The sequence below is a fragment of the Azolla caroliniana genome, unplaced genomic scaffold, assembly GCF_043228905.1.
Source record: "Azolla caroliniana isolate FFs.n. ecotype wild unplaced genomic scaffold, voAzoCaro1.0.p SCAF_10, whole genome shotgun sequence".
Classification (NCBI taxonomy): domain Eukaryota; kingdom Viridiplantae; phylum Streptophyta; class Polypodiopsida; order Salviniales; family Salviniaceae; genus Azolla; species Azolla caroliniana.
The window spans coordinates 8,934,735-9,006,823 of NW_028230445.1; the positions used below are offsets into that span (position 1 = coordinate 8,934,735).

General features: G+C 44.7%; 2 protein-coding genes across 2 annotated transcripts in view; one reads left to right on the forward strand and one right to left on the reverse strand.

The window, feature by feature from the left end:
- Positions 1 to 23,933: 23,933 nt before the first annotated feature.
- Positions 23,934 to 35,877, reverse strand: LOC147858985 (uncharacterized). Its single transcript, XM_087325453.1, has 5 exons — positions 35,594 to 35,877; positions 34,436 to 35,366; positions 24,853 to 24,948; positions 24,573 to 24,709; positions 23,934 to 24,477 (listed from the first exon to the last, which is right to left on the reverse strand). Exons 1-5 carry the CDS (start codon positions 35,866 to 35,868, stop codon positions 24,309 to 24,311), a joined length of 1,608 nt encoding a protein of 535 aa, XP_087181579.1. The 5' UTR covers positions 35,869 to 35,877; the 3' UTR covers positions 23,934 to 24,308.
- A 35,547-nt stretch (positions 35,878 to 71,424) lies between these two features.
- Positions 71,425 to 72,089, forward strand: part of LOC147858986 (Ribophorin I) — a 5,468-nt gene continuing 4,803 nt past the window's right edge. Inside the window, exon 1 of the mRNA XM_087325636.1 lies at positions 71,425 to 71,590. Within this exon, the coding sequence (XP_087181762.1) occupies positions 71,474 to 71,590 (117 nt within the window). The 5' untranslated portion in view covers positions 71,425 to 71,473. The remainder of the gene's footprint in view (positions 71,591 to 72,089) is intronic.

Sequence of the window (72,089 nt, forward strand, 5' to 3'; positions counted from 1 at the left end):
TCCAGCGTAGGCCTCCACGAACTCGTCTATGGTCGGTCCGATTCCTGCATTACGGATGGTCACGTTGTTGACCGGTTGCAGGTCCTGAATGAAGTGTAGCGTGTCGTTCTTCTTCGGCACCGTAAACCACCAATTCAAATATGGGGCACTCGATGGTTTGAGGATGCCCATCTCCACCTTTTGCTTCAGAAGCTCCATCAACTTCGGGATGTGAGCTCTCAGCACCGGAATCGGTTTGAGATTCCACGGTACATGTGGTACTGTCAAGATCACCATCGGTTCAACGATCGTCGGGTCCACGCACCCGATCTCCTCTGGCGAGAACGCGAAGGCTTTCCTGTGCCTTCCGAGCATTCTCTGAAACCAGTCCTCCTCCGCCGGCAGTACAAAGCCACCCCACCGACCTTGAGCTCCCGTAGAGTTATGTCGGTGAACCGGTGCCCTATGCCAGCCGGATTCCGTAAACTTGGGTCCGACGCAACCCCTTTTATCTGCTCCTCACTGCCCTTCGGCAAGGGTGCCGCGACTGGCCTCACCTTCCGGTCCACAGTCTTGTACTTTGTATCCACGCGGGCCGTCCGATCGGACCCGATCCTTTCCCGAAGTCCGCGATGACTTCGTACATTCCCATCGAACCAACTGGAACGGTCTGGTCTTCTCTAAGGTCTTCACCGATCACCTTTCGCAACTCGCCCAAGGTGTCGTCAAAAGAGACCACCTCCACGGCGCTGCTGATTTCTTCATCAGAACCTCGTAGTTCTGGCAAGCGGCTTCTACGAAGCCCGTTTTCTCTTCGACCGGATCGTCCCATCCGGTGACCTCCTGGACCCGTTGTTCCGCGTGGTCCGCCTCTTCCTTCTTCAACCGAACTCCGGAGAGGCCTTCTAGCACTAGCGGCTAGAATCCGGAGTCCTTCGCCTTCCGGGCCTCATCACCCCCGACCCGAATTGCCGTCGACGCTGAGTAGTTAACGGCTTCTACATGCTGTGCCGCAGCCTCTTCCATCAATCTCTTCATTCCGCCGCGCCCCGTATTCAATTCTAGGGCTCTCTGGGTCTCGCTCGCGTGCACCCGCCCGTTCCAGAGGTACACCACGTTGGTCCTCAGTGCGTCGGCAAAATCCGTGCAATCCTTCTGAATGTGACTGATCGCGTCACACCACATGCACCGCTGCCCAGCCGACAGCCTCCGGTCGAGAGGCTGTTCGCCGCTGTCTCTCCGGGCTTGTGCGATCTTCAGGTCGCGCACCATCTGTGTCAGCTCTTCCAGAGCCGCTCCTCCGGATGGGCCTTTGACCACGTCGTTCGATGCCGACCCAACTCCAGCCAAATTTGGGTCTCTTCCTTCCTACCAGCTGGCATCGATACCGGCTCCTCGAGCCTGCTCCCCGGGACTGGTCCTGACACTGACGAGCTTTCGTCGCTCCACTCGCGCCGTTTGTCGAAACAGCTGCATACCCGTTTTACCACGGCCTAGTCTGCCGTGAGCCCTTCGTCCGTCTCCAATAGGGGTCCCACCTTTTCCCTATTGAGCGTGTCCACCGACTTGACAAACAGTAGTACTCGACTCGTTTCGAGCACGGTCCGGTCCAGCGTCGATAGCCATGCGAATCATTTTTCGAACTCCTGGAGGAGCGCCGACGTGTTCCTCCCTTTTCCGGGGCTTTCCACCCACGCCATGAAGTCCCGCCTCGACACCCGAAGCGAGTCATCAAACCCATACTTCTCGAGGAGCTGCAGCTCGAACTCCTCCCAAGTCTGGCATCCGACCACCACCTCGAGCACCTCCGCGTGGATGCTCGGCGTCACCACCCGAGGGAATCCGGATAACCGCCTGTCCACCGGGATATCCCTCATGATCATTTCGGCCCAGTAAGCCTCCAAATAACTCGTGGGATTCTTCCCACCGAATCGGCCTATGATGCCGACGATCGATTCAATGCCTCTATCGAGGGTACCCGTCCCCTCGCGAGCGCTCACCAGCCAGTGGACGGCTACCGCCATTGCCTCTGCTAGCTCCAATCCCCTCATCTTCCGACTCCTTTGCCGCCTGTTCACGTCAGGTTCACCAATTATGTCGCGAAGTTTCGCGTTCACGTGTAAGAAGAGGCGGGACCACGGGGGTCTTGGACCAAGGAGAGAGTGAGACAGAGAGAGAGAGAGATGCAGATACACAGAAAGAAAATAAGAGCAAGAAACATGAATTTGATTACTATAATCCGTAGCTTACAACTCGAACAGTTACAACCGGCAACCCGGTGATGGACCTGATATAGGGTCCTACTCACGCACACAGACGACAGTCACTCGACTCGAAGAAACAAAAAGAGGGGAGGGGGGGGGGAGAGAGAGAGAGAGAGAGAGACTCTGCTGGAAGCACACGGGCTATCCACGAAGCAGAGGCAGCGAACTCCAGACACCCACAGAGAACGACGATGGGAGGAGAGAGAGCTCGGCCCTCGGTTCTGCAACAGCACTTCGTCCTCGCCAACGCGCGATCCCTTTTCTTCCTTCTCTCCCTCTTTAAATAGTTCGCTGTTAACTCTTCGGGCCGGACAATGGCCTAACACAGGGTGTCTACGTGAGACACTTCACCAAAGGGTGTTACGGCAACCGGATTAGACTTCAACGCTTAATCCGACTTAGTTAAGTTACTTATTAGGATCGTCTTCATAACACGCGTAAGATATATCAATTAAGACAAAACAGCAATTGACACAGAGATATAACAACGCTTAAGCTTTCATTAATTAACCGCTAACTATTACATTGTATCCGGGCCTTTAAATAGGTTTCCAGTCTGTATTACAAAACGGTGCCATCCGCACCTGTTCGGGATCGGTCCGGATCCGGAACGGCATACCGATTCCGGTCCGTCCGTCCACACTCATAGCTTAATTACAACCACATTCCTACTACTTAATTAGCTCTCCGTTTCCCACTCTGGACTCCTTTGCCGGCCGGTAACACATGGCACGCCCGTGGGACAATACCTTGTACGTCGAATCCACAACCGACCCTTGCTATTCTTCATCCAAAATGTCCAAAATGCTCTGTTCGAGAGGCTCCAATGGTTCATCTGGAAGTGGTTGTTGTGGTTGTTGCTATTGCTGCTCTGTTGCTGTCTGCTGCGGCGGGTCCGTTGGTGGTTGCTGCGGCTGCTCCTCCGTTTGTGGCTCTGACACCGGCGTCTCCGTCGTTGCTCCTTGCATCGTGGTGGTCTCCAGTTGACAGGTTCCCGGCTGGCCCTCAGCCGACGACGGTTCCTCATCACTAAGGTTAACCGTTGTCGCTTCCTGTGCTTTTTCTTCCCGTACCCGGGACCGCTCGTAGCTTTCAAACTGGATTTGAGCGTCCAGCCTATCGTCGTCCAACTGAGCTACGAGCTGCCTGACCTGCGCCAGCTGTTCATCTGCCAGGACTTGGAAGTCGTCGGCCAGCTCGTCCCGTATGGTGGTGAAGTCCTCGGAAGTCAGCGTATAATAGTCATCTCCTTCCTTCCGCCGGTTTGCCACATCCGCCCGTAGCAACTAGAGTTCCGCCGCGTTTTGTGCCCACTTTGTCCACCATTTTACGGAGCTTTCATCAATCAAGTGCTTCGTCTGATTCAGCCATGCCCGGAGGATGGACTGAATCCGGCTCGTTCCCAATTGCGATTTGGTTTCCGCCACTTGCCATTCCTCCTTCAGTTGTTTGATGATTTTTACGTTGTCCTCCGCCTGCGCCTTGTAATGCGTCAGTTGCCTTTGGTATGTACTTTGTAATTTTTGCAATACTGTAGACGCTCTCTCTTTGTCTTCCTGCTGCTGCTTCTGGAGCTCCATCCGGACCTTCTCCGCCTCTTCCAAGCATCTTGTATTTTCCGCCCGTTCGTCGGCGATCGCCGTTGCGGCCCGATCAACTGCCTGCTGGAGCTCGACCATCCGTTCTTTATGCTCTATTTCCAGCCGTTTGTAGTCCCGGTGCAGGTGCTCAAAATCATCCGTCTTTTGCTTGAGCCGTGTGTTGATCTGACGACGGGCCCAGTCCTCGCGGTCCTTCTGCTGGCGGAGCTCTTCCTTTAGCCGTTCTATCTCTGTTTCCGCAGTTTTCCGCAGCTTGTCCTTTTCCTGCAGCACTTTGTCTTTCTCCTCCTTTAGCCGGTCGTACGCTTGATGGCCTTTCCGGAGGCTCTCCTCTGCCCGGCGGAGGTTCTCAGCAGTCTTCTTTAATTCGGCTTCGGCCGCCGTCTTCAATTCTCATTCAAGGCTCCTTAGCGCTTCTTGTGCAGCAAGTTCCTCCTTCAATTCTGCAAGCTCCCGAGCTTGCGCCGCCTCTCTCGCCGGAACGGTTTCCGTTGCCAGGGTCTTATTCCTATGTACAGGTCGTTCCGTTTCATTATTCTGTACACTTACCGGAGTCACCGGTGATTAGATCCGTATTTTAGCCATCTCTGTCGTGACCTGATCCAAATCTTTTTCAAGACTCCGGATTCTGGACTGGGTCGTCTCTAGTTGTTCGGTTGTGACGAGCAACCATTCGCTTTGCGCTCTTTCTTCCGCCTCTATATACCCCACTGCTCCGGCTATCTGTTCGCCTATCCACCGGAGCCACAAGCTACCGGTGCCTTGTTGTGCTTGCACGGAGGTTTGATAGATGGGCTCACTTGTAGAGGGGTGGTCCCGCCTGGTTGCGCCGAGTTGCAGTTCCGTTTCTGCCCGTGGACCATCCTGCTGTCCTTGGTCCCCTTGCGCTTCTTCTTGGCTGACCGAGGGAGGCTGCAGGGACCTTTTCGGCTCTGGCGGAATGGGACTTGCCGGTGTTGCCGGTGGCGCCGGGGCTTTTGTTTCCGGTTCCTTCTGCACCAGTTCCGGTTCCTTCCTTGGCGTAGGAGTCTCAGTATGGGGAGCCGGTGTTCCCTCCGTCTGAGGGTCCGAACGTTTTCCGGCTGTCTCAATGGTCCTTGCCGACGACCGTCGCTGGAGGTGCTCCGTAGGCTCCTCCTCTATTTCCTCCTCCTGAGCTCCGGCATTGAGTTTTGCTGCCAAGGGGTCCACTTCTCGATTCATCGGTCGGCGGAGTGTGACCTTTACGGGCCGTGCCGGTGGTTCCTCCTGCGCCTCCGTTGGGCGCTTCCGGCTGCCACTTCCTGCTGCCGCCTGGTCTGCATCCGCCGGCTTTCCCTTACTGGCCTTAGAGGCCAACAGCTGTTGCCGTTTGGAAGCCGTCCTTGGGGTGCCGTCCGGCACTCTTCCTCGCTTCTTGGGCTGGACGGTCTGAACGGGTGGCACCAGCAAGGTGAGCCACTACGTTACGGCATGCCATATTCTTCGTCCGTCTCGGCCTTCTTTACCGTCTTTGCCTCTGACGATCTCGATCGCCGCACACAACCCGTCTGCGATCAATACCAGCCAATCCACCTTGATCCCTTCATAGGTGGCGATGATCATCCCTGCCCGGTTCTGCGGCATGACAGGGGGTCTAGGGTATACGTGGCCGTATTCATGGAGCACACGAGCAATTTCGCAGAACAACATATCTCTGCCGCCCTGTGTCCGGTAGCCCTTGCTGGCTAGAGAGTACTCACCAAAATACCTTATGAGTTGCTCCGGGGTTGGATTGTCGATCGTGAGTATGCCTCCCTCCGGAAGGCCTGTTAACGCTCGAATCGCCTCTGCCGTTATGACCTCTGTATCGATTTCCTTGATCACTTTGTCGGCTTCTTTGTGTGGCGGTACTTCCATCATCATCAGGAAGCCCTCGAGCCCATATTGCTTCAGCCATGTCTTGGCGGCTTCCAACAGCGTTTGCGGGTCCATTTCTGTGTCGGGGTCGGACTGCGGTGGCGAGGATGGATGGTGATGAGAGCGGGGTTGAGAAAGAGAGAGTTCAGGAGGCGGGGGTTCTCTGTGCGCAGGTTCTCTTCTGATAATCTTGCAGCGTTTTCGGTGCTTCTGTGCTCCTGGGTTCGCGAAAATAGAGGGTCTCTACGCGCAATGGTTTTTGTCTGTGCATTCTGGCGCCTTTTTCGAGTTTGTGCATGTCGCGTACTTAAAATAGCATTATGTCTTGTGGTGGCGCTTTAAATGCCCACTACGCACCTTTTCGCTCCACGCTCTTTCATCCATGCATTCCTCGCTTTTGCATGATTGTTTTTTTTTTTTTTCTGTTATTATTATTATTACTGTGACGTCACATGTTCGTTGGTCCTCCCAGACCCTTACCGGCCACATTCTCTCCGGTTACCGGCTTGCCGTCCCTGCCGTCTTCGTGGTTGCCGTCGGTCCTTTGCTCAAACGGGTTCTTAGGCATCGGTCCTCTATATGCCTTTAACCGGAATCCATTCACCCATTTGCCCAGCACTTCGCCGGCAAGTGTCCCCAACTGGTAGGACCCATTATACTCCCGTGTTAGCCAATATGGTCTGGTCCATCTAAACCTTAGTTTACCCGGCATCTTGCCCATCCGGGTTTGGAATACTAGCACTGGTTTGCCAATTGCGAACATTTTTTCGTCACCTTTCCTGTGCCGGTCGACGAATGCTTTCCGTCGCCGTTGCTCTAATTCTAAATGTAGGATGCTGGCCAACCGTTGTTCCTCCAGCTCACACAGCGTTGTCAACCTTATTGTCTCCAACTCCTTCTCGTTCAGCCGTTCTCGTAGCTGAATCCATAAGCTAGGTACTTGAAATTCTATCGGCATGACCGCCTCGAGTCCGAACGCCAACCGGAACGGTGTTGTTCGGATGCTCGTTTTGTATGCCGTCTGGTATGCCCAAAGCGCGCTATGTAGCTTTGTGTCCCAATCCGTCCGGTTCTCGTTGACGATCTTCCGAAGGATGTTCTGGAGCGTCTTGTTTGTTGATTCCGCTAATCCGTTCGCCTGTGGATAGTAAGGTGTGCTTCGTTTGTGGACCACGGCATAGAAGGTCGTTAGGCTTTCCACCATTTGTCCGAGAAAGTGCCCCCCTTGGTCACTTATCAATTCAATGGGGCATCCGTAACGGCACCAGATGTACTCATATAGAAACTTTGTCGTTGACGCAGCGGTGTTATCCCGTAAAGCTTTGGCCTCCACCCATTTCGTGCAGTAATCCGTAGCAACGATAACGTACCGATTACCCGTTCTCATTGCCGGTGGCTTGAACGGTCCTACAAAGTCCAACCCCCACTTTTGGAATGGCTCGAGTGGTAGTACCGGCTGGTGTGGCATATGAGCCTACTCCGTTGGCTGGCCCATTCTCTGGCATAGGTCACATTCTTTTGCGTACCGTACCGCATCTCTTAATGTCGTTGGCCACCATAGGCCACTTTGCCATATTTTTCTGGCTGTTGCATCTCCGGCATAGTGACCTCCGGCAACTCCGCAGTGGGCTTCCCTCAGTATCAGTTCCTTTTCATCGCTGCGCACCGCCCGTCTCCATATGCCGTCAGCTCCCTTGTGGTACAGTGTGTCTTGCAGTAAGCAGAAATGTCGGCTTTGTACCGCCAGGCGTTTCCGTTCGTCCCGGTTCAGCTCTTCCGGAGGCAGTTCGATGCTCAGAAACTGGTGCATATTTGTGAGCCACTTGTCTTCCTGGGCCACTGTCTCATCTGCTGCCGTCTCCGTAGTGACTCGAAATAGCTCCGCATCCGGAAACTCATCCGGTACTCCGTCACCCGTCTCTCCGGACTCCAATCGGCTTAAGTAATCCGCTACGGCATGCTGTATACCGGGTCGGTGGAATATTTCAAACTCGAACTCCTGTAACAGTAAGGTCCACCGGGCCAATTTGCCGGTGAGTGACGCCTTGGACACCAGGTAAAGGAGTGCTGAATGATCTACATGGAAGGAAAACTTCCTTCCCAATAAATAGTGCCGAAACTTTGTCACACTGTAGATCATTCCTAGAGCTTCCCGTTCCGTAGTAGAATAGTTCCGTTCTGTTTGGGATAGCTTCCGGCTGGCATAGTACACTGGCCGGTACCACTTTGGTTCCGTAAGCTGCATCAGTACACTTCCGATTGCAATGTCGGAGGCGTCCACGAACACGTGAAATTCTTTACTCCAATCCGGAGGCTGTACTACCGGTGCCTGCGACAATAGTACCTTGAGGGCCTTATACGCCCTATCCTCAGTATCGGTCCACTGGAATGGTGTCCGATGTATGGCGGCATGTAACGGTGTAGCCAGGTCGGCCAAGTATCGGAGCATCCGGCTGTGCCACCGGATTTGGCCTAAGAACCGGCTCAATGCCTTTGCCGTTGCCGGCTCCGGTGCTTCTAATATGGCTTTCACTTTGTCCGGGTCGACTGCTATACCTTCCTGGTTTACGATATGTCCTAATAAAGTTCCACTGGACACGCCAAATACACACTTTGCCGGATTCAAGCTTAGCCGGTACGCTCTACACTTTTCTAGACAAAGACGGATGTGCTGAAAATGGTCCTCCTCCCGACTATAGACGGCGAAATCGTCAAGGAAAACCTGCATAAAAGCCGGTATATATTCACCAAAGATTTCCATGATGATTCTTTGAAACGTTGCTGGTGCTGTTTTGAGTCTGAACATCATCACTACGGCCACAAATACCCCCCATTCGGTGACGAATGTCGTTTTCTCTTGGTCGTCAGGGTGCATCCGGATCTGATTATATCCGTTGAATCCGTCTAGGAAGCTATAGACCTCATGGCCGGCGACGGCATCCAACACTCCATCTGTGAACGGAAGTGGAAATGCATCTGTTACCGTACCCGCATTGAGTTTCCGGTAGTCCACGCAAACTCGAATTTTTCCGTTCTTCTTCGGTACGACTACGATCGGGCTCAGCCATGTCGCTTTCTTTACTGGACGGATAAAGCCAACTCTTAGCAGTTTGTCGATTTCTTCCTTGACCTTGGCAACATAATTGGGATTCATTCGGTACCGTCTTTGTGCCACTGGTTTTGCGTCCTTGCTCAAGTGCACTTGATGCTGGTATAACTGAGGGTCGAGTCCTCGCATGTCTTCGTATGACCAGGCGAATACGTCGCGAAATTCCGTGAGGAGTGTTATCATCGCCGTTTTGTCTCCGGACTTCATCTCCTTGGCGATGTGCACCGGTTTTGCTTCGTCCGTGGTGCCTAAATTCACCTCTTCCAATTGCGATGCTTTTACGCGCTGTGAAACGGCCATTTCCCGTTCCAACGCTTCCTGCGCTTGCCGTAACTCCCGGATTGCGTCTTTATCCGGTTCTGCTTCCGCCTCTTCCGGTTGCGGTAAGTACGGTGCTACGGCTTCGGCAATGTCAATTTCGAAGAGGGGTATGATCTTCGGGTTTTCCTGCAGGTATTGAGCTTCTTCTTCGTCCGCTAACCCTTCGAGCATGTTGACGCATTCCGCATACAACGGTGTACATTCCCTGCCAGTACTCGTCCTTGGCTGTGTTGGTACCCGTACCTTGGCTTTTCCTCGCCGGAAGGTAATTATATTTTTTCGCCAATTTTGTTTGATATGTGCCGTTTTCAACCATGGCCGCCCCAGCAATAGTGGGTATGCGCCTTGTGCCTGTAATTGTAGCACTACGGCCGAGATGTGAAATGTATGCCCGCCGACGGTGACTTCTAATTTCCGTATTAATCCTGTCGGCCGCACTGAGCTTGTATCGGCCATCCGCAACAAGAACGAACACGGCTCCCACTCGTGGATTCCTAGGTCCTCACACGTCCGGAGGCTTATTACATTTACCTCAGAGCCTCTGTCTATAACTGTGCCGGGGAGTTCTTTCCCTTTTACAATGGCAGTGATTACCGGACTGCTGGTGTCTACCACTGTTGGTCCCTCCTCCGGATTCGAGAAGAGTACCGGTGCCGGTGATGGTTCTCCTGCCGTCATGGCCATCTTCAGTCCTTCCGTGAATCTAGGCACGAGTTGTAGGAGTCTTCCTAGTGGTAACGTAATCTGGCATTCTTGCAACGCCTGCCATGTCTCGTTCTCGGAGTGACTACCGCCGGCAAGCCCTGCGGTGTTCTCCTTTTGTTGTTGTAAGTCTGTGACATTCTGCTCGTTCGCTTTCTTTACCCATTCCGTTGCTTGTTTGCGGATGGTCTCCTGTGTCTCCCATTCTTTGGCCATGCCCTTCGATCTTGTGGTCACCTGCTGCAGGTCTGCCACCTCAGGGACTACCATATTTACCGCCGGTCGTTTTTCATAGCTCTTCACCGGGCATTGGTTACTATAATGGCCTTCTTGTCTGCAGTAGTAGCAGTAGGCTTTCTGGGCATTGCTAGATTCGGCATTATCTGTTGTACCCGGGGCAGGTCCTACGGTACGCGCGGGGTTTTGTATCGGTTGGCTACTTGGAGCGCCTTGTTCCGGATCCCGGGGGTAGCCGCCTTTTTTAAAATGCCGTTTTTTGTTAAAGCTCTTCTTATTACGGTACTCTTGACAGGGTTGCCCGTTATATCGGCCGTATTCCTCCCGTTGCTGACGATACCCGGGGGAGTGCTCCCGGTCGTACTGTTCGTATCGTCTATTGTAATCCTGGTGCCGATCATGCCGGTCATAGTTATCTCACCGATCACCGTACCGGACATCATTTTCCCGTCGCTCGCCGTACCGGACATTATTTTCCCGTCGCTCGCCATACCGGACATCATTTTCCCGTCGCTCGCCATACCGGACATCCTGTGCCGGTCGGTCACGGTCCATTCGCCGCCAGCGTTCGTCTTCTTCATCCCGGCTGCTGCGTGGCTCAATTTGTCGGACGGGCGGTGCTTGCCGAGTCAACAGGTTATACTCGCACCTATCCGTCGTATGGCTCTTGGACTGACAGATTACACATTGCGTCCTCATAGTGCATTCTAGAGCCGAGTGTCCGGAATTCAAGCAGGTTGTGCACTGTATTGCTTGCCGAAACCGGAGGTCTTCATCGGACGGTAACGCCTGGTTAAGTGCGCCCAGTGTGAGCCAGGAGCTTGTCTTTTCCATCTCTTTCACCCGGTCAATGACCTGGTCGATGGTACTTGTACGGAAATCGATTACCGTGCAAACCGTGCGTAGGGGTTCCCGGAGCGCGTTTAGGAATATCGTCCGTAATTCCTCCTCCGGGGGTGCACGGGTAAGCTGACTATGCATCCGTTGAAACCGAATGACAAATTGGGGAATGCTCTCCCCTGCCTCTTGCCGGATAGTATAAAATAAGCCTACCATTACGGTCTGGTCCACCTCCTTTTGAAAAAAATGCATGAATTTAGCTTTTAAATCTGCAAAGGTGTTGATGGTAGACGGGTCCTGCGTCTGACGCCATTTGCTGCCGGTCCCTCCAATGTGACGCCAAACTCTGCTATCTTAGAGCGTTCTTCTTCCTCCGGTGTCAGTCGCTGAGACACATGGTTGGCTTCCCATGTCTGTTCAAATGCGTGCACATGAGCTTCCGCGTCCGGATCATCTCTATACTTACAGTACTGGAACGGCATGTCGTCGTCCAATATCGGTGCGCGGGCTGGTAGTGTTGGTGCTCGTTCCGGAATTTTCTCCGGTGTCGGTGGTCTTTCCCGATTTGATTCCGGTGTCGGTTGTTTCTCTTCCGCTGGTGACGGAGGCCTCTCCTCCTCGACTTCTGGTGTCGGAGGTCGTTCTTCTTCTGCTGGTTCCGGGGGTTCCAGCGTTAGCACTTCCGGTTCCGGTTCCGGTGTCGGTAAGGTATCCGATCCTTCGTCCTCCGGTCCGCCCGGGGTTTCGTTGTTGCTACGGTAGTTCGTGTGCACGCTGTATTCCCCTTCCGAGTCCGATTCATATGCTGCAAAGGCCTCTGCTTCGCCTTCTCCATTTGCCAACGCGTGGAGAAGGGATTCGGTTTCTCGGAGGCTGCTTAGGCTGCTGCCGTCGTCCGGGTGCGATGTTTGCTGTAACCAGTGGGAGTCCTCCGCTACTCTCCGGATTACGTTGGAAAACGAGCGATCCGCTCTAATTTCCTGCGCCGCTTGCTGGAAAGCCTCACATCTCCTTTGCCTTTCGGCAAGGCGTCGTGTTCGATCTGTAACCAGGTCGTGTGTTGATCTAGACATCCATCCGTGCCGTCATTCGCTACAAAAACAGGAATCGTGGTCGCCAAAAACTGTGTTAACTCTTCGGGCCGGACAATGGCCTAATACAGGGTGTCTACGTGAGACACTTCACCAAAGGGTGTTACGGCAACCGGATTAGACTTCAACGCTTAATCCGACTTAGTTAAGTTACTTATTAGGATTGTCTTCATAACACGCGTAAGATATAACAATTAAGACAGAATGGCAATTGACACAGAGATATAACAACGCTTAAGCTTTCATTAATTAACCGCTAACTATTACATTGTATCCGGGCCTTTAAATAGGTTTCCGGTCTGTATTACAAAACGGTGCCATCCGCACCTGTTCGGGATCGGTCCGGATCCGGAATGGCATACCGATTCCGGTCCGTCCGTCCACACTCATAGCTTAATTACAACCACATTCCTACTACTTAATTAGCTCTCCGTTTCCCACTCTGGACTCCTTTGCCGGCCGGTAACATTCGCCAAGGGGGGACCCTTCTTCCCTAGTCAAATCGCTTTGTTCCTTGTCCCTTCCGACAGAGATACGCACAAATCCCCTAATAAATGTGTACTACCTAGTATTTACATCAGCCGACCTAATTATGAATTATGTACAAAATATCAATTCTCGCGTCCACCCATGTAAGAGCCGGTTCATGCCCCTTTTTCGCCAATTCCGCCTACGGCTGGTTTTCTTCACGACAACATGCCCTCAAGCTCAATTGTGAGGCATCCGACATCTGGTTCTACTTTCGGCGTTGCCCGGCTTCGTGTGCTTCCGTCCTGCCTTCAGCTTTCTTCGCCGTGGCAATCTTGGTTCCTCCCCCTGAAGCCGATGATGAAGGCTTGTAGTGTGTGGGCGAAGGTCGACTACTTCCACCCATCGTGGGTTACGAGCCACTTCTGTAGGGCTCTCGGGATCTTGTTCGGCCGCCATCTTCATCATGAAGGCATATAATGATGGGTGATGTACTTGTTTTAGCCGAGCCGAGTGACGGGGTTCTTCTCTTTAGAAGAGCGTCGAAGTTTTTCACTCGTCGATGTGAGCGCCTTCTTTACTCCAGGTGTCTGCATGATGGGTACACCAAACTCACTGTCTAGTGAGGGAGCCGACACATCCGAATCACTGTCGTCGGAGTGGGCTACTTCGTATTCGGGCATCTTTCCTTTGCCTTTGTCCAAGGTCGTACTTGGTCGCGACATGTTTGGGTCGCGTGGGGGCTCTTGTAGCCCAGTAAGCCTTGTTGTAATTGGACTTTCTTCAAACATGTGTTCGAAGCGATCTCCATCTTCTACCTCTAGTTTGGCGGATTCCGGGTCGAGCGGAATCGGAGTCGAAGTTGTCTCTGGTGTGTACCAGGATGCGGACTCGTCAAAGACTACGTCTCGACTTACCCGAACCGCTCAGGTAGAAGGGTTGTAGCACTTGTATGCCTTCTTCTCGCACGAGTATCCTATGAGGATACATTCCTTCGACTTCGCGTCAAGCTTCTGTCGTTGTTTGTTCGGGATGCGTACATTTGCAATGCTTACGAACACCTTGAGGTGAGACAAGATCGGCTTCCTTCCGACGAGGAGCTCGTATGGAGTTAGCTCATGCACTCCATTAGTGGTGCATCGATTCATGAAATAGACAGACGTGGATGCCGCTTCGGCCCAATAGAAGTTCGACATGTGCTTCTCATGCATCATGGCTCGTGCTACCTCGAGTATTTGCTGATTCTTCCTATCGGCGACTCCATTTTGTTGGGGTGTGTGTCGACACGATAATTCTCTACGAATTCCTTCACTTTAGAGGTTTCTTTTTCGACTTGGCCCTTGAGCTTTTGGAGGTGGGAGAACACTTCGCTCTTCTTCTTCATCGGGAAGATCCACGCGAAGCGCGAGTAGTCGTCAATGAAGGTGATGTAGAATCGGCATCCGCCAATCGTCGGCGTTTGAGCCGGTCCCCATACATCCGAGTGTATGATGTTGAGGAGGCCTTTGCTTGCGGAGCTCTCCTTCGTAAATGAGAGTTGATGTTGTTTGCCGAGTTGACACGCTTCGCATACTCGGTCGACTCGTTTCGACTCGAAGGTCGGAAGTTCGATGACGACTCCCTTTGTTTGCATAGCTCAGAGCCGTTGGAGGTTTATGTGGCTGATTCTCTTGTGCCACAACTCGATTTCTCGATTTTGAGACCTTTGACATACATGGCCAATTTCACCTCGTTCGAATCGAGGATGAACATGCGACCGTCTCTCCATCCCTTGGCTATGAGTCGGCCATCTCTCTAGATGAAACAACCTTCGTTGTTGAAGTGGACTTGCATGCCTTGCTCCACGATTTGGCCGACCGAGACCAAATTCTTCGTTATTGTGGGCACGTGCAAGACATTCTTGATGCAAATTTGTTCGCCTTCTTTCCCAAATGGGACATTGCCGATGGCTGAATGGGATGTGTGGTGTCATCTCCCGTCTCTATGAAGCTGGGTCGGTCCGGCGTTCGTAAGTCACGAAACCACTTTTGGTGTGACGTCATATGATGTGAGGCTCCGGAATCGACGAACCACACATCTTCTGAATTTGAGGTGCTTGCGGAGTCAGAGGCCGACATAGAGTTCGCTCTATGCCTCATTACGAATAGTCCACCGTTGTTGTCGTATTTGGAGTTGGCGGCGTAATTCATGAGTTGTCGACTTGTCGAAGCCGACTCCCTCTTCTTTTTCCGCATTCCTCCTCATGGTGGCCGATTTTTCCGCAATAGTTGCAAATTGCAGGCCTCATTTGCCAACCTTGTTTGGCATGGAAGCTCCCCCTTCTTCCGAAGGTTCGTTGATGGCTTCCGTGAAGGTTTGAGTTCCCTTTGTGTGATGGGCCGAATTGGTCGCTTCTACCGCTATGACCTCGTCCTCGCCCACCGTCCGAACTTGAGAAGAACATTTTGTCCTTCCGACGTATTCGTTTTGGTTGGGACGTGGTTCTCTTCGACCAATAACATTGATTTGAGGTCGAAGAATGAAGGGGGGTTTTCTCTCGCCAAGAATGTTGTCCGTAATGGATCGAATCATTGTATGAGGCCACCCAAGCATACTTGAACCATCTCATCTTCATCGACATTTATGTTGATGGAACGAAGCGAGTCGCAAATGCTCCTAATTTTGGCGGTGTAGTCCGACACATACATATCTTTTTGCCGAATGTTGTTCAACTCTTGTTGGAGTTGACACTTTCAGGCGATTGTGTTGGCAGCGAACATTTTCTTTAAGTTCTCCCACGCCTCTTTGGGCGTCTTGGCATCTCCTTAGGCAAGGCGATCTAAAACCACTAAACCGTTTTGGCATATTAGTTTAGCCTTGAGCCAAGCCATTGTTGATTCTTAGTTCGTGGATATATTCATTGAGAATTTGGCGAGTAGATTTTTTTTTCAAAATGAAGCTACTTTCCCATTAGTTAGGAAGGATTATTACATAGAGAGTCTACAAGGAGACTTATACACACATCGGGGGGAGTCTTCCTCCGATCAAGTAAAAGAAAATGAGCCTACTTACAATGTCTTGCGGCCTAACTTAATCTAAGAAGCTACCTATATCCAAGGCGATGCCCTTCAATGTTGCCTAGTACAAGTCGGCTCTTGGGGTCTACAACGAAGAGAGGGTGGCAGGTGAGTAGGAAACAACCAACGTGGGGGTTGGTAGTTCCACCTCGGGCCACTCCTGCCTTGCATCACCATAGGTGTGTTCCGCCATTTCTGCCAAAAGCGCAAACAGGCAGTGACCACGTCGTTGGAGTGGCTACAAACCTCTTCTAGTTGCCCTCGTAGGCAGTTGATAAGTGCGAACCCTGAACCGTACCTTGGAAAACCTTGAGGCAACGCGCTTTCCATATATACCACAAGGTGAAACCTGTGATCAACATCCAGATTTTCGGAAACCTAGGGATGCGGGCTACAAGCCTCTTTTAAAACGGATCTTGACGATTTTGCCTCTCGTGCATACATAGCACCAACTATCCGCATTGACGGTGTCCGTCCACCCTTCGACCAAGTGATCAATCCATGCCACAACGCTCCACGAGGTTGTTCCTTCAACTTCACATGCCGCAAGGAGGCGAGTCACTCTATCCCATAACTTTTGAGCTTGAGGGCAATCCCACAGACAATGTCTCAGAGTCTCAATAGGTCAAGAGCATAGTGGGTAGCCTAACGGGCCGCCACGTTTATCTAGCCATTCGCCAACGGGCACCACATTATGACCGATCTACCACCAAAAGAGCTTGATCTTTTCAGGCATGTGGAGACGCTAGAGCAGCTACAAAGTCCGACCCAATTTAGTCCCCCTAATGGTGCACTCACTCTTCTTCTTTGTTGAGAAGATAGTCGATTGATTATTCTCTTTGCTTGTGCATGGAATCTCAAGGATGGAGCCACGTCACCAATCGGCAACGGTTCGGTTTGGTTTAAAAGGGTCCAAACAAAACCGGTTTGAAACCGAACCGTTTAGAGATGTTGAAACCTAAACCGAACCACGAACCTATTAACCCGAACCATTAAAAAAAATCAAACCGTTAAGCCATTAGACCGGTAAAACTGCGGTTTCGTGGTTCGGTTTCGGTTTTTAGGTTAGGTCAAATTTTTAATTTTTAAAATTTCAAAAAATTTAAAAGTTTCGTTATTTAAATTTTAATATTTTTCCCAAAATGTGAGAAAATATTATTTAAAAACAAATCTTTTCCATTTTCTTTTTAATTTAAAATAAATAATAAATAAAAACGTTAAACGGTTTAAACCGCCGTTTTTAACTGTTTAAACCGAACCGTTTAAATCGTTAAACCGTTAAGCTGCGGTTCGGTTTCAGTTGCCGATTGTTATACATATTGATATACCCATTTGTTGCGTTTCTAAACCCTATATGTATCTATCATGTTCTGCGTTTTTTAGTTTCTGAGTTCTGCGTCTTTTGAGTTTCTGAGTTCTGCGTTTTGCAGATATAAAATATAAAAGGAGAGACAGACAAAGGAGAAGGAAAAGGAGGAGGTAGAATCTGAGTGAATATAATTCATACCACACTAATGATGGCGATGGAAGTGAAGTTTAGTAGTAGCATAAGCAAGAATGTGGCGGTGATGAGGATGATGAATTCACTGCAGCTTCTGCTTCTGAATATGATTCTGATTCTGATGTGCGCTGCTACTAGCGAAGCGGGCAGGGCAGTAACTGTGTCTCTGTCTCATCGTCATCATCATGATGATGCTTCTGCTGCTGCTGCTGCTGCTGGAATGGCGCTGCTGCCTGTGCTGAGGAGAGGATTGGCGAGTGATTCCATGGTGAGCATCAGCATCAGCTACGATGATGGCGAGACGCGGGTGCAGGATGGGCAGATGCTGAGCGTCTCTGAGACAGCAACGCACCCTCCGTCTTTCTACATCAGCAGCAATGGCGGAGGAGAAGGAGATTATTATTATTCGGTGGCGATGATCGATCGGATGGCATCGCGAGAGGAGGCGGGGGCGGGGGCTCCTCTGCAGACGTTCGTGCACTACTGGGTGATGGTGCGATCGCGGGGCCCTCAGGTAGCGGCGGCGGTGGAGGAGGTGCTGGCTCCGTACGTACGGCCCGCGCCGCACGACTCGCTGCTGCACCCGTACGAGGTCCTGCTCTTCGCGGCCTCACCCTCCACCACGTCTCCGCCGCCGTCTTTCCGCGGGTCCGATCGGTACGTTCAGGACTTCCAGAGTCTGGTCCAAGGGCAACCACCCCTCGCCTCCACCCGCTTCACTGAGCAGATCACCTCCCCCTGATCTACACTCCTTCCATCACCAATCTCAGTAATCCCCCCCCCCCCCCCCCCCCAATCGTTTCTTGTCCATGTCATTCCCCTGCATCCATGTAATCTTCCTTTACACTAGTGCAAATTTGAATTCCATGCAATTCCATCCTTCATTTTCTGGGTAAAAATCAGTGAATGAATCCGTGTAAATGTTCCCTGTACTGCCGGAAATTTCAAGCGAAGATATTATGTAACTCCATGGTTTTGGGTAATCAGTGAATGTATCCATGTAATCTTCCTGTAATGCCATAGTTTTGAGTAATTAGTGAAATTTTGCATCCATGTAATCTTCCAGTACCACTGCCCAAATTTTGAAGTGAAGATTTGATGTGATTCTATGGTTTTAAGTAAACACTATGATAAGAATGCTTAATATAATTACATCAATCTGTGTCATTCCAATCAATGTAATATGGGGGCTAGTTATATTGAAATGAGCACTTACATGAACGAATTGAAAGCATGTATGGGTCTGTGTGAGGGGATTCAAAGATGTTCATGGACGTTGTTAATTCATAGATCCAATCTAAGCACCACATTGGGTGTCTTTTGCACTGTTTTTCTGTATACGTTTCTTTGTAACATTGAAGGAAAAATAACGTCTTCTATCACAATTTATGATATAACAATTGCCTTTCACACTTCATATGGACATTTCGAGTACACGATTATGCCTTTTTGTTTATTGTGCCTCAGGCTTTTTAGCATATGACATTGAATTATATTTTGCTTGTGTCAAACATCTTCACAATAGATAGTTGGAATGATCTCCAACTATAAAAATAAACCACAAACCCAATGACTCTCATAATTAGATTATGTTTTGAAAGGAATTGCAAAATGTTAGGAAACAGGTTCCCAGATGGGAAGAGGAGCACGAGTCGAAGAAAAGGGGGAACCGAATCGGTTGACAGCAACTCAGCCGAGACCGAAAAATCAAACCGATTGTTCGATTCGATCGTGGCCAAAAATCGAATACGAATCAGTTGAAGCCGACTCGAGGCTATATCTGTAAATAGAGTTAATGTGCCCTTTGTGGGCTATATGTATTTCTAAGTAGCCTTGAATGTTGTATTAGTATAAATACATCTAGGGCAATCATTATGTTTGATGATGGTCATTGTTGTATAGTTGTTGAAAAGTTATAGTTGGTAGTTGCTTTTGTCAGACAAAAATTTAAATTTACAAAATCTAGTAGCAAAGTTAAAGTAGGATGAACTACGAAGGAAAAGAACGAGTTCACAACACGAGGCTAGCCACATGGCCAGGGCAGCCTCAATGAGAAATAATTGAGCCAACTTTGCGAAGCAGAAATTCCAACAATTTTCAAACAACCAGAAGTTTCAACAGAAGAACAAATGGAATGGAATGGGAGGCTTGACGATATCTACAATCACATGTAGGTATTGTAATAAACAAGGTTACTTTGAAAAAGATTGTTGAAAGAAGCAATTTGATCTTAAAAGGAAAGGGAAAAAGTCTTATCCTCAAATACATAGTGCATCATTACAAAATGATAATGTGAGCTATTGTGAAGAAGATGAAGAAAAAAAATTATTCAAGCTTTTACAAGTGATGCAAATGAAGGTCAAGTGAATCAAAAGATAGGCAATGACAACCTTTGGTTCTTCAACACTGCGGCGACACATCACTTGACAAATAACAGAACTCTTCTACATAACTATTGCCCCCTTCCACAAGCATTGCAAGTTACATTCTGCGACCATGGCACAAAAGTTGCCATTGGCAAAGGGGAAGTACACTTGTCTCTAAACAAATCAAAGACAATAAGCATTCCAAATTTGTATTATGTTCCAGGTGTAATGAGAAACTTAATATCCGTAAGTGAAGCAACCAAAAATGGAACAAGTATACAATTGAATAATAATTTTGCGGTTATTTCTCATGAATTGCCTACTGGTGAGATGTTAAGAGTAACTCGCCCTAAATCTGGAAGACTCTATCCTTCGCAAATGATGGACAAAACTCCTATACAAGCACCCTTTGCGTCGGGCGCTTCACACATTGATCCTACAATGCTTTGGCATCATCGACTCGGGCATCTCAACCCGAAGGCGATGAAGACTGGTCAAGTTCATAAATTATTCGAAGGAATTCCAATGAAGTGATTTAGCTATATATCTATATGCGAGGGATGCATCTACGGCAAGCAATGTCGACAACAGTTTTCCAATAGGCAAACAGAAAAGGACAAAAAGACCACTACAATCAATTCATTCAGATTTATGTGGACCGATGCAATCTCTATCAATAGATGGTAACAAGTATTTTATTTCATTTATAGATGACTTCACAAGATTCACAGTCTTATATATTCTTAAGGAGAAATCAGGAGCATACAATGCATTTACAAGTTACAAAGCATATGTAGAAAATCAATGCCAACTTAAGATCTCGACTATTCGTACCGACAATGGAGGGGAGTACTTCGTTGATGAATGGACAAGGTTTTGTGAAGAAAATGGAATAAGCGATGAGCGAATTGTACCATACAACCCACAACAGAATGGTATAGCTGAGCGCAAGAATCGAACCCTCTTAGATGCATGTTGAAATATGATTCAAGTTGCCAGATTGCCTCTTCGATTCTGGCAAGAAGCAGTTGCAACTACATGTTACCTACAAAACCAATCACCACATAAGATACTTGGTCTTGAAACATCATATTCACATTGGTTTAAGCATAAACCAAACCTTAGTCATCTTCGAGTGTTTGGTTTGATCGCTTACGGTCATGTACATGCAAACAAAAGGAAGAAATTAGATCCTCACACAAGAAAATTGTATTTGATTGCATATGGTGAATCTTCTAGAGTTAAAGCATACAAGTTATTTGATCTACATACACGCAAGTTTTTCTTTAGCCGATCAGTCATATTTGATGAAATTAGTGTACTTGAGCAACAAAAACAACATGAGGTATGCGACTTTAAACAAAATTTAAAGATTGATGATCTAATTACTCCAAACGTTTCCCAAATAGAAAATTACGGTGATCCGATCACAAGGAGTGTCCTGAAGCAATTCCAACATTGCAAACACACAGAAGTTCTAGCAGAAGATGAGGATGTAGGAGTAACTCATTAAACCTATACAACATTCCGACCTACCCTCACAAAGAAGGATTCAGATCATCGTGCAAGGATCATTTACGCGAGAAAATGGAAAATGAAGACATACACAAGATGCAGACAATAGATAATGAAAAGAAAAATTGGTCGTGGAAACCTCATCAAAATCGCGAAAGTTATCGTGACATTTTAGTGAAGGATTTAGAAAGAGTACCTAACATAAGAGAAATTCGATGGTGAATGAAAACCCCAGAAAGTCGACACAATAAAGAAGTCGAATTCATCTCCGCATCAACATTTATGATGAAGCCGCATGAAGACGAACATCATCGACATGATCAACATGATAATCCTCCACAAGGGGAGGGGTAGAGTGGAAATTAAAGTGAAAGAGGGGAGGGTAAAGTTAGATTTAGAAGAAAGAAAGGGGGAGGGGTAGAATAAGATTTAAGAGAGAAGGGAGGAGGGGTAGCAGCGGAGGGGTAGAGTAAAATTACGAAAAGGAGGGGTAAAAGGGGAAAAATAACAAAGTGAAAAAGGAGAGGGAGTAGAAATAGGGGGGAGGGGTAGAATAAAATTAGTGAAAGAGGGAGGGGTAGAGTGAGAATAGGAAAAAGGGAGGGAGGGGTAAAACGGGAAAAATAACAAAGTGAAAAAGAGAGGGAGTAGAAATAGGGTAGAAGTCAAGTGGGTAGGGGTAGAGTGAAAATAGTGAAAGAGGGAGGGGTAGAGTGAAAATAGTGAAAGAGGGAGGGGTAGAGTACAATTTAGAAGAGAGGAAGGAAGGGTAGAAAGCAAAAAGGTAGAAGTCAACGACGGAGAGTAGAATGAATTTTATAAAAGGAGTAGAGCAAATTAGAAGTAAATAGGGGGGGAGGGGTAGAGTGACAAATTAGATAACAAGGGGGGAAGGGGTAGAGTATAATTACAAGTGGGGAGGTGTAGAGTGAAAAAGTAACAAAATGAAATTAAAGAGAGGGGGAGATATAGGAGGGGAGGGGGATAATGGGATAATGAAGATATAAGTGAGAAACCGAGAAAAGGGATGGAGGTGTGTGTATAGTAGGGCAACATAGAGAGGATGTGTTTATATGTTGGCTACCACATGTAGGCTCGTGCATCACGTTACAAAGAGGAGGGAAGAGATATGAAAGCCAGCTACCAAATGTAGTGCCATGCTTGAAATTAGGTGGGGAGGGTAATGTTTTAAGTTGCCAATTCCATGTTCCTTGGAACTTCAACTTTTATGATATCCAAATGTTTCATATGTGAAGGTGTAATGTATAAGGTTGGTGATGAAGGGAAAATTGTGGCATCTCACAATATAACTCCATTAATTGTCTAACCCAAAGAAAAACTATTGAACATCATCACAATCCATAGAACCATCGTGGAACAGGTGAATGTCCATATGGATATTTAACAATCCCAAACAATTTGACAAATGTTATCAATCTCTGCTTGGACAATACTCCATCTCATTTAAAGCTGAAAGCTTATGCCTCTTTTTTATACAAGCACTTCAATTACTTTTGAATGTCATTATTATCACAAACTAAGGCACTAGGTTGTGCTTTAAGAAAAGGAAGTTCGATGAAAATTTGGTCAAGGGACCAAATTCAATAGTCTACTAAACTTCACCTACACATCATCCAAAGGGACTCTTGTAGTTGCTAACAATCAAGCTCTACACTGTTACAAGTCGATGATGAATTGTTTATAGTGGGACCAGTACTCATGACATTTATTCAAGTTTGGTTTTCCTTTCTTTCTCCCTCGTGTTATCTTTCAAGGTAGCAACTCACAAATTACAATCCGTTAAAGATCTAGTGTACCTAGTCTTGTTATTCAATTTAGAATGAAAACTTAAAATAAGGAAATAATGCTTATGTGTCTATGTCCAATCAATCAAATTGTTTTCATGTTGAGAGAGACTTATGTCAACTTTCATATTCTTGGTAACTAAATTTTTTCCAAACCTTTGAGAGCTCTACAACCCATTGAGTGAATTTTTCATACATAATCTAGATATTGCTTGGTGCTTAGAGATTGAATACATATATATCACACTATTACAAAGTTGAGCTTTTGAACCCATGACGATGAATGCCAAAACATAAAAATGCCATCCAAATTGAATATATATCAATTTCTCATATGAAATAGTAAATCGATTGGTTCCAACTCCAACAATAAATCAAAGCCAAAATATTCTCAATGTCCTCAAATCTGCTCTAAAAGGTCTTCTATACAAACCCATGTTTGTAGAATGTTATCATCCTATTCCCAAAGGGTGTTCACATAATGGTCATCAATTTAACAATTGTAATCCCCAAGTTAAGATGGAAATATACAATAATCTTAGTAAATTAACCTAACTCAAGAACTCCAAACATCCTAAAGCGTAATGCACTAGCACAAGAAAATTAGGGTGAAAATCATATTTCTATTGCATATGTTTCAACTTTCATAGAAGCTTCCAACTTTTTCATTCCCTCCAATGCCCACTCACTATTGATTGAGACATCACAATTTCCAACACGAATAAATTCCTTCATAATTCTTTGCCATATAGTACATTGCACCCTACTCCGTGTTTATCAAACCCATGATTACATTCTAAGCTCTCACGTTGCTTCCCCAACTGTTCCTTAACGTTTGAATTACAGAATTTCTGCTGTATGTTCATATGATTTGGCTACAAGTTTTGAGATTTTTTGTTATGTCATAAATTATAATTGGTTTGAATTACAGGATTTCTTAGTATGATCATATGAATTGATTCAGCTACAAGTTTTGAGATCTTTTGCTATGTCATAATTGGTGCATACTTTTAGGTAGATATTTTGGTTTCATCAGATTTGGGCCCTTCCCTACCCTACGTCTTCTCTAGAGACAAAAAACTGCCAAGAAAACTTTACAAAATACTCAAAAAAACTACCATAAACTGACAATCATATTAAGATAATGTGAGAAATTCAATGCATGGAATACTATTTATCGCACATGACAAATCCCATAAGTCAACAGAAAACACATACAAAGTACTTTTATTTCAAAAGCTGCATTGTATATTATCTTCTTGAACAGAATGGTTTGCAAGCCCATGTTAAAGCAAGGGAAAATGAAAAGAAATGAAATGGCGATATTCTTAATGAGTAATGCAAGGCAAAGATTGGTTTATTTAAACTCTAAATGAGATGACATAAAAGGCCATTGCAAACTCTTTGTGACATCGATCCACATTCCCCTTGGACAAACCACGTGACAACATCAATACAGTTTCCAGCATGGGGCATATTCATGGACATGTGCATGAATCATGGAGTGATGTACAGGTTATAATCACCATAATTGAGTCAGGACTTTTAGAATGATATACACTAGTTTAGTGGATACTACTCGATCTTCTCCTCACCAATCTCGTCCTCCAAACGGAAAACGTCAGTCTTTACAGGCCCCCTTTCCCTGCTTGCTTCTGCATCGATGGGTGGACTTGCCCCCATGCTTGTTAGAGCAATTGTTTCTTCCTCGTCAAAATCATCCGGTCCTTCTGAGTATGCATAACTGTCAAAGAACATATGCTTGTAAACAAGTTTCGCATAATGTTTGCAAGCTTGTTTAACAAAAACTTCAGCATATAAAAATCAGAAAATGCTTACCGTGTTGCATTCTTTGATGGAGCCCACAACCAACATACAATAGATAAGAGTATAAAGCTTAACATATTCCAAAAGGCTGAGATGATCCATTCACTTTGCCAGCGCTCGCCAAATGCATATGTTGCCTTGAAAAAGAGCTGTAAAACTCATAAGAAACACTTGAGTTATATGCTTTGTAAGAATGCCACAGTATAAACTCATTAATTTTTCATTAGGTAAAGATATATGTCATTCCCTTTCAACCTACAAGATAATCAACATTTAGTGGATCTAAGATTACCTCATATCCAATCCAAGCAATTGATACAACCACAATCACTGCCAATGTATTTGTGAACTTCCTGTAAAGCTCAAGTTTTGCCATAAGTTTCCTGACCTATATGTTAAATATAAAAAAGCAGTAAGAGCCTGTGGAACATGCAAGGAGAGTATCCTTCACAATCCAAAAAGAAAAAATATTCTTCCCGAAGGATCCATAGCATATTTCTCATATGCTAACTATAGCAATCAATGATTGTGCCTAAGAAAAATGCTGAAACAACAAATAAACCAATTAAGAAAATAAATTTTCTGGTTCAAGATGATGGTGTGCAGTTTGTTATGCATTTGTCTCAGCACATCACTGAGAAGTTAGATTTCTAATATCCTCCTAGACCCCGTCACAATCCAAAAAGAAAAAAATAATTTCCCAAAGGATCTATAGCATAGTCCTCAGGTGCTAAATATAGCAATCAATGTTTGTGCCTAATAAACAAGAACAGATTTCAAATGCGTTATCAAACACCCACGAAACGTTTTATGAAAGCATACGATCCAAAAGTGGATGGATGGGCATAAAAAGAAGTGAAATAACTGAAGATAAAATATGCTGAAACAATAAATAAACCAATTAAGATAAAAGCATTTTTGTTTCAAGACAGTGGTGTAGTTGGTTATGCTAGAAATATTGAGAATCGATTAGATAGGTATATAGAATTACAACCACAGAGATGGATATATGAAAACAAAACTTCTATTACATATGAGAGTAACTCACAATGGTAGTTTACCCATGCACTCACACCTTAGAGCTTAGATGGGATCTGGACTAGCTCACTACAAAATTAGTGGGGACTGATGATCAATCCAACCATTGTATAAGAAAGTGGATTATATTCTATGTTTGGTCTGAGTATAACACTAAATGTGCAAGTCAGTTGATAGTAGTGGAGATATTACTTTTCTATCAAATTGACTTGTCATTTAATATGACCCAACTCCCTAGATATAGGCTAGTGCTAGATCGTACTTATCTTGAAGTCAATGGCACATACTTCAAGACTTAAGTACATTGTAACTTGCCCACAAAATATTCTAGTTGACTTGATTAGCCAATCCTATTACCTATTTCACTCTTTCCTAAATCCATTGTGTCCTACGCATCTACGGTTTCCTAGATTAACACCATATCGACCCATATGGTTGAGTTGCACACTAGCTGCTCCTCATTTGGGGCACTATCACAAAATGTGCACTCTAAGAGCACATATGGGGATAGATTTACAACTTGGGGCTGATCATTGATTACATTTAACACGCTGCCTCAATGGTCAACCCCTTGAGGTTCACTTGGAATTGGGCCAACTCCTAATCGTCGAAGGTGTTATTGTAGTTGTTCTGCTCCAAGCGCCTTTGTGAAGATATCCGCAGCATTTTCTGATGTCGGACAGTACTCAAGCTCCACAGTCTCATCATTTATTAGTTCCCGCACATAGTGATATTGAATCTCTATGTGTTTAGTACATGCATGAAATACGGGGTTCTTGGCAATGGCCGTGCAACTCTGTTTGTCACACCTCAATACCGTTGCCGTCCTTATTGGAACCGCCACATCCATAAGGATTCTTCTTAGCCAAACTACCTCGCATGCCACTATGCATGATGCTTTGTATTCTGCCTCTGTTGAAGATAGTGCCACTATTGGTTGTTTTTTACTACTCCATGAAACAGCTCCAAAGCCTATTGAAAAAGAATATCCAAAAACTGATTTTCTGGAATCACTATCTCCAGCCCAGTCGGAGTCACAATACCCACTACGTTCATCAATTGTTGGCTTGTAGAAGATTCCGTAATTTAAAGTACCCACAATGTACTTTAATACACGTAGTGCAGCTTTCCAATGAGTCTCCTTCGGCTTGTTGCTGAATCGACTCACCACACCGACCGCAAAACAAATATCCGGCCTAGTGTTGCATAGGAAAATTAGACTTCCTACTAGCTGTCTATACTTCCTTATGGCAACCATTGGTGACGGGTCTTCTTGGGATAGCTTGCAGTTTGACTCCATTGGAGTCGACTTCGACTTGCTGTCTATCATCCAAAAGGTCTTCAAGATCTCTGTTGCATACTTTCTTTGTGACATGAATATGCCAACCGAGGTTTCCCAAACCTCAATTCCAAGGACGTAGTGTAGAATCCCTAAGTCTGTCATTTCAAACTCAGTTTTCAAACACTCGTGTTTGGCCAATACACTCTTCATGGTCACCAATAAGTACTAGATCATCCACGTAAATGATGATGATGACTTGTTTTCCGTCCTTCATTTTGACATACATACTTGCATCCGAAGCACATTGCTTAAAGTTGATTGATTGTAAGAAGCTGTCTATCCTCTTGTTCCAAGCTCTTGGTGCTTGCTTTAGACCATACAGCCCCTTCTTCAGCTTGCAGACTTTGTTTTCTGAATTCGGCATCTCAAACCCTGGTCGTTGTGTCACGTATACCTCCTCCTTGAGATGCCCATTCAGAAATGCTGATTTGACATCCATTTGATAAATCAGCCATCCTCTTGAAGCAGCCAACGCTATGACCATTCGAATTGTTGTCATGCAAGCTGTCGGAGCAAATGTTTCTTGTACATCGAACCCTTCAAATTTGGGAGTATCCTTGCGTTACTATCCTGGCCTTAAATTTCTCCAAAGAACCATCAGCTTCATACTTTACTTTCCACACCCACTTGGTGCCTATCACCTTCCTCTTTGTTGGCCTCTCTACCAACTCCCACGTGTCATTTTTCATGATGCTATCATATTCTGATATCATCACCTCTTTCCACTTCGGGTCAGCCATGGCTTCCTCCACCGAGGTCGGCTCACTCATTGAGCCTATGATGTCCACCATCAGAGCCATGTTGACAATGTGGTCAGAGGTTCTCCCTTACTCCTGTATTCTTCTTGATCTTCATAATCCATCAGTTGAAGTTTCAGGAAACTCAACTTTAGGAGTACGGTCATTGAAGAATTGTTGAGCCCACTTAGGTATTTTCTTTACATATGGCATTGGCATAGGCTGAACTAGGGAGCCATTACCATCAGATGGTTCAGTTTCCTTTTCTAGACAGTGGGTCGGGATTGGGTGGAATACTTCTTCGGTTGATGAGATAACTTGTGAATCGCTGTTCTCAGCTAGCTGTGGTCGTTCCTCATCGAACACCACATCGCGGCTTGTCAATATCTTTCTTGCCTCTGGATCGTAGAGTCAATAGGCCTTTGACTCTTCACTATATCCGAGAAAGGTAGACTTCTTGCTTTTAGCATCCAACTTCTTTCTGCTCACATCTGGAACATGTGCGTAGCACGTACACCCAAAGGTTCTGAAGTGCAGCACTGAAGGTTTCTTGCCTGAATAAGCTTCTTGGGGTGTTTTCCCTTGAAGTGCCTTCGTGTAGCTACAATTGAGGATGTAAACTGCTGTATTCACTGCTTCAGCCCAGAATGGGTCGGGCAGCGCTTGTGCCTTCAACATACACCTAGCCATCTCGACAATCGTTCGGTTTCGACGTTCGACAACGCCATTTTGTTGTGGGGTGTAGGCAGTTGTAAGTTGGCGCTTAATTCCATGCTCTTTGCAATACTCACAGAATTCTATTGATAAGAATTCTCCACCTCGATCAGAGCATAACTCCTTCACTAGCTTTCCGCACTCCCGCTCGACAAACTTATGCCATCTTTTGAATATTTTAAAAGCTTCAGCCTTCTCCCGAAGGAAGTAAACCCACGTCTTTCTACTAAAGTCGTTGACTACTAGCATATAGTAGAGAGATCCATTGCAGGAATCACCATTTTTCCAGAGAGGTCGATGTGTATTAGTTGTAGAGGAGTCTTTGTCCGATTTTGACTCTCTTTTGGAATGGCTGATCTTTGATGCTTGCCCATCATACAAGCATTACAAACATGACTTAAGTCGGATAAGGTTGGCAACCCAACTACCATATTCGACTTCTTCATCTCCTTAAACACAGCAACATTGAGATGCCCAAATCTCTCATGCCATTGCTTTGTGTTAGTACTTGTGTTGTGGTCAGTAGAAATTGTAAACGCGCTCAGCTCATAGAGATTGTTGCACCTTACCCCTATTCCTACAACCTTGCCAACAGAAACTGTTATTTCTGCACCCGACTTCTTGAATCAAACATCAAGACCCTTGTCGGTCAGTGCAGAAATGGACAATAGATTCTTCTTGAGATCTGGCACGTACAACACTTGAGAGAGATGCTATGTCCCGCCGGTCGTTGCTTTGAGGGAGACGGTTCCAGTTCCTTTGGCTTGACATCGAGCGTTGTTCCCGACCACAACATTGATGGGCTCTTGTAGAGGTGTCCAAGAGCTGTACCAGTCACGATTACTGGTCATATGTCGGGATGCTCCACTATCGAGAATCCAAGAGTCGTCGACAACTTGAGTGTCAACTGAAGAACACACTTCTTCAATTGCGACCCATAACTCGAGCTCACCTACGACATTGTTGGCAGACTCGGGCTCTCTCCAAGAAGTCTTACTAGAACCATTCTTCTCATCTACCATCTTCTTCCGACAATCCTTGATTGTGTGACCATTCTTGTCACAGTAGAAACACGATCCATTGGACTTCTTCTTTGGTATCCTATTCGCATTGTTTGAATTGGATGCCCCTTTACCCTTAGTCCTAGAGACAAATGCCGAATCTTCCCTTCCTTCTCTTGTCTTCAGCCGAATCTCCTCTTCAAGCAGCATTGCACTTAATTCATCAAATTTTAAAGGAATGGGTCGACCCTGAGTGTTCAATGCTGTCACAATGCCATCATACGTGGAAGGAAGAACTCGAATGCACCGACGAGCCATATCCTCTAGAGAGACGACTACTCCAACAGCCGCCAGCTGATCTTGAAGATCCTTAATCCTTTTTACAAAGGATTCTACTTTCTCTCCATCAGCGAGCTTCTCTGCAGCAAGTTGATTTTCGAGGTTTTGTATCCTTGTATAGTTTCTGGTTTCATATTGGCTGGCCAATATGCTCCAAGCTTCATGTGCCCTGGTTGTATGTTGCATTAATGTTAGTACAGAGTCACATACACCAATGACTATGGTACACAGCGCATCAGCATTCCTTCTCTTCCAGGCTCGAAGTAGATCAGCATTTGGAGGGATTGATGTGGTAGGGTGTGCAGGGTCAAAGGTCACCATGGGCTTAGGGTCTCCTCCTGTGGGTCCCATGATTGTCTCCAACAACTAGTCGGAGTCCAAAATGGCAGACATTTTGAACTTCCATAGAGTGTAGTTGGTTCCATCTAGCTTTCCATCAGACAATGGAGGTGGGCGAATGCGCAGTGGAGCAGGTGCAACATTCGTGGACAAGGCCATTGATACTCTCTCTCTCTCTCTCTCTCTCTCTCTCTCTCTCTCTCTCTCTCTCTCTCTCTCTCTCTCTCTCTATCTATCTATCTATCTATCTCTATCTCTCTGTGCTGCTAAACAGCAACTACCCCTATATACCTAATCTAGATCAACCTCTCAGCGCTGATACCATGTTAGAAATATTGAGAATCAATTAGATAGGTATATAGAGTTACAACCACAGAGATGGATATATGAAAACAAAACTTCTATTACATATGAGGTAACTCACAATGGTAGTTCACCCATGCGCTCACACCTTAGAGCTTAGATGGGATCTAGACCAGCTCACTACAAAATTAGTGGGGACTAATGATCAATCCAACCACTATGTAAGAAAGTGGATTATATTCTATGTTTGGTCTGAGTATAACATTAAATGTGCAAGTCAGTTGATAGTAGTGGAGATATTCCTTTTCTGTCAACTGACTTGTCATTTAATATGACCCAACTCCCTAGATATAGGCTAGTGCTAGATAGTACTTATCTTGAAGTCAATGGCACATACTTCAAGACTTAAGTACATCATAACTTGCCCAAAAAATATTCTAGTTGACTTGATTAGCCAATCCTATTACCTATTTCGCTCTTTCCTAAATCCATTGTGTCCTACGCATCTACGGTTTCTTGGATTAACACCTTATCGATCCATATGGTCGAGTTGCACACTAGCCACTCCTCATTTGGGGCGCTATCACAAAATGTGCACTCTAAGAGCACATATGGGGATAGATTTACAACTTGGGGCTAATCATTGATTATATTTAACAAGTTATGCATGGTTCGTCTCAGCATTATCACAAAGTAGTTACATTTCTGTCTCCTCCTAATTAAGCCATATGGATGTTTTATACCGCTAATATAAAGCCTGCTTTCTAGATAGAGAAATGGAATAACAAGAAATGTTATAATAACATCTTCAAAAGGCTAAATGAGACCAATAAGTTATATTTTATCCAGTGACATTTGAAAAACGGTTAAGAGTTTGTGCCTATTATCACAATTAAATATATAAGACAATTTACTAGAGTGAATCAAAAATAGAAACAGGCAATCATGATGAACCTTTTTCACAGCTAATATAAAACTGTACAAAATTACATGAAACATTATCTTAATGACTTCAAAAGGCTGAGTGAAAGCACATATGTTATATCTGCATGCTTATAAATCAGCTAATGAAAAACCAAGGTGATTCTTCTTCTTTGAAGCAATATGTCGACAAGAACTACAATTTCTCCAAATGACAGGAGCTTAATACTTGGCTAAGAATGTAGAAAGCCAACCATTGGAGCTTAAGCATGAAGAGACTTAAGAGTACATTACTCCCACTGTTGCTCTTCTTCGATTGCCTCTCTTTCATCTTTTCTTTGTTATCATCAATCTTCTTGCCCTTTTCTTTCCCATTCATCCATTTGTGGCAGTCACATTTAATGTGACCCTCCTTACCACATTGATGCATTCTACATCTTTACCATGTGATTTACTGTGGTCTTTGCTATCAGATTTGGTTCTGTTGTGACATGCCCCTAGTATGCAAAGCAATTATATGTGTGCATGTGTGTGTGCGTGTGCGTGTGCGTGTGCGTGTGCGTGTGCGTGTGCGTGTGCGTGTGCGTGTGCGTGTGCGTGTGCGTGTGCGTGTGCGTGTGCGTGTGCGTGTGCGTGTGCGTGTGCGTGTGCGTGTGTATGTGTATGTGTGTATGAAAGTTAAGTGTTCTAAGGGTGTGTTCACGCACGTGCATGACTAAAAGGCACAATGGCCTTTCCAACAGTGGGTGGGAAACGATTTTGAGTTTTCCTATTTCTTTGTGAGCACTATGGGGCATGCATATGTCTATCTACCTCAGTCTCAATTAGAATCTCTTCTTTGAGAAGCAATAGCTAGTTCCACTCATAATTTTTGAGACCTCCGCAATATTTGGAGGGTGGTAAGATCTCAACATTGAGGCCATTGTTGTTGAACCACTTCATCACTTGTGACTACCATGATCCTTTTGTGTCCTCTGTTGTTAATGTTTGCTTCAATACTACAAGTGTATTCGTAGAATTCTTTGAGGTGAAATGGTTCGAACCTCAATGGCAAGGTTCACGGTCAAGCCTAATGCCTCTACCATCATGGGGGGTGCTATCAACTCAGCACCAAATGATTTCATGGGAGATGGATGCTTTGTTAAATACCATCGGTGACAACATCATGACTAGTGGATGCTCTATTTGTGTCCACACGTACATGGGGAGGCTTGGAGCCCATATGATTGCACCGTACATCAGGGTATCCATGGTGTCAAATAACCATACTTTGATAAAGGGCTCCTGGAATTGCCCCTGGTGGCATTGTTCTAGCATGGTCAGACCTGCATATGCCCGAGTAAATCGATCCTTGGTAGTTTGGGTTAAAAAGAAACACCCATCTATCCTTGTAAATGTCACTCCTAGATATATGTAAGAATCCACAGCTTCAACCTGCCCTCATTATAGGGCGAAGAGACCTACGAGCCCCTTCTCTTGACAAAAACCATCTAGGTCATTGAAATGATGTTGTAGGTTTCCAATAGATACAAAGACCAAGATTATGTGGTCAGCGTAAAGAAGAATGTCAATGGAAGTACATAACACGTCAATTCTCTCCCCACCTCCCCGTGTCATGTAGTTCATTACCTAGTCGATGTATGATATGAAGAGTGTAAGGGAGGGTCAACACCCTTGCTTCACACCAATGATTCACATCTCCCTCACACACTACATAGCAAGCTAGGGCAGCACGAGCTTTATACATATCAGGAGACACACACATGTATGCAAAGTTATAGCAGAATAGATCTGCAACTTGTGCCAAAGGGATGTGGAATCAGCGGAACATTATGTTTGCCATGGTACTGTTTTTATGAAACAACACGGGTTTAGATTACTATGCAAGGTAATGGAATATGAAGACCAATGATGCTTGGAGCTATTCTCTCAAGAAACTAAGAGATAAGAGGGATTGGTTGCTAAAGGGCAACAATATAGCCATTAAACCTCATCGGCAAAGAATCATCACAACCTTCTTTGGAGCAATGATCCCTCTTTCCTATGCTACAAGTCAATCAAGGACAACTCAAGGTGGATTGCGACCACAAAATTGAAAGGAGTTACAATAGATTGGGATGACATAAGCAAAATACCATGGCACCATCATCCTTGTTATTGAGAAATGAACATCATCATCACTCCACAGTAAAGGTGCTTTCCTCTCTCTAGAGATTCCTCCATCTTGGATCAGCCCATGCTGGAGAATTTTTTAAGGCAGAGACTTCAATCCATCTAAGCTCACAATGTTGAGTGCTTAGCTAACAAGAATATCTAATACCTTAGGCAGTTTACCAATCTCATTATATTTAGTTTGGCTGTGTTCTCAAAGATGAGACCAAATTTTAAGATATAATCTCTTGTTCAGTCTCATAGGCCATTTTGATCTCTTAAAAGACGTTTACGTATCATTTTCAAAACTGGCAGTCAATGTATCAATACTAAACTGCACATAATGAAAGGATATAAAACATATACAAAAAAGAACTTGGGCCCATGATGGAAGTGACACAGAAGAGGACTAAAAAAACGTTATAGCTTAGAGATCAAGAGGCTGAAAACTGGGCCAATCTCTATGCATATTTAAATTATTCCCTTAATTTCTTTGAATCCTGGTAAACTTATATGCATCCAATGTCTATAAGCTCATGGGATGATAGATTTTCTGAGATGCTACAAATTCACAAGCTAAAATGACCTCTAGCTTGATGAGATTAAGAGAGCAATATTAATGTTTTCTTAGAATAATAAACAATGCATCCTATGTATGGTAACAAACATTTCATTAATTCTAAATCAAGAACGTCAGATTCTCACAATATTTTCCTCAGTACCTCAATTGATGCCAATACCTCATAGCAAGGAAATATTTTTAAAATGTCCAATTAATTCTTAATCTAAAAATAAAAAAAGGCTTTGATTGCACAAACAGTGCAAATTAAATTATGAATTAGAACATGCAAGACAAAGTCAAACCCGTATATGATGCTTCACATATGAAACAATTAAATTGAATCGCAAGGTGATGAATCAAAAATGCACGCTATGTGTCATCTAGAAGACTCATGGTCAGATGAGTGAGCCTACGGAAAAGAAACATACCAGCAGCTTCTCCAATGTTTTGGAGAGTGAGATGAATATCCACATGATGAAGACTGCATCCAAGGTGGCCACAGGAAGCACAAGCAAAAGCTTTTCTTTCCTAGGCATATCATTGATAGACCCAACATGCTCAACAACATCAAGTACTTCTGCTGCAACAAAGTAAGTGGCCCCAAGAAATAGCACTCTTGAAGTTAGACCACCAAGAGTGGGTCGCACAACACCATAACCCATAGAAACTATTAAAAGGAGGCAACGAGCAATAGTCTTTCTTATTACTCCAAACGTTACAGCCCATAAAGTAATCCCAGCTGGCCTATACCCTGTCGAATTGAAATTTGTGTAATCAAAATACCACAATGCCATTTCGAACATGCCAAGTGCGATGACCAAACTGATATAGTTCTGCAACTGCAATATGTCTTTCCAAAATCGTGCATATTGGAAAAGCCACAGAACGCCAAGTAGAAGATATGCAAGAGACAAAAGCCCATAAAACTTCATCAATGGTGCGAGTCTACCAGGCAAGTAACCAGTAGGGTTTTTCCATATTGTTTTTCCACGAACCACAGTTCCATAGAGCTGAGGATCACAAAACATGAAGTACAAATTGTACATTCCAGATTTCTTGATTTCAATGGGATCATTTTGTAATGTGGTCTCAACTTTGTTTGCACTGAAGTATATAGGAATGGAAATGGGCCAACGATCCTGGTCAGCTCGAACGATCACCTCCCCGGGTGCACAACCATCACTATCAGCTAACTCTTTGCTACAACAGAGCGCATATGGGAGCGCATCATTTTTACTGCCAATCTTATCCCTGTCCTCTACTTCAAAGATAATAGCTTGAATGAGCTGGGTTCGGGGTTGCATATCAGTATACTTGCGTGCAGCTGCTTCAGGGCGCCGAAAAGTTACAGATTCGAACCTGATGGGCAAAACCAAAAGATCCAATTGTACTAAATTACTCACTCCATCTTCTCATGCCAAGGAGGAAAACGTGAATCGTGCAATGGATTGCTCCCAAAACAAGGAAAAAAAAGAAAAGAAACGGGTAGATCTAACGAAACATGTGTTAAGGAAAGCATGACGGATAGCTAATGCAAAACGAAAGAGAGACAGAGGGGGATGGGGATGGGGTTTGTGGTGAGAAACCTTATGGAGGAGGAGAAGGAGGAAGAGGAGGTGGATGCGAGCATGCCCTCGCTACCCCCGTTGAAGACGAAAGCATTGGATTCATTGGAGAAGAAACCATCGACGTATTCATGGACAGAGGATCGAACAGGAGCCCACAAGGCGCTGTGGAGCAGGAACAGCGAGAAGAATCCCCACCCTCCTCCTCTGCAGCCTCTGCAGCCTTTCATGGCTAACTCAGAATGTCTGAGAGAATATGTTCCTTCATACCCTTCTTCATAAGTCCATACATACATAATGAAGGGAAGGTATTTAATTAGATTGAATGTGTGTATGTACTCAGTACATATAATGTGTGTGTCTTTCTTATGTGTTTGCTACGGGAGAGAGAGAGAGAGTCACTCCCAAAAGGTCATGGGTTCAAATCTCATCCATTCCCATTCCGAACCTAAAGCATCTATATCTCATGTTATCGAGAATTGCCATACCATTTGCTTCCGGCATTCACATGGTCAGGTAAACATCATGATGCTTGGGGATTTTATTCAAAGGGAGACCCACAAATGTAAACATGATATGGTTGGGGTATAGAGCAACCTTGTGCTTATGTGGAATACCATGTCGAAGAAGATGAAATGAAATTTGAATATCTTTGTTACTTTGAATAATAACACTTTAGTCGTCTTGGGAATGTATGTTGAGTTAAACTTGCACCTCTTTTACATATATGTGTAGGTAGGTAGGTAGATTCGAACTTTTCATTATCGCTTGACAAGCAAAAGATCTTGTTGTAAGTTAGTCCCCTTTCTCTTGCTTCGTTGTCACCTTCTTTCATTTTCCATGTTATGGGTTACAACTCTTCCTTTTCTCCTTGTTATTCTCTCTTATATAAGGCAAGAAGGTTTATTGATCGTATTCAACCTTACCTCATTACTAACATGAGTATTAACTCTCGTAGAGCCCTAACACTCCGTCGCACTCGATCACACAACTGAGGTATTGAAGTTTCATTATGGAATCAAAATCAGCCAAATATAAAGGCATGTAAGGTATGCAAGGAAGGGCTAGTACAAGATGAGTATCACTTGCTTTCTACATGCTCTACATATAGTGCAATTCGTAAAAGCTACGATGATATATTAAGAGGGGGTGATTACTTGAGTGTCACACAAAAGAGAACACGTAGAAGGTTGAGCTCATATGTGTATGCCTTATTCACACATTGAGACTCGGTGCTTCAAAGTATGAATATCCCTTCTTAGGAAGGAGACATACACCAATATAACTTTTTGTAGTTGGGTCCTATGGGTCGTTGGCCTCTCTATGGACACTAAAAATATCTAATTTATCTATGTTATCACTATCTTTTTTCTTCTTCATCATTGTTATTGTTCTTCTTCCTCCCCCTCTTGCATACTTGTTTTGCACATTCACTCATCTCGGTCTTCATCCTACTCATCATATTTCATCAACTTAGGTTTAATAACTTCTATCTTCTTGAGGATCTTTATCCTCTTGCCTACAAGTGGAGTTTGGGTCTCGTTTCTATCTAACTCATTAAGGTAGAAACTACCTTTTTGCAAACTTCCTATTAGCATTGCACTATTTGTTGAGGCTATTGTTTATTATCAATACCCAGTCTCCCTCTTGAATTTTTTGTGGCCTTACTCTCTTTATATTTCATCAAATCGTGGTTTGTTCTTGATCTATGCTTCTATTAGTTTCTTTGTCACCCTTTCTACATCTTCAGCCCTACATGTGAGTCGCACAATCCTAACTACAAGCAAGTATTCTCTACTCATTTCTAACTCCCAAGGAAGTACTACCCATCTGGTGATCGTCTCTTCTTTAACATAATTATCTTTTGTCCTGTTGAGAGACAAGCTCGACATGGGCCGGCCAATTGAAGAAGCTGGAAGCCGAAAGCCGAATTGGACGAAGGCAGATCGGCCAGGCCCAGATTAGACGAAGGCCTGGATCAGCTGGAAAAGCCGAAAGCTAGATTGAACAAAGGTTGATCGGCTAGGCCGAATCGACAAGGAGCCGACAAGCCGTTAGGGCCGATATTCCTATTCATAGTAACATGAATATTTTTTGGAGTCGGTGTTAGATGCTCAATTATGAGCATTCAAGTACTTGTTAGTACTTGAGTCAGCCTATGTTAGAGGCTTGTATAAAAAGTGCTCAATGAGCACAATTGTAAGCATAGTTGTTATTGGTTTTAGGGTTAGGGTTAGTGATAATTATGATAGCATGATTATAATGATGGGTGTGATGATGGAGATAAGCATTGTGGAATTGATGATGACAGGATGAGCATTGAGAAGCATTGCGGGGTGGGGGGTGGTGCCTAGAATGGCTCCACCCCCCTCCCAAGGGGGTTCAACGTTAAGGGGAGAGAGAGAGAGAGAGAGAGAGAGAGAGAGAGAGAGAGAGAGAAAATGATTATTCATCTTTTATTCATTCCCCATAAGGGGTTAAATAGTACAAGAGGGGGTAGATACATAGGGGTGTAAGCCCCCTCGAGCATTCATACTGGACACTCACTCACACCTCCTCGTATCCATCCACATGCACACACGTGTGCATGTGTTCACATATGTATAGACTCACAATTACATTTATGCCCCCTACACATACACAACAACATCATGATAACATTCGACCCTCGCTCATCACACTTGACTCTCCGTACATCTCGTACGGGGTAACAATAGTACGTAAAATTCGTGTTCGTCTAGCATAACATTCGTTTTCCCACGTTGGAAAACGAATGCGAATGTTATTCAAACATTCTTGTGTTTTTTTTTCCCCCATTTTTTAGGCTTATTTACCTCATAATAAATAGTTAATCCAAAAGTATGGTATTTATCATTCTTTGAGGGTATTTTTCTTACGCGAATGTGAATGCACGTATGGTACGTATGGTTGTAAGTACTGAGTCTTTTCTTGTAATAGAATTTTGTTTGTTGTCAACTCACTCAGTCTCTTACTCTTACCCTTACTGTCTTCTGTTGTCCGTCCAAGCTGCCTGTGTCTCATGTGTTGAGTATTGAAGTTGATGTTGCGAAATAAGATTGAGGACTTGTTAGCGAGTCTAGCAAACAACACAAGTAGTGATTAAGATAGAGATATCAATTATGACAAGATTCAAGAAGATAAAAAATAAACACTTTCACGGAGAGAGAGAGAAAGAAGAAGAAAGAAAGATATATTAATGTCTTCTAAGGCCAAATAAAGAAGAAGAAGAGAGAGAGAGAGAGAGAGAGAGAGAGAGAGAGAGAGAGAGAGAGAGAGAGAGATGTGCTCAAAGAAAACTATCTTAAATTAACCCTCGAACTCTCTTTTACAAGAACGGTTGTCTACTTAAATAGTTAGGTTAACTGTGTTCACACTAGGGATACAAGTTTGAACAGGTCGGCCTTTTATGCCAACAAACTCCCCCGTAAAAGGATTACTCTGTCTACATACAACGATATGGGGCTATCTCCCCTGTAAGCTTAAATTTAAATTTAATTTAAACTATAGTGTATGTTACAAGACAATCGGCTAGTGGCCGAGTCAGCTGATGTTTGAATTAGATAGTAGTTGATTCGACTTTTGGTCTCTAAGTCATTGTCTCTCCGTGCGTGCTGGTTCTCCTGCTCTCTAATGGATCGTTGATTGGTTTTCAGTTCCATTCAACCCTTGATCGTCTCCTGTCCTTTTGGTCTCTTCACACTCAGCTGTGTCTTCAACCTTCAAGCTGACTAGCTCCTTCAACTTGTCTAGTCGTGTTGTTCTTGGACTTACCTTCTACCCTTCGTTTAGTGCTTCTTTGCCCCCTTGCTCGTTGTAGTCCCATATGTCCTCTTAGTTCATTGAAGTGTTGATCTAGAAGAGGCTTGGTCAGGCTATCAACAATGTTCACCTCAATATCCACTTTCTCAATCAGGCTATCAGGCTTGGTCAGGCTTGGACGCCGAGCTTCTTGTCGGTGATGAGCTCCCAGATGTGATGGTACGTCACCTCAATATGCTTTGTTTTAGCATGGTATACTGGATTTCGGATGAGGTGTATTGTGCTTTGTGAGTCGCAATCGAGGCTTGGCGTTAGATGGTCGATTCGGCCTTTAGCCGAAAAGTCAGCAGACAATCGGTGCAACCACATGGCTTCCTTGTCTACTTTCAATGCGGCTATATACCTAACCTCTGTTGTCGAGAGTGTCATGTAGTCTTGTAACTTCGACCCCCATGATATGGTGCCGCCTCCATAGGTGAATAAGTAGCCAGATATTGACTTCCAATTGCCTGGATTGCCAACATAGTCGGAGTCAATGTGTCATGAATAGTACTAAAACATAGACAGAATTAGTACTAGAGAAGGGAAGTACTATTAGTACTAAGAGGACGGGACTGCGTAAGACTCTTGAGAGAGGGAGAGAGAAGAGCAGAGAGAGAGAGAGAGAGAGAGAGCGAGGACGAGAGAGAGAGAGATGATGATGATAACAAATGAAATATTATATCAAAAGTAAGTACAAAATGGCTATGAGGCTTAAGACTGGCGTTGAACCAATTTGGTTCAACATAATGCCTTGTGCCTCCTTTTATAGTGTTCTCAAGAGGAGTCCTAAAGCTTCTAGAATGTTCTAGAGAAATTTGGAGTATACATTAATTTCCTATAATAAAACTTAAATGAAAATAATATCCTACGTATTACAATAGATGGTATAATGGTCAAGAGATCGACCCATATAACATAAGGTCATGGGTTCGAGTCTTGCCATATCATGACACTATCCCCCCTTTAAGACGACGATTGTAATGAGTTGGCGCTGATTGAGGACCGGGTTTGTCCGGATACTGTCGGTGGAAATCAGCAAGAAGATCCTGAGCATTGGCGACATGCTCGACGGGTTCCCAAGTACGTTCACTCAAACTATAGCCAAGCCAATCGACCAAATAATAAAGTTTGTTGTGAACAAATTTCGAGTCGAGGACGACAACAACTTCATACTCCGGGCCGGCGTCTAACTCAAGCGGGGGCGGTAGTGGTGTAACATGATCGGGAATAGTGTTTGCTTTATAAGGTTCAAGAAGAGAACCATAGAAGACCGGATGTATATGAAGATGCGGAGGAAGATCAAGGCGGAATGTGACATCATTAACCTTACTAGTAATACGAAAAGGGCCGAGTCGTCGATAATCTAACTTGTCACACGGTCGAGTAGTCTTGATGTGACGACGTAAGAGCCATACTCGATCTCCGATGGCAAAAGAGGAGGGAAGTTGATGACGATCCGCATAAGTTTTCTCTGTGTGTTGAGCATGACGAAGATGAGTAGAGAGATCCATCTGGATCTTGCGTAGACCGGATGTATATGAAGATGCGGAGGAAGATCAAGGCGGAATGTGACATCATTAACCTTACCGGTAATACGAAAAGGGCCGAGTCGTCGATAATCTAACTTGTCGCACGGTCGAGTAGTCTTGATGTGACGACGTAAGAGCCATACTCGATCTTCGATGGCAAAAGAGGAGGGAAGTTGATGACGATCCGCATAAGTCTTCTCTGTGTGTTGAGCATGACGAAGATGAGTAGAGAGATCCATCTGGATCTTGCGTAGCCTCTCCAAATGATCCTCGGCACCAGGATTGGTAGGTAGCTTCGGGGGTCGATCACAGACTAGCGAGGATGAGAACTAGTATAAGCGTAAAATGGGGAGACCCGAGTCGAGGAGTGAATAGCATTATTATAAGCAAACTCCGCAAAGTGGAGAATATCAGCCCAATCGTCTTGCTGATAGCTCAGAAAACACTGGAGATATTGTTCCAGCGTTTGATTTGTTCGTTCTACCTGCCCATCGGTCTTGGGATGGTAGCCGGAGGAGAGGTTACAAGACACCTTGAGTATCTTGAAGAGGTGCTTCCAAAATTTGGAGACGAATTGAGGTCATTGGTCACTAATGATACTATTTAGGAGGCCATGATGCCGAAATACCTCATGCATGACAAGGGCAACAGTTTCCTCACTAGTGATGGCCTTAGTACACGACACAAAATGTGCCATCTTAGTATATCGATCGACGACGGTTAAGATAGAATTGAAACCCTTCGAGACCGGCATATCTGTGATAAAATCAAGACAAATAGACTGCCATGGCTTACTTGGAATGGGTAAGGGTTCCAACAAGCCATATGGATGATGTGCCATATGGATGATGTCGTGGCATCTTTGCTCGACAGTAAGCATCACAAGTCCGAACGTAGTCGTTGACAAAACGTCGCATATGGGGCCACCAAAAAAGATCGTTGAACTAGATCCAACGTCTTCGTACTACTGAAATGTCCCGATGTATAGGTGTCGTGACAATTTTGGACGATTTGAAGGCGACATGAGCAATCGGGAACATATACGAGCTTTTTAAAGAACAATAAACCATCATGATATTTGAATTGTCGGTAGTCCATACCGGGTTGTTGAGACTGGGAGCAGGATGCCCGAGAGGTATTAATGTGCGCTAGAATGGCTTGAGCAAAACTCTTCGTCTTCAAGTTAGCACGTATGGCATCGATAATCTGGGAATCTAGTGGAGTGTGAAAAATCCGCGTTGTGTGCAAACGTGTTCGTCCCAAGATTACTTGCTTTTGATTATCAAACGCTGGATCACTAGGAGGAGGTGCAAGATATGAACGCTGCAATAGTGCATCTACTTTTCCTTGCTACTTCCCCGGCCGATATGTGATTTTGAAGTCAAAACGCGTGAGGAATTGGGCCCACCGAGCTTGTCGTTGATTTAGTACACGAGCGTTTTGGAAATAAGCAAGATTTTTGTGATCACTGAAGACGATGACCTGATGTGGAGAGCCCTCTAAGAAGTGCCGCCATTGCACAAATGAATCCATGATGGCTAATAACTCCTTGTCATGTATCTCGTAGTTGATTTCTGCGGCATCAAATTTGCGCGAATGGAAAGCCACAAGATGTAACTCTTCTTTATCTCCTTGTTGAGAAAGGATGCTACCGAGGGCGAAATCCAATGCGTCGGCCTCCATGATGAATGGTTTGTTTGTATCCACATGAGCTAGAATAGGAGTTGATGTAAAGGCTTTCCTAAGATTCCTAAAAGCCATGTCGGCTTCATTGGACCAAAGAAATGTCTGTCCCTTCTTCCTTCTTCGTAAGTTGTGTGAGAGGTAAAATAATCTTCGAGTAATATTGTATAAACTTGCGGTAGAAGTTAGCAAAACCTAGGAAACATTGTACATCTCGTAATGAACGTGGAGTTTGCCACTCTAGCACATTTTTGCCTTTAGCCGGATCCATGGAGATGCCCTTTGAGGGGATGACGTAGCCTAGAAATTCCACTTGCTTGCAGTCAAAGCTACATTTTTCTAGTTTGGCATAAAGACCATTCTCTCGGAGTCATTTTAGTACTAATAGTACATGAGAATCATGCTCTTCCTAGGTCTTCGAATAAATCAATAGATCATCTAGATAGATGATCAAACAGATATCCAAGAGGTCTTTGAATATATCATTTTCCATGTGCTAGAAAACTGCGGGCGTATTGCTTAGACCGAACAACATAACGATATACTCGAAATGCCCATACCGCGTGCGAAAGGCAGTCTTCCATTCGTCTCCCAGTCAGATCCACACGAGGTTATACGCTCCTCGTAGATCGATTTTTGTAAAAAACTTGGCACCTCGTAGATCGATTTTTGTAAAAGACTTGATATAAGAGGAAGTGCATACCTATTCCTGATGGTGACCTTATTCAAGCCGCGGTAATCAACGACGAGACGAAGTGATCCATCTTTCTTCTTGACAAAGAAGATGGGTGCACCGGCCAGAGATTTCGAATGACGAATAAACCCGCTTGCCAAGTTCTCCTCTATGTAGGCTCGAAGGACTTCTAACTCGGTTGGTGACAAGTTGTAAATTGGTCCCCATGGTGGCTCAGTTCCTGGTTGTAAATCGATGAGACAATCGTAGGGACGATGATGAGGAAGAGTACCAGCTTTTACCTTGTCAAATACATTGGCATAAGGATGATATTTCGCCAAAAGTTGCACTAAGGATTCCTTCTTAATATTGCTGGAAGGATGTACTGATATTGCAAATAGAAACATTGCCTCCTTGTGTCCTTCTTCGTGTAATTGATGGAGTGAAATGGTCAAAACTTGATGAGTAGATTCTTGGGGTTGTCCATAACAGACTTCTCTTGTTCTCCAATCTATGTTTGGATTATGTAATTCAAACCAAGGTAATCCCAGGACAATGGGATGCTCTGGACTACTAATTACATTAAATGATACCACACACACAAAACTACCTAGGAAAAACTGAACAAGTATACTATTGTCTGCAATGCTTCAACCTAGAATTCCAGCGTCAGTTTGGATTTCCAGAGCATTGTCGTCACCCTTTCTTGGATTGTCCGGTTCATTCGTTCCACCGCGCCATTTTGCATGGGGTTATAAGGAACGATCTTTTGGTGTTAGATACCTTTGTCGGATAGGTACTGTTTGAAGGCGCCTTTTCTTGCAACAACTTTTCTTTTTCTTCCTTCAATCGGTCATATGCTTGATGACCCTTCCGTAGATTGTCCTCGGCTTTTCGGAGGTTCTCTGTCGTTTTCCGTTGTTCTTCCTCCGCCGCCTTCTTCAGGTTTCGTTCTCTAGCCCTTAAGGCCTCTTGGGCTGCTAATTCCTCTCCTAGAGTGGTGAGTTCTTGTTCTTGTGCCTTATTCGTATCTAGTGCTATTTCAGTTACCGGCGTCTTATTGGTCTGTTCATTCACTGGAGCCTGTTGTATGTATGGCTGGACTAGCCGCAACACAGGTGTCTATCCGACACTTCTCCAAAGGGGTGGTAGGGATAGGATGTTAATACACGCGTATGATAATTACACTTAAGCACAGACGAAGACAAGATTAAGAAGCATAAGCAAAACTATATTAATTCTTCGCCACTTCATTACAAAACATCGGATCCTTTTATAGGCATCCGGCCAGATTACAATCGGTGCTCGGTAGGCAACCGTTAACCGAAACCGAATCGGTTCGGATCCGGATCGGTTACAACTACCGGATCCGTCCCTCCTAATAATTCTATTCCTATTTCTATATTTATCCGATCCGACCTTGCTTCCCCATTTGCCTTCTCTGACCGGCCAACAGAGCCATCGGTTTTGGTAGTATTGGTCCTTCTATGACGTGCTTAGCCACCTTTGCTTTGGCCTGCACAATTTCTTCTTCCATGCTCTGGATCCTCGATCGGGCCTTCTCAAGTTCTTTGGTTGTGGCGGACAACCGGTCCCCTTATGCTCTCTCCTCCATTTCTATTTGGCACACGACCTCGGCCACCTGTTCGCCGATCCACCGTAGCCATTGACTGCCGGTGCCTTATTGTCATTCCGGTTTTGGTTGTGGCGTGGCCTGTTTTCTCGCCGGAAGCCCTTTTTGGATTGTTGTCTGTAGCGACAACTCCTGCTCTTGCTGTGCCTGCTGCCTCGGTGAGGTAGGCAATTCAATTACCGGTTCTTGAACCACTGGCACTGTTGCTTCTTGCCGCACAGGTAACTCTTTCATCGGCTCTGGTTGAACTGGATCCGCCTCCTTCCTTTGCTACGGTCCCTTGGAACGGGGTGTCAGTGCATTGTCCTTCACCGAACCCGATTCGTTCCCCTTCTACTCCGCATCGCTACGCTTCTGGCGACATAGGAGGTTATCAACGGGGTCTTCCTCCGCCTCCTCCTCTTGGGTTCTGATATTGATCTTCGTTGCCAAGGGGTCCGGCTCTTGTTCCTGTCGGCGTAGCTTGATTTTAAGAGGCCTTACTGGTGTCTCCATCTCTACTTGCCTCTTCCGGCTAGGCGGTGTCACGAAAATACGACGAGGATACATGAACTTGAGGTAGGACCCCGGGGCCTCCAACCGGAAGATATCAGATTCGTGCTTTTATATTTTTAACAATTAATGGAAATAAGAAAGATTGACAAATTTCATTAACAAATAGAAAGAAAGATTACAATCAATCCCAAGATTGGGATTACAAAAGTTTAGTTTATGGAGATTACTAGAATAATAGATTAGAAGAAACTAAATATGGATTCAATAAAAATTTAGGGTTTTTGGCTTTGATAAGAGATTTTAGATTTTGAGAGATATGGCTTGCATAGGGAATTTTAGGGTTTTTGGCTTTCGTAAGGAAATTTAGGGTTTATGAGAGTTATGGCTTCCGTAGGGAAATTAGGGTTTATAAGAGATATGGCTCCCCTAAGATAAGGGAGCTGAGAAGGAAAAGAAAATTAATGGAGAGAGTGAGTGTAAAAAAAAGATGGAATTTTATATGGAGTTCCCAGTTGATCATATGCATGTCCACTTTTTGTTGCATGGCCTCTACTTTTAGTTGCTTCTAGCCTTTTCTTTTAGTTGCATCTATTTTTAGTTGCATTCCTTTTTCTTTTAGTTGCATGCGACCGTCCACATGACCTTTACTTTAGTTTTATTCACTTCACTTTAATTAGCCACATGATCCTTTTATCCATTCGGTTTGAGTCCAGCCTCGTCCGGTCGCCGATTTCGTTCAGTCACCGATTGTCGCCGCCGGTTCCGGTTTGCTTACCAACCGATTTCCGGTTTTGCTCACTGGCCCGATTCCAATTTTGCTTATCGACCGGTTTCCGATTTTGCTTACCGGCCCGGTTCCAGATTGCTTACCAGCTCGGTTCCAGTTTTACTTACTAGCCGGTTTTCGATTTTGCTTACCGGCCGGTTTCCGGTTTTTGGGAACTTAGCCACCATCATCCATCAAGACAGCGTGGCCAAAGTGCTCTTAGCACAAATGAAAATGAGGGGTCTCAAAGTGCTTATATAGCCAGGGCCTTAAGTCTCCTATCTATGTGGGATAAATCATAGTTCTTTTTTCCCTATCTTCTCAAACATCCATTTTTCTATAACATGCCATTAAGCTAATATAAAGTACTTATTTTATTATTATTATTATTTACATAGTGTGAGAAGATTCACATGACAACAGTTCTTTCCCTTTTTGCGAGGTACTGCCCTCTTTCCATCCGGGCATGTGCTTGGCCAGGAGTTGCCGCCATTTTGAAGGTTTGTTGGGCATGGTCTTTGTTACTCAAACCCGCTTCTTAGTCTTTACCAGCTCCACCGGGGGCGCCAAGAGAGTCAGCCATTGAGCCACGACCGTCCATACTTTCTTGCCGTTCTGCACTGATTCTATCGCCGTCCGCAAGCAATCGGCGATGATTACTGGGCAATCCACTTGCACCCTTGTATATGTAGCAATGATGAAACCGGGCTTTGTTCTTTGGCATTGCCGGGGGTCAGGGGTACACGAACCCATACTCGTGGAGGACACGAGCCACTTCTCTGAACAGGGGGTCCTTGCCGTCTTGTGTCCGGTGAGCGTTACTAGCGAGGGAATACTCGCCAAAAAACTTGGTTAGCGTTTCAGGAGAAGGGTTCTCGATGGAGTAGATGCCCCCTTCTAGCAATCCGATTAGAGCGCGGATGGCTTCCTCCGTTATGACTTCCGTGTCGATTTTCTGCACGACTTCTTCTTCTTCATTGTGTGGCGGTGCCTCTGCTATCCTGAAGAAGCCTCCCAACCCATGTTGGTTGAACCACTTCTTGGCTATTTCAGAAAGTGCCATAGGTTCCATCTTGTCATCTGGTTTTGCGGGGGTAGGTAGGGCCGATGTGCTTGTATGTGCTTCTTGCGTCCATCAACTCACTTGTATTGTCCTTTGTGTGCTCAATGCTCTGTGTTCACAAAATGAGAGAGACTCTACGAGGCGGAGGTTTCTTGTTCCCATGCTTAACGCCTTTCTTGATTCCCGCGCATGCACGTCGTGTATTATAATAGCAACTGTGTGACACGTTGTCGTGAAGATCCGTCACTAGGTGGGGATCGCGAGGCGGAACCGCCGGGGTTCTAGACCGGAAGGATCAAAGTTCTCACCAAGCTTAGCGAGAAAGTATTTAGGATAGATTGAGAGAGAGAAAGAGATTAAGATTAAACGCTTGACTTAGATTGAGAAAGATTGATATGGCCAAGAGAGAGATATTGAGATTAAGATTTTAACTCTTGATTTAAGAAACAAGATATATCATCAATGAATTTTCTTCTCATTAATTTCTTAGTTCATACCTAGATCCATAATACATTTTCATCCATCCTTTTATAGATGCCCCCATGCATATGATGCATGTTTGCCATTTGGCGCTCGTGTATTACATGTGGTGCATGATAACCATGTCACTCATTTTAGCTCTCATGCATAAGAATTTACATGTAAAAGTTCGATGATAAAAATATAATTTTAATTAAATATCTTGGCTTAGTGGTAAGCTAATTGACTCCTAACTTAGAGGTGCAAGGTTCGAATCCTTACTTGTCCTCCTTGTATATGTATATATATTTATATATTTATTTATCTAGTCGCCGGATGCCGGTTTCCGGCTGGTTGCCGCCGGATCACCGGCTCCATCGCCGGTCTAGTTTAGGTTGGCCCAAACCTTTACGAGTGGCTAGGCCACCTCCACTCTTAGTTCAAGTTACCTTGAACTCTCTATGCTCCACACAAAGATAATAGCTTTTGCTCTACGTTATATATGATGAGAGCCGTATTTGTCGTGCCTATGTGGGATATCTCACAGTTTTCTCTTTTCCTTTTACAAACTTTATACCCTCATATCTTGACATCTAGTTGTCCGTTTCTCGTGTAATAAAGTGCATTCGAAAGCTCTTGAAGGCCTCCATCATTTTGTACTTAGATATTAAACTTATTTAAAATGTTATCTTCACTATTATTGTTTTATGTGATTCATACTCGATTTTGTACGTTTTATGTGATTTTCACACCATTGCCAAAAATCTTCGCGACAATGTGCGCTTTAACTAGGCTTTAAATAGCCACTGCACGCCTTTTCGAGGTGTCTGTTTGCTCCTCGCCTCTACATGATGATCTTTTTTTTCTTTTTCTTCTCTTTTTTTCTTTTCTCTAGTTCCAGTTACGCGGTAACCCCGACTCCCTTGTCTGTTTTTCTTCATGGTTGCCGGCCAACTGCTTGCCGCTGCCTATTTCTGCATTGTTCTCTGGTTGATGAAATGGGTTCTGTGGCATGGGTCCATAATATGGTTTAAGTTAGAACCCATTTACCCACTTGTCCAGCACCTCATCGTCTAGCGTTCCCAGCTGATATGATCCCTTGAACTCTCGTGTTATTCAATATGGTCCAGTCCACCGGAACCGTAACTTCCCTAGCATCTTGCCCATTCGGGTCTGGAACACTAGTACCGGCTTGCCGATTCCAAACATCTTCTTGTTGCTCGAGTTCCATCTGCATTAGGCTTGCTATTCAGTGTTCCTCCAACTCGCATAGTGTTGCTAACCAGATTTTTTCCGACTCCTTCTCGCTTAGCCGTTCCCGGACCTGTATCCGTAAGCTTCGAATCTGGAATTCTATTGGCATCATTGCTTCGAGACCAAACGCTAACCGGAATGGTGTTGTGCGGATACTTGTTTTGTATGCCGTCTGATAAGCCCATAATGCGTTGTGCAAATTTGTATCCCAATCAATGCGGTTCTCGTTGACAATCTTTTGGAGAATGTTTTGTAGAGTTTTATTGGTGGATTCGGCCAATCCGTTGGCCTGCGGGTAATAAGGGGTGCTTCGCTTGTGTACAACCGCATAGAATGTTGTTAGGCTTTCCACCACTTGGCTGAGGAAATGTCCACCTTGGTCGCTGATTAATTCGATTGGACATCCATACCAACACTAGATGTACTCGTACATGAAATTTGTCGTTGACGTTGCGGTATTGTCACATAGTGCTTTGGCTTCCACCCATTTTGTACAGTAATCTGTGGCGACAATTATGTACCTATTCCCGGTGGCTTGAATGGTCCAATGAAGTCCAGCCCCCATTTCTGGAATGGCTCTAGAGGTAGTACCGGTTAGTGCAGCATGCACGCTTGTTCCGTTGTCTGGCCCATTCTTTGACACAGATCACATTCCTTCGTATATCGGACCGAGTCCTTTAGTGTCGTTGGCCACCATAAGCCACTGCGCTATATTTTCCTTGCCGTAGATTCTCCGGCATAATGTCCTCTAGCAACCCCACAATTTGCTTCCCGTAAAATCGTGTCTTTTTCATCACTCCGACCGCTCGCCGCCATATGCCATCCACTCCTTTATGATACAGTGTATCCTGCACTAGACAAAAGTGTCGGCTTTGCACCACCAACTGTTTGCGTTCATCCCGATTCATCTCCTCTGGGGGTAGTCCGGTGCTTAAGAATTGGTGCATATTTGTTTGCCATTTGTCCTCGTCCGTGACTGTCCCTTCTACCGTGGTTTCCATTGTAATTTTAAACAATTCGACATCCGAAAATTCATCTTGAACACCGTCACCGGTCTCTCCGGATTCTAACCGGCTCAAGTAATCGGCAACCACATGTTGTATACCCGGCCGGTGATAGATCTCAAATTCAAATTCTTGTAATAATAATGTCCACCGAGCCAGCGTGCCGGTGAATAATGCCTTTGAGACCAAGTATAAAAGCGTTGAATGGTCTACATGGAATGAAAACTTGCGGCCCAACAAATAATGACGGTATTTGGTGACACTGTATATCATTCCTAGGGCTTCTCTTTCCGTAGTGGAATAATTTTGCTCTGCCTTTGACAACTTCCGGCTAGCGTAGTACACCGGCCGGTACCACTTAGGTTCGGTAAGTTGCATGAGTACGCTGCCGATTGCGATATCCGACGCGTCCATGAAGACATGGAATTGTTTTGACCAGTCCGGGGGTTGTACCATTGGTGCTTGTGAAAACATTACCTTGAGTGCCCGGTAAGCCTTGTCCTCTTCATCCGTCCATTTAAACAATGTCCGGTGTACAGTTGCGTGTAGTGGTGTGGCGAGGTCTGCCAAGTACCGGAGCATCCGGCTATGCTACGAGATCTGTCCTAAGAACCGGCCTAAAGCCTTGGCAGTCGTAGGTGCCGGTGCCTACAAAATAGCCTTGACCTTATCCGGGTCCACGACAATCCCTTCCTTGCTAACAATATGACCCAGCAATGTGCCGTTGGTCACACCGAAGATGCATTTTGCCGGGTTTAAGCTTAATTGGTATCCTCTGCACTTTTCTAAGCATAACTTGAGATGGTCAAGATGTTCCCCTTTCCGGCTATATACTATGAAGTCATCCAGAAATACCTGCATAAATGTCGGTATGAATTCTCCAAATATTTCCATAATAATCCTCTGAAAGGTTGTCGGCGCCGTCTTGAGTATGAACATCATTACAACTGCTACAAAGACTCCCCATTCTGTCACGAACGCCATCTTTTCTTGATCGTCCGGGCGCATTCTTATTTGGTTATATCCGCTGAAACCATCGAGGAAGCTAGAAACCTCGTGCCTGTCTACCGCGTCTAAAACTCCATCCGTAAACGGAAGCGAAAATGCGTTGGTGATCATTGATGCGTTCAATTTCCAGTAATCCACGCAGACACGGATCTTCCCATTCTTCTTCGGCACTACAACAATTGGACTTAGCCAAGTGGCTTTCTTCACCAACCGGATAAAGTCGACTCGGAGTAGCTTGTCAATTTCCTCCTTTACTCTTGCCACGTAGTTTGGGTTCATTCGATAGCGTCTCTGTGCCACCGGCTTAGCGTCCTTGCTGAGGTGAATCTGGTGTTGATAGAGTTGGGGGTCAAGTCCCCGCATATCTTCGTAGGACCAGGCGAATACGTCCCGGAATTCTTTTAATAATGTTATCATTACTGATTTGTCTTCCGATGACATCTTCTTGGCCACGTGTACCAGATGCGCTTCCTCTCTAGTGCCCAAATTTACTTCTTCTAGTTGGGATGCCTTTACTCGTTGGGATACCGCCATTTCCCGTTCGAAGGCCTCTTGTGCTTGCCACAGTTCCCAGATTGCATCCTTATCCGGTTCCTCACCGGCCTCTTCCGTTTGCACAATGTATGGAGATACCACTTCTGCCACGTCCACTTCGAATAGAGGGACTATCCTTGGGTTCTCTTCAAGGTAGCGATCCACCTCCTCGTCGGCCAGTCCTGCCAGCATGTTCACGCTTTCGGCATATAGTGGGGTTACGTCTTTGTCGAGGCTTGGTTGCGGTTGCGTGGGTACTCTTACTTTCGTTTTCCCTATTCGGAACGTAATATTGTTCTTCTACCAGTTTTGTTTGATATGGGCAGTCCTTAGCCATGGTCGTCCCAGCAGCAGTGGGTATGACCCTTGTGCGTTCAACTGGAGGACTACCACAGAAATTCGGAAAGCATGGCCTCTAATCGTCACCTCCAAGTCCCAGATCAAGCCGGTCGGTCGGACTGAGCTGGTGTCCGCCATTTGGAGCCAGAATGGGCATGGTTCCCACTCCTGAATTCCCAAAGTGTCGCATGTCAGGAGGCTTATCACGTTTACTCCTGATCCTCCATCGACTATCGTACCCGGTAGCTCTCGTCCTTTAATAATCGCAGTGATTATCAGACTGCTGGTGTCCACCACTATCGGTCCTTCCTCCAATTTTGAAAAGAATGCCGGAGCCAATGCAGGACTTAACGGAACCAACGCTGATTTCAACCCGTCGATGAACCGGGGCACTAGTTGTAGTAATCGGCCCAGTGGTAACGTGATTTGGCATTCCTAAAGTGCTTGCCACGTGGGGTTCTCTGGCTGTGCCTTTTCAGTAAGTTCCCGTTACCGCTCGGTTAGGTTCTTCTGTTCTTCTTTGTTCCGGTTGGGCGCTACTTATGCCTCTATCTGGCTCTCGTTGGTACTCTTTTGCCGGCTCCCGACGATCCTCTTTCCGAGAGTTCTGCTTCTTAATAAAGCGTCGATTGTTCTTGTAACCTTGTCGGTGCTGGTCTTCATAGTCTCCTCGTTGATCCTCTCCCCTCTAGTTGTAGCTTGGAGAGTAATCGCGATCATACCAGTCACTGTTATAATCCTGGTTCCTATCGTACCGGTCCCGGTCATAAGCATCCCTTCTCTGGTCGTAATCCGGGGAGTAGTCTTGTTCATACCGATCTCGGTTGTAGCCTTCCCTCCGTCGGTCGTCGCGATCACACCCATAGTCGTCGCGTCTTCTATCATTGTATCGATCCCCATGTTCTGGTCGGTATCGGTCCTCCCTCTGGAACCATTCGTCGTCCGATTCGTGATTGCTACGTGGTTCAATGATCCGCACCGGTGCCGCTTGTCAGTTGAGCAGGTTGTACTCGCATCGGTCCGTTGCGTGTGCTCGTGAGTGGCAGATCATATATTGCGTCCTCATTGTGCTGTCTACCGTCGAATGGCCTGGGTTTAGACATGTTGTGCATTGCAATGCCTGGCGAAACCTGAGATCCTCCTTATTTGGGAGAGCCCTATGCAGGGCTCCCATCGTCATCATGGAGCTATGTTTATCCATTTCTAGCACCCGATCGATGACTTGATCCATTGTGCTGGCCTGGAAATCTAGTACCTTGCACATCATTCGGAGGGGTTCTTGTAGAGCGGCCAGAAACACTGCTTTCGCCTCCTCCTTCGGAGGTGCCCTTGTTAATTGGTTGTGTAGTGTTTGAAATTGGATGATAAATTGGGGCATCGTCTCCTGCTCCTCTTGGTGGGTTGTGTAAAACTGACTGACCAGTTCGCGTTGTTCCACTTGCCTATGGAATAATCGGAGGAATTTTGTTTTCAAGGCCTCAAATGTGGCAAAGCTTCTGGGTAGGTGCTTTGTGTGCCAGCGGGCCGTTGGTCCCTCTAATGTCATGCCGAATTCGGCAATTTTTGACCGTTTGGCTTCCGGTTCGGTCAGCCTTTGGGATACATGATTTGCTTCCCATGTTTGTAGGAATGCATAGACATGTGCCTCTGCGTCAGGGTCATCACGGTACTTCGGATACGGGTACGGCATGGTGTAGTCTTCAGGAGGTTGTACCGGAGATGTGTGGTCTAGTTCTTGCTCTACGGGTGGTGTTGATGCGCGGTTTTCTGCTTCCTCCGCGGGTGGTGTTGGTGCGCGGTTTCCCGCTTTCTCCGCGGGTGGTGTCGATGAGTCGTCCGATTCGTCGTCCCCCAGATCATCCAGAGTATCATGGCTGCTTTTGTAATTCGACTAAACGCTTTGTTCACTATCCAATTCTGACTCTAAGGCCGAGAATGCCTCCGAGTCTCCATTGCCTTTGGCAAGCGTCCGCAGTCGCAATTCTACCTCTCGCAGGCTCGTCAAACTACTGCCCTCGTCGGAAAGTTGTTGTTTTTGGAACCAAAGTGCTTCTTCCGCGACCCTTCGAAGCACTCTAGGAAAAGACCGATCCTATTGGATCTCCTTGGCCGCTTGCTGGAAGGCTTCCCACCTTTGCTGTCTTTCGGCTAGTCTTCTTCCTCGATTGGTGACTTGGTCGTTAGTCGGTCAAGACATCCATCCCCCAGTGTTCTCTGCTCACTGCAGGAATTGTGGTCGCCAAAAACTGTGTTATCCTTTAGGCTGGACAAGCCCTAACATAGGGTGTCCCTATGGAACACTTCACCAAAGGGTGGTACAGTGAGATATGGATGGACCGTGGTATCAAATAGGTCTTAACTAGTTACTAACTGGCACTGTTAATGATCGTAACACACGCGTAAGATTAATTATATTAAGCACAGAACGATAACCAAATAGACACTAAACAATATGTAAAACAACAACTCTTCTATTAATTATCCATCCCTGATTACATTCTTGTCGGGTCCTTTTATAGGTCTCCAGTTGAGTTACAAACCGGTGTCAATCGGCAACCAACAACAATCCGGTTCGTATCTGAATCGGCATACCGATTCTGGTCCGTCCGCCCACTTCTCAAAATAACATAATATTTATTAATTACAACTCCCTATCCCTAATTAAATACCCCTTTCACATTCTAGACTCTAACCGGCCCTTTGGTCTTGCCAGCCAACAACTTAGAGACCGCTTGAGCATCGGCCCGTAAATATCAATGTGTACAAGCTCTAGGGGTTGTCATACCGTCTCGTAGTGGAGAGAGTGCAGAATTTGGGCCTATTTCCCATAATGACAATGCTCGCAGAAGTTCGTCTTTGTCTGGAGTGTGGTGATGTAACCAATTGCCATTAGTCGGTCTAGTCCGGCTTGAGACATGTGGTCGAGTCAGCCATGCCATAAGTTCGAATCTGACGATTCAACTACGTTCACATCTGCTTCTGGAATAATTGCCATCAATGGGTACAAGTTATTTTGCTTGTATCTGCATCTTATTTTCTGGTTACCCCGGTTGATCGTCCATGTCGACTGACGAAGAGTCGTTCAGTACCCGTCTTCGGCTAGTATGCCAATGGAGAACATACTCCTTTTAAGCTAGGGTACCTACCGGACATGGTGCAAGATGATTGTATTGCCATTTGGCAATCGAATAGGTATTTTGCCGATTCCGGCGATTTTGCATTCTTGCCCATTGCCAAGTCGGACAATGTCGTTAGCTCTAGCTAAATAGTCGGAAAACCATTTGATATCTGGGGTCACGTGAAATGTGGCACAGGAATCCAATAGCCATGTTCGTGTGTCCTACACACTATAAAGGACTTCTCTGATCATTGAGTCCTCCAAAGAGAGGATTTCTCCTTATTGTGAGTCGATAACATTGATTTGGTTGTCAACTAGAGAATGGTTCGAGTTGGATTGTCCTGAATTTTGCTCGAATCGTCGTTCGCTCTCCTTCTTTTTGTTGATCTACCAATAGTCCACAACGTTGTGACTGACCTTTTTGCAATGTGTGCAATAGGCATTTGGCTTGCCATTTCATGACTTCACCCACTATCGATTATCATTCCTCCTTCTCGGCCAACTGGTGCTTCAGCTAGTTCTTCCAACATGACTCGGTCGAGTAGTGAGCTTCTGCCGAATCATCGATGGTGAGACCCATTGATTTTCGCCGAATATCCTCTATGAGAACCTGTTTGATAGTTTCATCCAGATTCAGATTTGGGCTATTGTTGGCAAATGTCATGCAGAATACTTACTAGCTCATCGACAGGATCAAAATGAGAGCAAAGGCTTTAACTTCTTCTTTGAAGTTAATCCCTTGGGAGGAGAGTTTAGACAATCCCTTGCGATAGGTCGTTGAATTCATCTCTCTCATCTTCATATTGAACAACTGTCGAACCAATATGAGTTTCGATGAGGAGGACATCTTTTTGTAAACGGCTTGGAACTTCTCCCACAAGTCAAATGTTGATGTCTCTTTGGCCATGATGAAGTAGACGTTCTCAGCCAAATGCATTCGGATGATCGACCTGGCTATTTCATCCAGGGAGCAACATTCTACTCCTTCCATAGGGAAAAGTTTTTGCCGTCGAACTTTTAGATTTCTACTCCTGTGCTGGATGTTGACGCCATGTTCTGTAGGAAGTTAGATTTGTTGACCTGGTCCTTTCCTTCAGTCATTTCTTCTCTTCTCAGATTTATGTTGCTACCCAACTGCAAGTCGCTCTGCTAACACTTCTTGAGTATTGAAGTTGATGTTGAGGACTAATATTGAGGACTTGTCAGTGAGTCTAGGAAACAACACAAGTAGTGATTAAGATAGAGATATGCACTGTGACAAGATTCAAAAAGATGAAAGCAGACAATTGAATGGAGAGAGAGAGAGAGAGAGAAGTGTTCAAAGAAGAATATTTTATATTAACCCTTGAACTCTCTTTTACAAGAACAATTACCTACTTAAATAGTTAGGTTAACTGTGTTCACACTAGGGATACAAGTTTGGGCAAAGTCAGCCAACATCGTGCACAACGCTTCTGCATATGTAACATTTTACATGGTATCAGAGCATGAGGGTTGAAGATCCTCTACAGCCGACAAGCGAACGAAACACAGAGATAAGTTTTTGTCTTCCGAACAAGTTCAGTCAGGAGCATGGACAGAGGTAAGGGCAGCTCACTTCCGACGGAGAAGCTCGACAGAAGCAACTACGCATCTTGGTCGTACAAGATGCACCGGTACCTACTCGAACACAGTACTAGAGCTATGTCGAAGGAGCAAACGAAGTACCACTAGAGCCAACACACAGAGACATCTACGCTTGGGAACAAGTCGCAAGCTGAGTCTTGTACTACTTGGTCTCGTGTGTCCAAGACCAAATGCTCAGGTACATAAGAGAAGCGAAATCGTCAAAGGATGCTTGGGGGAACCTGAAGAAGTTCTTCGCGCCAACACCACAACCCAGAAGTTGCAGCTCCGTAAAGAGTTCAAGAATGTCCGATAGGGAGGTATGTCAGTAACTGACTACACCACAAAGATCAAGAAGACCTGTGATGCACTCGGCTCCATCAATGTGATGGTGGATGAAGATGAGATGATGTAGATCTTCCTATCATGATATAATATGGTATGGCTTCAAAAGGATTTGAACCCATGACCTTGTGTCAGTGAGTTGAAGCCCTACCATTAAGGTATACATTGTAATACAAAAAATATTGTTTTCATTTATTATTTCACCTAGGAAATCCATGTATATTCTAGATTTCTCTAGAACATTCTAGAAATGTCAAGAATACTCCTAAGCACACTATAAAGAGAGGCACATGGCATTATTGAGAACCAATTCGGTTCAATACCAGTCTTAAGCCTCTTAGCTGTTCTTGTATCTTTCTTCATATAATATAATATACTTCTTGTTGTCATCATTATCTCTCTCTCTCTCTCTCTCGTGATTCTCACACACTCTTTCCCTTCTTAGTACTAATCCTCATTCTTCTCCTTGATCTTTAGTACTAATTCTCCTTGCCTCTAGTACTATCCCTGACAATTTAAACTGAATTTGTCTTCAGCTTCGTATCCCTCCTTCCCTTCATACTAATCTTCTTAAACTTCCTTCCTCCAATACTGGCAATTGTTAGCACTCAAGAATACCAATCTGTCTTCTCGGAGCTGCAGTGGTTGAAAGAAAATCAACGGTTGTTGGGGGATCTTCAACAAATCTCTTTATAAAAGCAGCGAGCGCAACAACAACATGGGGAGTTAGCATTACGCGTGCAACAACTTGAAGCAACCATTGTAGCATTGCAACAACAAGGACCAAGTATTCAAGGGATTCTTAAAGAGCCCAAGATCGGCCTTCCTATGAAATTCGATGGAACGTGTTCATAGTTTAGAGGACTCCTTAATTAGGTACGATTAATCATTCAAATGCGTCCTTCCCGATATCCCACCGATGCATCACGAGTGGGTCTAGTAGGCACGTTGTTGAGCGGCTCAGCTTTGGCATGGTTCGCTCCATTGTAGAAAAAGATCTCCATTACTAAATAATTGTGAAGAGTTTACAAGCGAGTTTAAAGCTTGTTTTGGAGATACTGATAGCATAAGGACGACAATCAACAAAATCTAATGATTACATCAAGGTGGTCGTCCAGCCTCCGCTTACGCTGTCGTGAAGATTTTCGGCAATAGTGTGAAAATCCCATAAAACGTACAAAATCGAGTATGAATCACATAATACAATAATTGTGAAGATAACATTTTAAATCAATTTAATATCTAAGTACAAAATGATGGAGGTTTCGAATGCACTTTATTACACGAGAAACGGACAACTAAATGTCAAGATATGAGGGTATAAAGTTTGTGAAAGGAAAAGAGAAAATTGTGAGATATCCCACATAGGCACGACAAATACGGCTCTCATCATATATAAGGTAGAGCAAAAGATATTATCTTTGTGTCTATGTGTGGAGCATGGAGAGTTCAAGGTAACTTGAACTAAGAGTGGAGGTGGGCTAGCTACTCGTAAAGGGTTTTGGCCAACCAAAACCAGACCGGCGATGGAGCCGGTGATCCGGCGCCAGTGAGACACCGGCATCCGACGGCAATCCGGCGACGGAGAGGCGGCGGCATTCGGTGCCGGTGAGACGACGGCATCCGGCGAGGCACCAGTAACCGACGGCATCCGACGAACCGGCGACTATATAAATAAATATATAAATATATATACATATATACATATACAAGGAGGGCAAGTAAGGATTCGAACCTTACACCTCTAAGTTAGGAGTCAATTAGCTTACCATTAAGCCATGCCATTTAGTTGAATTTATATTTCTATCATTGTACTTTTATGTGTAAATTCTCATACATGAGAGCTAAAATGAGTGACATGGTTATCATGCACCACATGTAATACATAAGCGCCAAATGGCAAGCATGCATTTTATACATGTCTTGTACCCTCACATGCATCATATGCATGAGAGCATCTATAAAAGAAGGATGGGGGACGAGAAAAAACGGGTTTTTTTTTTGTTATGAAATTAAGAAGAAGAAATTCGTTATCAAATTGATTGTGTAACTTGTTTCTTAAATCCAAAGATAAAAGTTCAATCGATCTCTCTCAATCGTTTAATCTCAACTTCTCTCTTTCCCAATCTATCTTAAGTACTTTCTCGCCAAAGCTTGCACCAAAGCTTGTACCGACTTTGAATCCTTCCGGTCCAGAACCCCGGCGGTTCCGCCTCACGATCCGCGCGTAGTGACGGATCTTCACGACAACGCTGCAGATTTCCATCTACTCGCCTCCGATATCCCGTAGGATGATCAAGAATTCATGGAGCAATTTTGATACGGCCTACGAAATGATGTCAAAGACATACTCTTGACTTTCCCCGAAGAATCAAAATCACTTACAAAGGCAATTAGTTGAGCAGTACAATGCGATAACTGGCTTTTCGAACGACGTTCGGAATGCAAGTTACAAATGCCAAGGCCCAGGTCGGAGCCCACATACGCCTCAATCGTAGCAAAATCATTTGCAGGGGAGTCATATAATGCATCTCCGGCAAATACTCTGACACTAATGGAAATCGACACTACACATCGTCATGGACCATTGTCGGAAGAAGAAAAGCAACAACGTTGAGCAAATCAATTATGTCTTTACGGCGTAGGACCATGGCATATCACAGTAAACTGTCCACATAGGCCAAGAAGACAGGTAAACCAAATAGTAGCTTGTACTAAACCCTAGTCTATTTCAGTAGGAGTGTGTGATAGTCCTAATAGTACTAATAGCCCAAGTCTATCGAACAAATTTGAAGTCCTTAGTCAGTTAGAAAAAGAGTTAAACGATAAAGTCCAACCAAAATAGGAGTTGTTTGGTTGGATGGCCTTAGGTTTGTGCAGCCCATTAGTGGTTCCATTCCCTCAAAACAAGTTAGCAATGTGTTCTTAGCTCAACTAACAGTTAGTACTAAAAGTACCCCTCTAGTACATGTCTTAACACTCTTAGATTCCAGAGCCAATTCTTGCTTCATGGATAGGAATTTTGCCCAAGCTCATCAGATATCCCTAAGAAAGCTTCCTTGCCCAACATCTGCAGTATTCATTGATGGTCGCCCCATTGCTTCCGGAAATATCGTAGAAGAGTCAGAGTCGATTCAGGTTGTCCTAGATAAATTGGTGTGTGTAGTATCATTTAATATAATTAGTAGCTCAGAGCATCCAGTTGTCTTGGGGTTACCATGGTTCGAATTACATAACCCAGACATCGATTGGAGAACAAGAGAAATCCGGTATCAACAAACCCGAGGATCTACTGATCGAATTTCAACCATTTCTCTACATCAATTGCGTGAGGAAGGACGCACGGAATCAATGTTTGTATTCACAGTATCAGTAAAACCATTCAACACCACTAAAGAGGAATCCATAGTTTAACTTCCAGAGAAGTATCGTCATTATGCCAACGTGTTTGATAAGGTACAAGCCAATACTCTTCCTCACCATCGACCGTATGATTGTCCCATTGATTTACAACCAGGAGAAGAGCCACCATGGGGACCGATCTACAACTTGTCACCAACCAAGCTAGAAGTCCTTCGAGCCTACATAGAGGAGAATTTGACAAACAGGTTCATTCCACATTCGAAATCTCTAACCGGCGCACCCATTTTCTTTGTCAAGAAAAAGGATGGATCACTTCATCTCATCATGGATTACCATGGCTTGAATAAGGTCACCATCTAGAATAGGTATGCACTTCCCCTTATCTCGAGTCTTTTAGAATGGATTAATGGGGCAAACTGCTTCACAAAGATCGACTTACGAGGAGCATATAACCTCGTATGGATCCGACCGGGAGATGAATGGAAGACCGCTTTTCGCACCCAATATGGGCACTTCGAGTATACAATTATGCCATTTGGTCTCAGCAGTGCACCAACAGTCTTCTAGCACATGGCAAATGATATATTCTGAGATCTCTTGGATATCTATTTGATCATCTATTTGGATGATCTACTAGTTTATTTGAAGACTCGAGAAGACCATGATTCTCATGTACTATTAGTACTAAAACGACGTCCAGAACATGGTCTTTATGCAAAACTAGAAAATTGTAGTTTTGGGTGCAACCCGGTGGAATTTCTAGGCTATGTCATCTCCTCAGAAGGCATCTCTATGGATCCGGCTAAGGTCAAAATTGTGGTAGAGTGGCAGGCTCCACATTCGTTGTCAGATGTGCAGTGTTTTTTAGGCTTCGCAAATTTCAACCGCAAGTTTATACAAGACTACTCAAAGCTTATTTTGCCTCTCACACAGCTTACCGAGAAGGGGCAATTGTTTGTTTGGTCTAAGGAAGTGGACACGACTTTTGTGAGTCTTAAAAAAGCATTTACATCAGCTCTTATTCTAGCTCATGTTGATCCGAAAAAACCATTCATCATGGAGGCAAACGCGTCGGATTTCGCCCTTGGTAGCATTCTGTCACAACAAGGCGATGATGAAAAATTGCATCCTGTGGCTTTCCACTCCCGCAAGTTTGACGTTGCTAAAGTCAACTACGAGATACATGACAAGGAGCTACTAGCAATAGTGGACTTTTTTGCACAATGGAGGCACTTTTAAGAGGGATCTTCTCATCAAGTCACCGTATTCAGTGATCACAAAAATCTTGCCTACTTCTAGAATGCTCGTGTATTAAATCGATGACAAGCTCGATGGGCCCAATTCCTCACTCGTTTCGACTTTAAAATTACATACCATCCTGGGAAGTAGCAGGGGAAGGCAGATGCATTATCGCGATGCTCGTATCTAGCACCTCGTCTTGGTGATCTAGCATTCGATAATCAAAAGCAAGTAATCCTAGGACCAACACAATTGCAAACAACGTGGGTTTTTGACACTCCATACGTGAAGACTTGAAGACAGACACTTTCGCTCAAGACATTCTAACACAAATTGATCCCTCTTGGGCATCCTGTTCACAGTCGCAACAACCAGGTACGAACTATCGACAATTCGAATGTCATGATGGATCACTATTCTTTAAGAAACTCTTGTATGTTCCCAATGGTTCTTGTCGCCTTCGAGTGGTCCAAAATTATCATGACACATACAACTGGGCATTTTGGTAGTACTAAAATGTTGGATTTAGTACAACGATCATTTTGGTGGCCTCATATGTGACGATTTATCGAAGACTATGTTCGGACATGTGATACATGTTGTAGAGCAAAGATGCCAAGACATCATCTATATGGTTTATTGGAACTATTACCAATTCCAAGCAAGTCGTGGTAGTCCATTTCTCTAGATTTTATCACAGATCTTCCAATTTCAAAGGGATTTGATGCGATCTTAACAGTAGTAGATCAATACACTAAGATGGCACATTTCCTACCTTGTACTAAGGAAATCACTAGTGAAGAAACCGTCGAAATTGTCATGCGTGAGGTATTTCGGCATCATGGCCTCCCAGATAGTATCATCAACAACCGTGGTCCTCAATTCATCTCGAAATTCTGGAAGCATCTCTTCAAAATGTTCAAGGTCACTTGTAACCTCTCCTCCGGCTATCACCCTCAAACTGACGGACAAGCAAAACGAACAAATCAAACGCTAGAACAATATCTTCGGTGTTTTCTAAGCTATACAGGATGATTGGGCGGATATTCTCCACTTTGCCGAATTTGCTTATAATAACTCTATCCACTCATCGACTAGGGTTACACCATTTTATGCTTATACAAGCTATCATCCTCGGTGGTGTGTATTCGAAACTCCGGAGTTACCCACAAATCCTCATGCAGAGGATCATTTGGAACGGTTATGAAAGATACATGCAGACCTATCTACCCATTTACATCAAGCTCAACTAACACAGAAGGATTATGCGGATCATCATCGACTTCCATCCTATTTTAACATTGGAGATTGGGTATGGCTATTACGATGACACATCAAGACTACTCGACCATGCGATAAATTGGATTATTGAAGATTAGGTCTTTTTCGTATAATTGGAAAAATTAATGATGTCACTTTTTGTCTTGATCTACCTCCGCAACTACGGATACATCTAGTTTTTCATAGTTCTCTCCTGGAACCCTATCAAGACAACACTATTCCGAATCGTATTACACCACCTCCACCCCCGATCGAGCTTGAAGTAGGACCGGAGTACGAAGTTGCGGCCATCCTTGATTCCAAGATTGTTCACAACAAGCTTTACTATTTGGTCGATTGGCTAGGCTATAATCCAAGCGAGCGTACTTGGGAACTAGTCGAGAATGTAGCAAATGCTCGAGCTCTTATTGACGACTTCCATCGACAATATCCTAACAAACCAGGTCCTCAATCTAAGACGACTTGTAACACTCGTCGTTTTAAGATGGGGGGGTAGTGTCATGATATAGCATGGTATGGCTTCAAAAGGATTTAAACCCATGACCTTGTGTCGCATGGGTTGAAGTCCTACCATTAAGCTTTACATTGTAATACAAAAAATATTGTTTTCATTTATTATTTCACCTAGGAAATCCATGTATATTCTAGATTTCTCTAGAACATTCTAGAAATGTCAAGAATACTCCTAAGCACACTATAAAAAGAGGCACATGGCATTAATGAGAACCAATTCGGTTCAACGCCGGTCTTAAGCCTCCTAGATGTTCTTGTATCTTTCTTCATATAATATAATATACTTCTTGTTGTCATCATTATCTCTCTCCTCTCTCATGATTCTCATACACTCTTTCCCTTCTTAGTACTAATCCTCATTCTTCTCCTCTATCTTTAGTACTAATTCTCCTTGCCTCTAGTATTATCCCTGTCACTACCTTGGTGGGTTAGCTCAGAAATACGGGCCGATTCGGACAACTATCTACACGAGAGAGAAGTCTCCATCACTTTTTGATTCGCAATTGATGCTCATGGTAGAGGAGAACCACATGGGTGCATCACCAAGCATGCACGCCAAAAGCAAGATGTTGTACACGGAGGCGGATTGGCCTCGTGGTCGTGGTGGACAAGGCATGTCAACACCAATGGAGGTGGCCGACAGGAGTAGAACCAAAGGCATAGAGGAAGTGTTGATAGCAGTGGACTGTCCACAAATAGGGGGAGTTAGGATGGTGTTGGGAGATGGCAAAGCAAAGCCACTGACTACTGGTATTGTGGCCGGAAGGGCCACAAAGAGAGCGAGTGCTAGAAAAAGAAATCGGATTCAGACAAAGCCAAATCGAACAGTGCCAATGGAGAGAGAAGACAAAGATCAAACTATGTTGAAGGCTCAGGGCGAGCCAGAATGGGACCCCCCTTTGTGATGAAGCACAAGACCAATTCGATGGCGGCGAGCAACTCGAAACCGATGGAGGTATGGTATGTGAATTTCAATGCATCGAATCACATGACGAACCATGAAGAATGATTCTCCTACCTTGAGAAGCCGGAACAGTTGGGGGTCGTTGAAGGTGTTGATGTGGGAGGTTGCTAGCTCCGACTCCTTCATCTTCATATTGAATAGTTGTCGGATCAATATGAGCCTTGATGAAGACGATTTCTTCTCATATATGGCTTGCAACTTCTCCCACAAGGAAAATGTCAACGTCTCTTTGGCCATGCTGAAGTAGACATTCTCAACCAAACGCATCTAGAGACTTGGCTATCTCGTCCATGAAGCGCCATTCTTCTACAATCATTGAAGCCAACTTGGTGCTATGTCTTATTGCTTCAACTTGTCGTTGGATGATGAGAACACCCTGCATCATCTCCTTCCATAGGGCAAATTTTTTTCCGTCAAACTTTCAGATTTCCACATTTGTGCCGGATGTTGAAGCCATCTTTGTTGGAGGTGAGATTTGTTGACCTTGTTTTTTCCTTCAACTACTTCTTTCTTCTTGGGTTTATTCAGATGTTGTTGCTGGACTGCATCGCGCTAATACCAAATGTGAATGTTGATGTTACTAGAACTTGTTGAGGATCTGTGTTTGAGTCAAGCAAGACAACAGAGATAGCTAGAAAGAAGAATACTCGTGTATTGTTGCAAAAGGAAAACAAGAAGAATAGACAATTACACACACACATTGAGAGAGAGAGAGAGAGATAGACGTTTTTCTCAAAGAGATTTTTTGCATTTACCACCGAACTCTCTTTACAAGAACAATTAACTATTTAAATAGTTAGGTCAATTGTGTTCACTTTAGAGATACAAGGTTTGGGTAGAGTCGGCCTTTTATACCAACATTTAGAGGCAGCTAATTGGACATTCTATGCAGCTTACCAAGATCCATATGAAATGGTGTTGCAATTCATCATCCGATTCTAGAATCTACGAAAGCAACTCACGAGGCCACCATTGGACGAGGATTTGAAAGAAACGTTCCTTATAGCGCTTCAGGAACCTCTAGACAATGTTGACCGTATTGAACTTTAATGCAGACATATTGGAACAGGTGATTGATTGGGTGTTAGACATGGACCACACTCAGAATGGTAATGCAATGTCAATGGGAGCGTTACAACGTGCATTACCGAAAGAGGAGGAGTTGAGATTCCAACAGACCGTGCAATGCAGTACATGCTTAAACCTCGACCACTCGACCTTGGAATGCACAATGACGACGCACTGTGCGTTGTGCCAATCCCACGCTCATACCATTTCGATGTGAGTATAATTTATTAAATAGATCAACAACACTAATAAGGCAGACTGAGCCAAGAGAAGAAGAAGACCAATTTTGGCTGAGGGAAGACAGATTCTAACAAGACAATCAGTATCGACGTGATGACCAACCCCAATATATGGAGAGATTCTGATCGGATGAGTATCGACAAGATTATTGTGAGTGGTACGAGCAGGATTATTCACTGCAATATGACCAGAACGCAAGAGCCAATAGAAGATAGTTCGGCAACAACACAGGTGATCACCGCCACAGTTACGACCAACAGCGATTTGAAGACAATCAGCAAAGTAGCCGCCGACTCCCACCACAAGACGAAAAAAGAGCTCAAGATGATAGGAGACGCCCTCAAAAAGCCAGACCATTCCAATACCATCCTAGTAGCCAGGAGGAAACGATGCAAACGACTTTTGGCCCACAACTAGTTGGCAGGGAAAGAGTAGAAACGAGCGAGACAATCAAGCCAAAGTGGTACCATTGCAGGAAAGAGTGACATTATGCTAACCATTTGTGAGGATCCAACCAACCACAACTGGTTCTTAGCAACACATATGCAAATGCAAGTGCAAACTTGGTTTAATCGATAGAAAACACAGAAGACAAAAAGGTATAGAGAGACAGGATGTTTAAGTGGAAACCTTGAAATGGGGAAAACCACGGGAGCCCACAGACTCTGAAACAAAATCACTATATCAAGAGGAAATACACAAATAAGAATCTCAAGGCAATGACCTTGAGTTCATTTTCATCTGAAAGATGGTTGTAGAGTTACAACTCTCTCACTCTAGTTACAGAGGCAACTACTTTCTATAGCTTTTACGACAATGATCATCATCATATCTAACTACTTGACCTAAATATATTTATACTCATATACACAATATGTGCTATTTACAAATATAGCCCACTAACATTGAGGCTATTTACAAGTATAGCCTAGTAGGATTCGGCTGACCGAATTAGTTATGGGTTAGTCGATTTTTCGGCCTCGGCCCTATCGACTCCATCCAATCCAGCTCATGCTCTTCCCATCCGGAGGGACCTGTTTCCTAACACCATTGGACGGAGACGGAAAAGGCAAAGCTCTAGCAGTAAACATGTTGATAGTAGAAGTGGCCGACGTACAACAAGTAACGACGCATAGAAAGGCGAAGCTCATTGAGTGGGAAGCTCAGAAGGTTGTTCGCAAGACGACGAAGAAAAGGGTAGAACAGGAAAATCAAAGAAATGCAGACAAAATGCAGTAGGACATGACGTAATTATCAGCAAAACCGAAGCTGACATCGGAGGAAAAACTGTCGGCCGAAGACCCAGCATGCAAGCATTGACTGATTGCCAAATCACATTGATGGTACCAAGATTCATAGAGACATTGACAGTGGTTATCATGCAAAATGAGCAATTGACGACCCCAATAAATTTCACGAATCCTAGTGAGGGATTGGCCATGATGGATGAAAAACACTTGGCTATGGTGGTGATCATCAAAGGCATAGAGGTGCCAAGCATGATAATTGATAGAGGATCTAGCTGTTGGGAAACCAGTCCCTCCGAATGGGATCCAGATGAGAACCGAACGAGCTGGATCGGACGAGTCGAAGGAAGGAACCAGACCGGATAAGATCCGGATCGGTCATATTTGTAAATAGCCCCAAAATTATATATGTATAAATATAACTAGGGCAACACTATTTTAGAGTGAGTTTATATAGAAGTTGTACAGAGAGAAACACACACACACACACACAAAAGCTTTTTCTATTGTAATTGTCGGTTAGCGAAGATACAAAGCTCAAGGTTGTTTCCTCTGAGTCTCATTCTGTTGTACCCCTCCTCTATAGTGATCTTGTTCGGAGTCCGAGAACTCCCGTGGTTTTCCCCGATTAGGGTTTCCATGTAATATCCTGTGTCGACCCATTTTGTGTGTAAGTGTATTAATCTTTATTTTTGTTCTGTTTCTTCCATTGTGATTGAGACTCAGTTGTGGCCGAGCACTATTTTTCTACACTGGCGTGAATGTGATTAGTAAAAGCATGGTAACAAGTTGGGAATCCGGGAATGGGAACCTTGTCCACTGTAGCTCCGGATGGTCGATATTAGTTCCATCCGGCCAACGTGACTTATCCAAAACTTGGAGATCGCAATGGGGGGCCACCCATTCCAAATCTTCATAGTCGTACTTCAATTAAACTCGTCGGGGGCTTACCCTTTGCTTTTAGGAAGACCTTCACTGAAGACTATGCACATTAAACAAAATTGGCAAAAGAATGTAATTAGCCTCCGTTGAGGGAAGACGAAAATCCTGGTGCTGACATAGGAGGGTGCGACAACGAAGAAGGAGATGACGCTGCTATACGCCGAGGGAGTACACATGATGGCAGGGCTAGCCGATGAGGAGGTCGACTGGTACCTAGAGGAGAAACCTAAAATGGTACCATTGTTTGAGATCGATGTGGTGGAAGCAATTATCCCATGTGTCTGGGAGGGACACGGAGACAGATGATGGCCTACAGGAGCTGGACCCAAAAGCCGTTGCTAAATTGGCACTTGTGCGAGAAATGGAAATATCCCAGCATGTAAGGCATCGACATTAGAGGAAGTCAACTTGGGGATGGCGGAAGATCCCCTACCAATGATCATAGTGTTTGATAAAGCACCCTTCTTGGTCGAATCGTACTTGCATCCCTTGCTCAACCATTTGGCCGACCGAGACCAAATTCTTCGTGATGGTGGGAACATGCAAAACATTTTTAATGTATGTTTTCTTACCTCTTTCGCCGAACGGAACATTGCCGATGTGCCGAATCGGGTGCGTAGTGTTATCTCCGGTTTCAACATAACCGGGTCGCTCTGGCTCTCGAAGTTCGAGAAACCATTCTTTATGAGATGTCATATGGTTTGAGGCTCCGGAGTCAACAAACCATATGTCCTCCAAATTGAGGGCACTAGTTGAGGTAGAACATAGAGTTTGCTCTATGTTTCATCATGAACATTCCGCCACGGTCGGAGTTGTGTGCATACATTCCACCACGATATTCATAGTTGGAGTTGTGCCCGTACATTCCACTATACTCTTCGTAGTTGGAATTGTGCGCGTAATTCGTGAGTTGTCGGCTTGTGGAAGCCGATTCGCGCATCTTCTTTCGGCACTCTTCTTCGTGGTGGTCGAGCTTTCTGCAATATCTACATTTGGTTGCGTTTTGACGGCTCGGGCCGGAGTGGAAGCTCCCCCTTCTTGTAAAGGTTCCTCATTGGCTTCCGTTTTGCGGCTGAAATTGGGAGTTGTTGTAGTAGGTCGGACCTCGTCCGCCTTGTCCTTGGCCAAATCGGCCTCTCGCTCATCCGCGTCCTCTTCCTCCGTTCAAGTGCGTGTAGAGCATGTGGCCTTCCGACTCATTGCTCCTTGTACGCATGTGGTTTTCTTTGACCAATAGCATTGATTGGAGCTCAAAGAAGGCAGGAGATTTCTCCCTTACTAGAACGACGGTTCGCATCGCGCCGAACCGTGGTGCGAGGCCGCCGAGGCATATTTGCACCATCTCATCATCATTGATATTTACGCTTATCAAGTTAAGCGAGTCGCAAAGCTCCTTGATCTTCAAGGTGTATGTTGTGATGGACATGTCCCTTTGTGAATGTTGTTCAACTCTTGGCGGAGTTGAAGCCTTCTTGCGGTTGTGTTCGCCGTGAAAATCTTTCGTAGATTTTCCAATGCCTCCTTCGGCGTATTGGCTTCACGAATGTAGCCGAGCATGTGATCGTGAACACATGTCGCCAAGCAATACATCACGCGGTTTGCGGCTTGCTCCCATGTTACGTATCCGGGAGCCGTGTCGATGGGTCGGTCTTCATGCGCTCCTTTAATGTAGCTCCAATAGCCTTGTTCGACAAGGTATTGGTGCATCTTGTACTCCCAAGATGCGAAGTTGTTTCGATCCAACTTCTCGGTGGGGAGAGTGCTCCCCATTTGAGTATTCATTATGTCGATTCTTCTTCTTCTTCTTCTCTCTTCGAATGCGAGCTATGTAGCGAAGCTATGATAGCGATGAGCCGGTTCTTGGTCATCGGCGTGGAGCACAACACACAATCACAATGAGGCAAATGGGCTAGATCGAGCTACCAAATCGCTCTGATACCATGTAAAGAATCAAGAGATGGATTCTGTGCAGCGGAATAGATATGAATTGTGTGTGTGTGTATGAGAGAGAGAGTGTGTGTGAGACAAAGAGAATACGCAAGGTAAAGTATATTAACAAAGGAGAAAGACTCAACAAGGTGGGAGGAGGGTGCTTTATATAGTCACCCTCTCTCTTCATTAACTACAAGACTCATGGAGCATGGGGAATGTGAAAGCTCATAAGTTATGTGTCATAGAATATGATTCTATGACTCATACTAAATGCTAGAATACAAAGTGGTGACATAATGGTGACTCTTGACCGTTGGAGTGTCTATTCACTCTCAAGGTGAGTTCACACACTAGACCAAGTTGAGCTTGATTCTCAACAGTTTGTATTTCTTGAAGCCTTGGGAAGTTGATGTGGTCGACCCGCTTGTGCCATAGGTCGACATCCAATTTGACCTTTTGTCCTTTCACAAACACAACAACGCCAACATCATTTGTGTCGAGGATGAACATCCTCCCATCTCTGTGCCCTCTTGCCATAATTGGACCTTCATCCTTGATGAAGCAACCATGGTGATTGAAGCACACATGCATGCCCTAGTCGACTATCTGTCTAACCGACACCAAATTCTTGGTCATTGTCGACACATGCATGACATTTCGCATTATTCCTCTTTGGCCGACATGGCTCAGATGGAAATCACCTATGTGCTCGATGGCATGTACATTTGCATTAAATGCAAATATTAATGTTCCTTAATTCACGTCGTGTTGGAGAGCTTCGAACTCTGCGAAGCTATCCACTCATTGAACCAAGTGAATGACTCCAACCACATTTTCCACCTTCAGGCATGTCCCATCACAACAACATCCCAAGAGTTGGTATGTGTTTGCCCAATAAAGTAAGACTATGGGATGGGCTCAAAATGTCGCCATGAAATGATACTACGAGAAAATCAGCTCATGTCGTGCACGCGCGCCCAACACACATATTCACACACACACACACACACTCTCTCTCTCTCTCTCAATACATGTTAGAGCCCATACCGTTAGTTGCCATTTGAACCATTGCTTCCATGCGACTTAGCTCACATGCATTGCGATGTGAGACAAGGAGTTGGGGCACAAGTGATGAGAGTGGTCAGTTATGCACACTTTGCCCTAAACAAGTTTGCGAGTTTGAGTATGATCACACTTTGATACAATGCTCTGCCTTTGATCATATTCGACCACGCTTTCCACATCTCTTCGACCGAGCCCAATCCTTGCATGAATTTCTCTCACAACCACAATGTGCACTCTCGATTGAAACATTCATTGGTAACGTTCTTGAACATCAAGAGTCACTACTCACTTTCACACGTATCACGTGAAATGTAATATTTTTGGTCTCAAAGGTCATATTTGACCACCGAAGACGATAATATAATCTATCGATCTATCTATCTCTCGTTTTCTTTTTTATATTTTTAGTACCTTATCCTACTGGTAAGTTGTTACTACAAGCACTATGTCTTGGGTTCAAAACCCAATTATCTCACCTCTCTATGATTACATACATTCATACATCTCTTTTAATTCACTAGATGCCAGTGTGGAATGTAGGGGTTGAACCCATGACCTCACACACACACACACTCTCTCTCTCTCTCTCTCTCTCTCTCACACACACACACACACACATGTATGTACATAGATACAGACCCAGAGACGCAAGACGCAAGACGCAAGACACAGAACACATACAACATACGCAGATCCGAGGGAGAGAGGGAAGCAGCCATGGCCAAGAAGCAGCTCGCCTTCTGCGTTCCCCTCCTTCTCCTGCTGTCTCTCTCCACGCTCCTTCCTGCCGCAATTGCAGGAGAACTCATCACTGTCGCCAAGGTGGACCGCAAGGTATGCGTGAGAGAGAGAGAGAGAGAGAGAGAGAGAGAGAGAGAGAGAAAGAGAGAGAGAGCTCCACAAATACATAGATCTCCTCTCTTCACCCTTATGTTCTGTAATGGATCTGCTTAGATCTACTCCTTGTCCATCTCTGAATTTGCTGTTTAATCGAAACGCTCTAGAAAACCGAAGTAGAAACAGCGCAGACGTGTAGGTTGTCTCGAGGACTCGGATCACCAAAAATAGAACTACAGAAGCTACAGATGAGCAGTCGTGCTAAAGATCAGACATGAAATCCATTGTTTTCCTTCCTTCAAAGTCTCACGGTGTTGGTATTCCAAGCTATATACAAATTTGATGACTCTTGAGTACTAAATTTCAGTAAAGAATATGAAAAAATGCCTAGATCCACAGTCAAGATACAAAATAAGAATTGGAACATGGAGATGTTAAATAGATGCAGAAAGCCATAGATTCTGTCAATTCTGGGCGTGCGTGTTGACGTATATGT

What these genes read in the sequence shown, in the direction of transcription:
- LOC147858985 (XM_087325453.1), bottom strand. Translation starts at nt 35,868, where the DNA reads ATGTATGTATGGACTTATGAAGAAGGGTATGAAGGAACATATTCTCTC. An exon ending in TCCTTCTCCTCCTCCATAAG is followed by an intron (nt 35,367 to 35,593) that starts GTTTCTCACCAC and finishes TTTGCCCATCAG; the next exon opens with GTTCGAATCTGTAACTTTTC. An exon ending in TTGCTTGGATTGGATATGAG is followed by an intron (nt 24,710 to 24,852) that starts GTAATCTTAGAT and finishes TGAGTTTTACAG; the next exon opens with CTCTTTTTCAAGGCAACATA.